The following is a 72,089-nucleotide window of genomic DNA, read 5'->3' on the forward strand; positions in this document are numbered from 1 at the left end:
CGGTACTGCAGTCCTGTGACGCAACAGTATCGCTTCCTTCACGCAGGGTGAAGTTAACCCATGTGTGTATACTTAGTACCGCCATATAGTCCGTCTTACTAGCAGCAGGGTCTTTACCTGCACGGTGAACCTCGGACTGCGAACGCACCTGGTTTCATATCATCTATACTTGGTGCATTCCGCCGGTCCTTAACAGTTTGTTTTTTTTAAATGCCAGACTGAGTGTGTTGTATAAGTTGAGGGCGGGAGGAATGGATGTGAGTGAAGATTTAGTGAAAGTGAAAAAAGAAGTGAATGATATTTTTTGTTAGAAAGAGGGAGGAGTATTGTGTACAGGGCCGAAATAGAGAATTTGGAGAAGAATGAGAAGTATTTGCGTTTCTTCTTTTTTAAAGTTTTTGGGAAGAGACAGACTAAGAGTGTTTTGAATGGGATGGATGAAAATGAAGTGAGTGGTGCGGACTTGTGTGAGGAAGTGGCAAAGTTTTATGATGATTTGTATGCTGTGAAATGGAGGGATAAAGGTTTGGATAAAACACCATGAGAGGATGGTCTACCGGTGGAGTTTTATCGTGTGATGTGGGATGTGATTGGGAAGGATTTTGTGGATGTATGTAAGTATATGTGGGTGAATGCAGAGGTGGCAAATGGTATGCGTGCAGGGGTGGTTGTGTTATTGCCAAAAAAAGGTGATTTGAAAAATCTAAAAAATTGGAGGCCGATCACATTGCTAAATTGTGATTATAAAATTTATGCAAAACTTTTGGCTAACAGGATGCGTGGCGTGGTTGAGAGTGTGGTGGGTGAGGAGCAATGTTGTGCGGTGCCTGGAAGATGAATACATGGAAGTTTGTGTATGTTGAGAGATTGTTTGTGGGACTGCATGAATCGTAAGAAGGGAGTGTATGTGTTGAGTTTGGATTTTGAGAAGGCGTATGATAGATTGGCGCATGGTTTTCTGTTTAGTGTGTTGGTGAAGATGGGTTTTCCTTCTGAGTTTGTAGAGAGAGTGAGAAGTTTGTATAAGAACATTTATAGTTGTGTGTTGTTGAATGGAAATGTGGGTAGGAGAGTAAATGTATTTTCAGGTGTTCGGCAGGGGTGCCCTTTGTCCCCTATCGTATTTATTTGCGGAATTGAGCCTTTGCTATGTCTGTTAAGAAAAGATAAGGTGATTCGGGGTGTGCAAGTACCGGGGGGTGAGGGGAGAGAGTGGAAGATGAGTGGCTATATGGATGATGTGTGTGTGCTGTGTGATTCAGAGTGTTCGGTACGGCGTGTGAAGTTGTTGGTTTCTATTTTTTGTGGAGCATCTGCTTATAAAAAATTGAATTGGGAGAAGAGTGAGTGTAAGAATTTTGGGGGGAGGAGTCTGAGCGATGATGCTGGAGTGAATGTGGTGAGTGGATCGATAAAGATTTTTGGTGTGAAATTTTCAGAGAAATTGGATAGAGAGGAAAGCTGGGTGGATGTGTGAGAGAGAGTGTAGCCTAAGTTAAATTTTTGGAGTTTGAGGGATCTTACGTTTTTTGGTAAAATTTTAGTTATTAAGATTTAAGAGTGTTTTGTTACCTATTTTTTGCATGTTGCGATGGTTTTTCCACCAAGCTACATGTGTATTAGAAGATTAAAGAGGGTTTTGTTTGTCTTTTTTGGGGGTTCATGTATGGAGCGTGCAAGGAGAGAGATTGTTTTGAAGAGTTTGGATAAGGGGGGACTGGGTTTCCCAAATTTGAATGTGTTTTTTGGCGCGAATATTATGGTGTTTGTATTAGGCGCGATTAGGATGGATGGGAAGTATGCATCTATGTGTAGGTTTTTGTTTGGAAATTTCTTGTTTCGTTTGAAATGTTGTGAAAGAGATCTTAGGAATCCAGTGGCTTTTGAGGTTCCTGTGTGGTATGTGTGGGTTTACAAATTTTTAGTCAAGTATGAACTGTGTGATGTTGATGTGAGATTGTAAGAAAAGAAGAAAGTTGTATATAAGATGATTGAGCGTAGAGAGGTGGAATGTGACATTATTGTTGGACGAGCCCACAGGCTGTCCTTGCCAGATCTTAAAATGGTAAGAGGGGATGATGTGCAGAAAGTATGGAAGTAGGTACGTGTGAATGGTATGACAAATAGGCAGAGTGAGATTGTATGGCAGTCATTGCATGGGCTGTTGCCGGTGAGGGAGTTTCTGAAAATTCGGGGTTTAGTGAGGAGTGAGAAGTGTCCGAGGAGTGGATGTGGTGGGAGTGAGAGTGTGTTGCATTTGTTTTGGAATTGTCAGTATGCTAGAAGTGTGATTGCAGGTATGGGGCGTTTGTGTAAGGAGCTGTGTGAGGTGAATCTGTTGTCTTTTGAGCTTTTTATGTTTGGATTGGGTATGTGTGGGGAAAAGGAGAGAGTATTGTGGTTGATGATGGCATGTATAAAAGAGGTATTGTGGGAAGTGATGAATATATATGTGTTTAAATGGAAGGATATTGAGGTTAAAAATTGTATAAAAATTATTTTGGGAAAATTGTATTTTTGCTTTGTGTGTGATCAGAGGAGGAGAGGGGAGGTGGATGCAGAGGAAATTTAGAAGACTAAAAAGGGGAAACATCTTGTTAATGTATCTTGAGGTGTTCTTTTTGGTTGTTAACAATACATTTTGTTGTGTTTTCCAATGATGATGTGAATAGCGGTTACATTGAGTATGTGGCACGCTGTTTTGGGAGTTGAGTTCCGTATAGTTTTGGTTGCCTGACTGTGGAACTTCCCATCTGAGGGAAAAAAAAAAGTAGTGATCTAGCAGTTGCTGCCTTGATCTTGGCCTGAGGTGTCTGGGGTACCTGGCTTGTTGGCCTTGGGGGATCGCTTTCTCTTAGCGTACGGAGCTTCACCCCTTTGCTGCTATCAGCAGGTCGGCTTAGTCCCCGGACAACGAGGGGTGATCACCTACCTGACACTTCGGTGTTGAAGGGTCTTTTTGAGGAGTGGAGACTTTTCGTGAGGAAAATGGCTGCAACTTCACAGGATAGAGGATCGGAGGATGTGCCTGCGTTTGCTAAAGTGCAGAATTCCATTCGGCTGCATGTGCAAGAGAACTTTCGTGTCCAGAAGGATTACCAGTATGTGATGTGTGAGATTCTGCTGGATCTTTTCAAGGTAAAAACAGAAGATGTGTTGGTGATTATGGATTATCCTAAGAGAGGAGTTTATGACATTTTATTTTTGGATAGAGATTTATTTGAAGAATATTTAAGAAGAATGGTTGCAATTCAGGATAAAAGGATGGAGGGAGTGAGGGTCTTACCTCATTTTCCTCCTAAAGAGAAATGGGTAATTATTAAAATGTACTCTCCATTAGTAGAAGAGGAGGATATCATTACCTTTTTGAAGTTTTATTGTATTTCTGTAGTGCCAAAAGGGGAGATTTTCAATGAATTTGGTTTCTGGACTTCTAAGTGGAAGTTTTTGGTTCGTTTTAACGAGGATCATCAGGGAAGACTTGTGCTTCCACCAGCTAGGTTTAAATTGGGTAATGTAAATGGAGACTTTTTTTTCAATGGTATGCCTAAATTTTTTCAAATTTGTGGAAGATATGGTCATGAAAAAGAAGATTGTTTAGGTGGTGTATGTGGTTTTTGTAAAGGAGAAGATCATGAGTCAAAGGATTGTAAAAATCGGTGGAGGTGTAATTTGTGTCAAAATAGTACGCATGTGTTTAAGAATTGCCCAAGTAGGCAGAAAAATCAGAAAAATCAGAAAGAGATGGAAGAAAAAGTGGCTAATGGTTCTAAGGACAAAGAAGTAAAGTGAAGGAAAAGTGTTGGTCGTGGAAAGAAAGGTGAAAGTAAGTAGACAAAAAGTAGAGGAAAAAAAGAAGGAAGAGTCTTGAGTTAAAACAGGAATTTTAGTGGACTGGGGATCAGAGGTAGAAAGTGCAATGGAAGGAGTAAGTCAAATGGAGGAAACTATGGAGGAAGTTAAAAAGCAAGTGGAAAAGGAAAAGCAAGAAGAAATGCCAATAAAGGACAGAAAATATTATCAGCAAATTTTTCACAGGTTGACTATGGAGAAACGTATGCATTTTTTGGTACAAAATGTTAAAAACGAAATACTCAAGGATAGAATTGGTTTTCTTAGGAAATATAGAATACCAGAACATATATGTGAACGTGTGAATAGAGCTTTTGAGTGTGAGGATATTCCTGGGGCTTTGGAATGGCTTGGGGTTCATGCTTACAATAATGGTTTTAGGTATTATACCTGAGTATTATGTTAACCCCTTTCTGCCATCAGACGTACTATTCCGTCCATGTGGGGTGGGCTTTACTTCCCAAGGACGGAATAGTACGTCATAGGCGATCGGCCGCGCTCACAGGGGGAGCGCGGCCGATCGCGGCCGGGTGTCAGCTGCTTATCGCAGCTGACACCCCGCACTATGTGCCAGGAGCGGTCTCGGACCGCCCCCGGCACATTAACCCCCGGCACACCGCGATCAAACATGATCGCGATGTGCCGGCGGTGCAGGGAAGCATCGCGCAGGGAGGGGGCTCCCTGCAGGCTTCCCTGAGACCCCCGCAGCAACGCGATGTGATCGCGTTGCTCCGGGGGTCTCCGTACCTCCCTCCTGCAGCAATTCCCGGATCCAAGATGGCCGCGGATCCGGGTCCTGCAGGGAGGGAGGTTTCTTACCAAGTGCGCTGCAGCGCTGTTTGACAGATCGGTGATCTGTCAGAGTGCTGTGCAAACTGGCAGATCACCGATCTGTATTGTCCCCCCCTGGGACAAAGTAAAAAAGTTAAAAAAAATTTTTACAAGCGTGTAAAAAAAAAAAAAAAAAAAAAATCCTAAATAATGAGAAAAAAAAAAATATTATTCCCATAAATACATTTCTTTATCTAAAAAAAAAAAAAAAAAAACAATAAAAGTACACATATTTAGTATCGCCGCGTCCGCAACAACCCGACCTATAAAACTGGCCCACTAGTTAACCCCTTCAGTAAACACCGTAAGAAAAAAAAAAAGAGGCAAAAAACAACGCTTTATTATCATACCGCCGAACAAAAAGTGGAACAACACGCGATCAAAAAGACAGATATAAATAAACATGGTACCGCTGAAAGCGTCATCTTGTCCCGCAAAAAACGAGCCACAATACAGCAACATAAGCAAAAAAATGAAAAAGTTATAGTCCTCAGAATAAAGCGATGCAAAAATAATTATTTTTTCTATAAAATAGTTTTTATCGTATAAAAGCGCCAAAACATAAAAAAATGATATAAATGAGGTATCGCTGTAATCGTACTGACCCGAAGAATAAAACTGCTTTATCAATTTTACCAAACGCGGAATGGTATAAACGCCTTCCCCAAAAGAAATTCATGAATAGCTGGTTTTTGCTAATTCTGCCTCACAAAAATCGGAATAAAAAGCGATCAAAAAATGTCACGTGCCCGAAAGTGTTACCAATAAAAACGTCAACTCGTCCCGCAAAAAACAAGACTTCACATGACTCTGTGGACTCAAATATGGAAAAATTATAGCTCTCAAAATGTGGTAACGCAAAAAATATTTTTTGCAATAAAAAGCGTCTTTCAGTGAGTGACGGCTGCCAATCATAAAAATCCGCTAAAAAACCCGCTATAAAAGTAAATCAAACACCCCTTCATTACCCCCTTAGTTAGGGAAAAATAAAAAAAATTTAAAAAATGTATTTATTTCCATTTTCCCATTAGGGTTTGGGCTAGGGTTAGGGCTAGGGTTAGGGTTAGGGCTAGGGTTAGGGTTAGGGCTAGGGTTAGGGTTAGGGCTAGGGTTAGGGTTAGGGCTAGGGTTAGGGCTAGGGTTAGGGTTAGGACTAGGGCTAGGGTTAGGGTTAGGGTTATGGTTAGGGCTAGGGTTAGGACTAGGGTTAAGGCTACAGTTAGGGTAAAGGCTACAGTTAGGGTAAAGGCTACAGTTAGGGTTAAGGCTACAGTTAGGGTTAAGGCTACAGTTAGGGTTAAGGCTACAGTTAGGGTTGGGGCTAAAGTTAGGGTTAGGGTTTGGATTACATTTGCGGTTGGGAATAGGGTTGGGATTAGGGTTAGGGGTGTGTCTGGGTTAGAGGTGTGGTTAGGGTTACCGTTGGAATTAGGGTTAGGGGTGTGTTTGGATTAGGGTTTCAGTTATAATTGGGGGGTTTCCACTGTTTAGACACATCAGGGGCTCTCCAAACGCGACATGGCGTCCGATCTCAATTCCAGCTAATTCTGCGTTGAAAAAGTAAAACAGTGCTCCTTCCCTTCCGAGCTCTCCCGTGTGCCCAAACAGGAGTTTACCCCAACATATGGGGTATCAGCGTACTCGGGACAAATTGGACAACAACTTTTGGGGTCCAATTTCTCCTGTTACCCTTGGGAAAATACAAAACTGGGGGCTAAAAAATAAGTTTTGTGGGAAAAAAAAGATTTTTTAATTTTCACGGCTCTGCGTTATAAACTGTAGTGAAACACTTGGGGGCTCAAAGTTCTCACAACACATCTAGATAAGTTTGTGGGGGGGTCTAGTTTCCAATATGGGGTCACTTGTGGGGGGTTTCTACTGTTTAGGTACATTAGGGGCTCTGCAAACGCAATGTGACGCCTGCAGACCATTCCATCTAAGTCTGCATTCCAAGTGGCGCTCCTTCCCTTCCGAGCCCTCCCATGCGCCCAAACGGTGGTTCCCCCCCACATATGGGGCATCAGCGCACTCAGGACAAATTGGACAACAAATTTTGGGGTCCAATTTCTCCTGTTACCCTTGGGAAAATACATAACTGGGGGCTAAAAAATAAGTTTTGTGGGAAAAAAAAGATTTTTTAATTTTCATGGGTCTGCGTTATAAACTGTAGTGAAATACTTGGGGGCTCAAAGTTCTCACAACACATCTAGATAAGTTCCTTGGGGGGTCTAGTTTCCAATATGGGGTCACTTGTGGGGGGTTTCTACTGTTTAGGTACATTAGGGGCTCTGCAAACGCAATGTGACGCCTGCAGACCATTCCATCTAAGTCTGTATTTCAAATGGCGCTCCTTCCCTTCCGAGCCTTCCCATGCGCCCAAACGGTGGTTCCCCCCCACATATGGGGTATCAGCGCACTCAGGACAAATTGCACAACAAATTTTGGGGTCCAATTTCTCCTGTTACCCTCGGGAAAATACAAAACTGGGGGCTAAAAAATAATATTTGTGGGAAAAAAGTTTTGTTTTATTTTTACGGCTCTGCATTATAAACTTCTGTGAAGCTCTTGGTGGGTCAAAGTGCTCACCACACATCTAGATAAGTTCCTTAGGGGGTCTACTTTCCAAAATGGTGTCACTTGTGTGGGGTTTCAATATTTAGGCACATCAGTGGCTCTCCAAACGCAACATGGCGTCTCATCTCAATTCCTGTGAATTTTGCATTGAAAAGTCAAAAGGCGCTCCTTCTCTTCCGAGCTCTCCCATGCGCCCAAACAGTGGTTTACCCCCACATATGGGGTATCAGCGTACTCAGGACAAATTGGACAACAACTTTTTGGTTCCAATTTCTTTTCTTACCTTTGGGAAAATAAAAAATTGGGGGCAAAAAGATCATTTTTTTCACAAAAATTATTTTTTATTTTTACGGCTCTGCATTATAAACTTCTGTGAAGCTCTTGGTGGGTCAAAGTGCTCACCACACATCTAAATAAGTTCCTTAGGGGGTCTACTTTCCAAAATGTTGTCACTTGTGTGGGGTTTCAATATTTAGGCACATCAGTGGCTCTTCAAACGCAACATGGCGTCCCATCTCAATTCCTATCAATTTTGCATTGAAAGGTCAAACGGCGCTCCTTCCCTTCCGAGGTCTCCCATGCGCCCAAACAGTGGTTTACCCCCACATATGGGGTATCAGAGTACTCAGGACAAATTATGCAACAACTTTTTGGTTCCAATTTCTTTTCTTACCATTGGGAAAATAAAAAATTGGGGGCGAAAAGATAATTTTTGTGAAAAAAAAATATTTTTTATTTTTACGGTTCTGCATTATAAACTTCTGTGAAGCACTTGGTGGGTCAAAGTGCTCACCACACCTCTAGATAAGTTCCTTAGGGGGTCTACTTTCCAAAATGGTGTCACTTGTGGGGGGTTTCAATGTTTAGGCACATCAGTGGCTCTCCAAACGCAACATGCCGTCCCATCTCAATTCCAGTCAATTTTGCATTAAAAAGTCAAATAGCGCTCCTTCGCTTCTAAGCTCTGTCATGCGCCCAAATAGTGGTTTACCTCCACTTATGGGGTATCGGCGTACTCAGGACAAATTGTACAACAAGGTTTGGGATTCATTTTCTCCTGTAACTCTTGGCAGAATAAAACAAATTGGAGCTGAAGTAAATTTTTGGTGAAAAAAAGTTAAATGTTAATTTTTATTTAAACATTCCAAAAATTCCTGTGAAACACCTGAAGGGTTAATAAACTTCTTGAATGTGGTTTTCAGAACCTTGAGGGGTGCAGCTTTTAGAATGGTCTCACACTTGGGTATTTACTATCATATAGACCCCTCAAAATGACTTCAAATGAGATGTGGTCCCTAAAATAAAATGGTGTTGTAAAAATGAGAAATTGCTGGTCAACTTTTAACCCTTATAACTCCCTAACAAAAAAAAATTTTGGTTCCAAAATTGTGCTGATGTAAAGTAGACATGTGGGAAATGTTACTTATTAAGTATTTTGTGTGACATATCTCTGTGATTTAATTGCATAAAAATTCAAAGTTGGAAAATTGCGAAATTTTCAAAATTTTCGCCATGCTTCCGTTTTTTTCACAAATAAATGCAGGTAATATCAAAGAAATTTTACCACTATCATGAAGTACAATATGTCACGAGAAAACAATGTCAGAATCACCGGGATCCGTTGAAGCGTTCCAGAGTTATAACCTCATAAAGGGACAGTGGTCAGAATTGTAAAAATTGGCCCGGTCCATAACGTGCAAACCACCCTTGGGGGTAAAGGGGTTAATGTATTTTTGAGGAGTTTTTTTGGTTAATAAAAAAAGTTTTTTTCATGTGTGTTTCCGATGATGATGGGAATAGCTGTTGCACTAAGTGTGTGGACACGCTGTTTGGGAGTTGAGTTCCTTATAGTTTTGGTTACCTGACTGTGGAACTTCCCATCTGAGGGGAAAAAAAAAATCCGTGTTAGGCCTTGGTGTGGTGAAAGTCCTGGTATGCATGGCTCCCCAGTTCCTGTCCTGATATGCATGGCTCCCCAGTCCCTGTCCTGGTATGCATGGTTCCCCAGTTCCTGTCCTGATATGCATGGCTCCCCAGTCCCTGTCCTGGTATGCATGGCTCCCCAGTTCCTGTTCTGATATGCATGGCTTCCGAGTCCCTGTCCTGGTATGCATGGCTCTTCAGTCCCTGTCCTGGTATGCATGGCTTTTCAGTCCCTGTCCTGGAGTGCATGGCTCTCCAGTCACTGTCCTGGTGTGCATGGCTCCCCCATCCCTGTCCTAGTATGCATGGCTCCCCAGTCCCTGTCGTGGTATGCATGGCTCTCCAGTCCTTGTCCTGGTATGCATGGCTTTCCAGTCCCTGTCCTGGTATGCATGGCTTTACAGTCCCTGTCCTGGTGTGAATGGCTCTCCAGTCCCTGTCCTAGTATGCATGGCTCTCCAGTCACTGTCCTGGTGTGCATGGCTCCCCAGTCCCTGTCCTGGTATGCATGGCTCTCCAGTCCCTGTCCTGGTATGCATGGCTTTCCAGTCCCTGTCCTGGTGTGCATGGCTCTCCAGTCACTGTCCTGGTATGCATGGCTCCCCCATCCCTGTTCTTGTATGCATGGCTCCCCCGTCCCTGTCCTGGTATGCATGGCTCCTTATCCCCTTATCCCTATGTATGATTCTTGTTATTAAAAGAAAAAAATCCTATTTACCTGCCTGTGCTCCCTCGGTGGCACTGCATCTTGATCCAGTTTCCATCAGCTCTTCCAGCAGAGCTATCATGTGGCACCGCTCATTAAGGTAATGAATATGCACACCACGCCTATTGGAGTGGAGAGGCGTGCATATTCATTACCTTAACGAGCGGTGCCACGTGACTGCTCGGCTGGAAGAGCTGCAGGCGCCGGCGGCTGGAATGAGATGCAGCACCAGCACCGAGGGCGTGCTAGTAGGTGCGTATGATGTGTGCTGGAAGCCGGAGGCTGGCACTGTGTGCTATTACAGCATGGGCACAGGCTTTAGCCACCACTCCCCCTCCCCCACCGGCTTCCTGGAACCGTGACTTGTGTTTAAGCCGAGGGGATGTTTTCAGCACAAAAAACATGCTGAAAACTCGGCTTATTCACGAGTATATACGGTAATTTAGTTCTATGTTTATTAAGCTAGTTTATAGATGAATGGAAAGTGCCTAATATTTCTAGAAAAGATCCCAAATGTATCACACAGCAAAGCAATGTGAAGAGTTAAGCAGAGGTTTTAGGACAGTAATATTATGTCTGTCCAGTGTTCCCAAACCATAGGTTACTGTGTGCATGTCATGTAACGCTGTGTATGGAGAGGTAATGAGCACACGGCCGACACATTTACTGCTCTCACCTTATAGAGATGACGATCTGTACAAAGGGATTGGACGTCTTACAAGACTTGGTCTGTTTTATAACAATGAATATATTTCTATTGGTGGAATATAAGTACAGTCTGATATACAGAGATAATATACATTTGTGTGCAGATAAGGAGGAACATTAGTGACGGATGTAGCAGAGCAGCGTCATACAGTACAGCAGGTACAGGAAATCTACACATTACATTAGAAGAGCAGTGACACCATAAGCATGTATTACACGTTACACGTATACTACACAGACGGCGATCACTGGAGCACGGATCACACTGGCCATAGAGCAGATGTCACAGGGTCCTCCGTGGATCCTTGTGTAGCGCCGATCACTTGCAGCAGCTGCAGGTGTCACATCCATCGCTGCACTCACAGCCCTGGCTGCACTGACTGCACTCAGCCGGACAGCAGGAGCAGCAGCCTGGGGGGAGAGACTCGTGAGAGGGGGACAGTATACAGATTGGAGATACAACATTTTGATTTCTACTAAGCACATGGCCAAATCTGAGCATTTATGGCAAATCCACAGGATATATAACGTTGCATAGTGAATATAGGAAGCCACGGCTCATGCTAGGTTACCCCTGCACTAATTCCTATGTAGATGCTGGGACCGGGCGAGGCAGGAAAACCTTCTTAGGCCGGAATCACACAAGCGTATTTCACGGTCCATATAAGGACTAAAATGCCCAGCATTGTGGTGGTCTACTGACCCAAACTTAGAGCTTCATTACTGTACAGGCTTGGACTGGCCCACAGGAGAACTGGAGAATCCTCCGTTGGGCCCCTGTGTAGGCGTTAGCCACCATCCTCTTATATGAGCAGCAGTTGGCGCAATATATACAGGAATCACTACATACAGACAGAGGCAGCATCTTATATATGTAACAATCTGCCCAGAGTATTATTATATACATTTGTGGCTGAGGATAAGGTCACATTTCCATGAAGCTGAAATGTGGGGCCCTGGAGTTGGTTACCGGTGGGCCCTTGGCTCCCCAGTCCCACACATGTGTCTATCAGGCTGTAACTTCAGGTCAGCAGATCTGCGGTTAATCTGGTCATTGTGGTCCATACATGTACCATAAAATACACTCGTGTGAACTCGGCCTTAAGTTGACCATGATTGAAAACAATTAGTTATTTGCAATTACCCTTCATCCAATATCCTTCATTTGTGCCAGCATCAAAGCTTGTCAGGGTCCAACTCAGATTTCAGGACCCAACATCTTAGCATGAACTTGAAGCTATTTTTGAAGTATTTTTTTACAGTATTTCATACTTTTTTTTATATAATAATACAATTATTAATAATTAATTATGAAACTATATAAAATACAGTAATAATCCTATTACTAATAATAATACTACTAATTTCTATAGAGTATAATCTACATAAGCAAACAATCCAGTGTGTATAAATCTGCTGTAAATGGTATGTATTTCTACCTATAGCTCTTGTCTACTCACTTTTTTTGCATGTTGGACATTTGCAGTTCTTACATTTGCAGGATTCTCCGCAGGAACAAGAAGCGCCTAAGAGAGAAGCAGGAATTGTGTTATAGAGGAGAATATTAGGTCCATTCAGTCTCCATCATACACCCTGGATTTCTTCCCAATGTCCCCCTCACAGGATACACTATTGGCAGACCCCGGCAGACATGCTTGTACTGCTCTTATACTGCTGTGTACATCAGCCCCAGCTGCACTGTGTGAACACATCCCATCAGGCTCAGGCAGAAGAACCCAAGACTAGAGGGAAATTCTCACATTGTATCATTTGTCTTCAAATCACATTAATGGAAAGATATTTTACTACAATCGACGTCATTTGATGCTTCCAACTTGTTCTGGTTGTAGAAAGAATTCTCATATTGTATTTACTTTGCCCTAAGTGTGTAACAAGTTGTCCATAAAGGCAGTTTTCACATATGGCCGGTGTTGTTTCAGTGTTTCCATCCAACATTTAGTAAAATTCACTTTATGGAGGGAACAGCTAAGAAAATCCCCAATGATGGCACCCACCACTACTACATGTAAGTTACAGGTCCATTATGGTTCCCTTCTTACCTTTGGGGCAGATACAGTTCTGAGGGTCCATGGCGCTGGGGTACAGATGTTCTGTAGGATTGGTGGAGTCTGGAAATGATGCTGAATGATGTGATCAGTTGTTCTCCACCTTATATACAGCAGATCCAGAGCTGAGTGCAAGCCCTGATCATAAACCACCCGCCGACCACGTCACACCCACATGTGTGAGGACACCGGATAAACAAGGACGTGCCGGGTGCAAACCTGCAGTCACCCAGGACAGAGGACAATCTGGCAGAAATGTCTATTGTGAGGGACATTGTTACCAGCAGGAACCTCAATCATTCTATGTAATGATACAAATATAAGGGCTGAACCTATTCAGATTCACCTTCCTTGTTCCTGTTTGTCAGAGAGAGGAGTCCTTCAGATTTAGTGCTGTGTGCAGTGTGACCTCAGCAGGAGAAGTGATCAGTGTGCACTCAGCCTGGACTACATTGTCTACATTCCCCATCACTGCACACAGCCCTCACCTCCAGCAGTGCACTCATCACACCCAGCCGGAGACATCCCTGTATTCAGCCACACTGCACTCATCACACCCAGACATCCCTGTATTCAGCCACACTGCACTCATCACACCCAGACATCCCTGTATTCAGCCGCACTGCACTCATCCTAGGGCTGTGCTCAGTCCTCTGTGCCCCCAATAATGGCTCCGATGGGGGGTTCCATAGTAGAATATGTGAATGTGTCCAGCTACAAAAATAGAGAAAGAAGGTCAGACAGTGTCCAATGTTTATTAAGAAAAAAGGAGCGCACTCAGCTATCTTAGGTTGGTGCTGGCTGTCCTTGCGAAAAACCCAACAACAAGTCCAATATAGAAAAATAAGAGTGCGGCTGATTTTTCTATAGTGTCCAATGTTTAGTTATTGCCTTATTCCAGTCAGAGACTCTTGGATACTCTGTCTTGGATATGTCTGAATACCATTTTTAAATGACAAAAGACTGACTGTCATGGTTCGTTCCTGGGTTCAGTCCTGTCTGCTCTTTTTCTGGGCAGATCATGTCAAAGGTTAACTTTGCTCTGCCTCATTATTATTATTTATTGTTATAGTGCCATTTATTCCATGGCGCTTTACATGTGAGGAAGGGTATACATAATGAAAACAAGTACAATAATCTTGAACAATACAAGTCATAACTGGTACAGGAGGAGAGAGGACCCTGCCCGCGAAGGCTCACAATCTACAAGGGATGGGTGAGGATACAGTAGGTGAGGATAGAGCTGGTCATGCAGCGGTTTGGTCGATCGGTGGTTACTGCAGGTTGTAGGCTTGTCGGAAGAGGTGGGTCTTCAGGTTCTTTTTGAAGGTTTCGATGGTAGGTGAGAGTCTGATGTGTTGTGGTAGAGGGTTTCAGAGTAGGGGTGATACGCGAGAGAAATCTTGTATACGATTGTGGGAAGAGGAGATAAGAGGGGAGTAGAGAAGGGCTCATTCTGGGCTCAGGTTTGCTATTTAGCTCCTATGCATGCTGCTGCTGGTGTCAGCTATAGTTTTGTCTTCGGTGTGTGAACCTCAAGGTACCGTCACACTAAGCGACGCTGCAGCGATACCGACAACGATGTCGATCGCTGCAGCGTCGCTGTTTGGTCGCTGGAGAGCTGTCACACAGACAACTCTCCAGCGACCAACGATCCCGAAGTCCCCGGGTAACCAGGGTAAACATCGGGTTACTAAGTGCAGGGCCGTGCTTAGTAACCCGATGTTTACCCTGGTTACCATTGTAAATGTAAAAAAACAAACACTACATACTTACATTCCCGGTGTCTGGTCATGTCCCTCGCCTTCAGCTTCCCGCACTGACTGAGCGCTGGCCGTAAAGTACAGCGGTGACATCACCGCTGTGCTGTACTTTACGGCCGGCCGGCACTCACAGTCAGTGCGGGAAGCTGACGGCGAGGGACATGACCAGACACCGGGAATGTAAGTATGTAGTGTTTGTTTTTTTACATTTACAACGGTAACCAGGGTAAACATCGGGTTACTAAGTGCAGCCTTGAGCTTAGTAACTCGATGTTTACCCTGGTTACCAGTGAAGACATCGCTGTCAGCGGGAGATCCAGCGACAAAATAAAGTGCTGGACTTTCCCCAGCGACCAACGATCTCCCAGCAGGGGCCTGATCGTTGGTCGCTGTCACACATAACGATTTCGTTAACGATATCGTTGCTATGTCACAAAAAGCAACGATATCGTTAACAATATCGTTATGTGTGACGGTACCTTTACTCTGGTAACTCTTGATTTGTCCTGCTGTGATCCCTGACTTGTCCCGTGTCTGTTTACTCCCTCTGTCTGCTCTTTTCCCATTGTTTCTCTGTTTGTCTGCTTGATTCTCTGGTTCTTGACTTGGCTCGTACTCGGACTCGCTTCTACTTTCTGACTTTGTCTTATCCACTTCTGAGCACTGCTGAACCTCCTGGCTTGTTTTCTGACCACATTTACTGCTTATCCTTTTTTGAGTACTCCTGCCTCTGATTGTATTTTGACTCGTCTTGTCTGACCACTCTCTCGCCACTTGGTGGTGCCTGTGCTGCTGCTCTGTGGTGTTTCTCTGTGTACGCAGTCTCCCATCCCTCTCAAGCTTTCTCTGGTGGAGGTTGCGTTATACTGCACTGCAGCAGCATGACACATTCTAGGAGAAGCCATCTCCATATACAATAAACCAAAAAAGTTGCACTCTGTAGTGCTATAGCATGTCAATATGAAATACAGTATGAATAGCAATACTGCTTCTAAATAATAGGAAAAAAAACTGAGACACTCAGCACATTATTTGGCCAATTCATGCATGACCAGCAACCAATGACAAGGAGGTCCTAGAACTGCTGGAACCTACTAATTCAGGCTTTGAAGAGAGATATTCACATCTTCCCAGAAATTCAAACTTCAGTCTTAGAGAAGTATTAATACTACACACGGAGGGTCCCATCAATCCTGAGACCGCCTTGTCATTGGCTACTGGGCATGCATGAATTGGCCAAATTATGTGCTGAGTGTCTCAGTTTTTTACTAGTATTTAGAAGCAGTATAGCTATTCAATTTCATATATTTCATATTGACATGCTTTAGCACTACAGAGTGCAAGTTTTTTGGTTTATTGAACCCCATTTTTAGGAATTCATACAAAAGCCCCTAACAGTACACACACTTAGAGAGGAATTCCCCTTTATCTGGTGATAAATCATTTATGTGCAATTCTATGACTCATCTGTGCAAGCACATGTCTGCGTGTCCTGAAGATAAATCTGACTCTTCAACAGTCTATGTGCCCAATTCATTAAGGCCGAGTCCACATTAGCGTACTTCCGCATGCATCCTGCGTACCTATCTTTAACATTGGGTACACAGGGACATGTGTTTTATGCTGATGCGTCCACATGCATCGTTTTCTGTTGCATTTTCTAGCGTTCGGCGGGCACATCAAAATGACACACGCGGACGCATCCACATACAACGCATGTCCCTGCGTACCCAATGTTAAAGATAGGTACGCAGGATGCATGCGGAAGTAGGTGGAGCTTAAGGAAAGAAGTCCACAGCACCACTCTGCGGACTCAAGCGCTAATGTGAACTTACGCTAACACTTTATCATATGACAGTCATAATTAATGCTTTGCTTCATATTTTAGGCCATAAGGAGATATATGTTGATTCTTTATTTTAAATTAACAAAATTTGTAGAACATATAATAATCTCTGAATAAAGGTAGAAGTTGGATGTTAATAAGTGATGTGCTTATATTCACAGCTAATTCCTGTAAGTGACTCACAGACATTTCTGTCGTCTCATCCTCCGCCTTATGTGACTTTGCAGGTTTTGCACACAGCTCGTCACTGTTTGGACACTGTCCTTACACACGTGGGTGTGACGTAGTCGGTGGCTGCACTTGGGCAGGGTTTGCACTCATCTCAGTATCTTGTGTATAAAAGGCAGAAAGCGACTGATCACTTCATTCAGCATCGCACCCAATCCTACAGAACATCTGTACCCCAAAGCCATGGACCCTCAGGACTGTAACTGCAGCACAGGTAAGAAGGGGGTCAGAATGGATCTAGAGACGTGACAGGAAAGTACCTGCAGGTGTAGCATGTAGGGGGTCAGATCCATTATGGGGAATGCTGAGACCATACACAGAATATTTTTACTACAGTCAGAATAATTCTAGTGATGTTTGTAGCAAAACACCTAATTATTGTGGTTTAGGCTTCTTTCACACTAGCGTCGGAATCTCCCCGTCGCAATGCGTCGGGAAGAGATTCCGACGCTAGCGTTTAACGCTTTGCACAATGGGTGCAGCGGATGCATTTTTCCGGAGCATCCGCTGCCCCATTGTAAGGTGCGGGGAGCTGGGGGCGGAGTTCCGGCCGCGCATGCGCGGTCCGTCGGGAGAAAAAAACGTTACATGTAGGGTTTTTTTTTCCCGACGGTCCGCCAAAGCACGACGCATCCGTCGCAAGACGGATGCGAAGTGTGCAAATCCGTCGCAAATGCGTCGCCAATAGAAGTCTATGGGGAAAAACGCATCCTGCAAGCACTTTTGCAGGATGCGTTTTTTCTGCAAAACGACGCATTGTGACGGATTTACAAAAAACGCTAGTGTGAAAGTACCCTTATAGACAAATGTTACAGTTATGGAAACAGGAACACATGGGCTACTTGTATCAGAGCAGTCCTAACTAATGTATGCAATCCCTATCTGATGTATTTAAAAACCTGATCATCTGTATATAACTTGTGTGAACAGGGTTCAGAGAGGAAAAATACATGTGTGCATACAGGGTAGAACAAATGTTACAGTGTAGGAATTGTTAATCTAACATTGTATTTTTCTGCCTGTATAATGGCTGTATAATTGTGTGTGTCACCGCTGAGAATAGTGATTATTGTGGCGAGTATCAGAAAGCAATCTATAGAATGTCGTGATCACTGAATGTACGGAACATTCTGCTCTATGACAAATCTCCTGTTTCCTCTTAGGGGCTTCTTGTTCCTGCGGAGAATCCTGCAAATGTAAGAACTGCAAATGTCCAACATGCAAAAAAAGTGAGTAGACAAGAGCTTTCTATAGAGCCTATATGCAATTTCCATCTGGCCATAACACACACTGATGTCCTTAGTTCCTAGAAATTAATTGAACCTGTAAAGAGAATCTTTTATTTTTATAGAAAAATAAAATATTACAGGAAGTCTATCAGGGCAAAATGCACATCGCCGTATAGGACGGCTTAAATAAAGAATAGTCGCACTTTTTTCCCCTAAATCCATTGTGTTGATGTCCAGAAAGGCGACTTTGATGTGTTTTGTAAATTAGATGCTCAATGTACCACGGAATAAGTGACATTAGGAAGGTTCTTCGGACCGCTGAGCAGCGCTAATGGTGCACCGAGCGCACACTATGTATACAACTTCACAGTCGTTTTTTTGGATATAAGCATAACAAATCTGAGTAAGCAAATATAAACGTGAAAATATCCTTAGGGCACGAGCACTAAATGGCAATGTGCATAGTTTAGAATGCAGACTATACATAAAGGTGTTTTCCAGACTGAAGAAACAGTTTTTCCGTCACTTAAAGGAAACCTGTTAGCAGTTTTGGCCAATATAAGATGCGGCCACTGCCTTTCAGGGTTTATCTACAGCATGCTGTATATAAGCCCCTGGTCTGACCTGCAAGATAAGAAAAATAAGTTATATTATACTCACCCGGGGGGCGGTTCTGTGCGGTCCAGTCCAATGGTTGTCGCAGGTCCAAGTCCGGGGCCTCCCATCTTCTTGCGACGCTGCTCTCCTGCTTCTTCATTGCTCCCCAGCACCGGCACTGGCGTACTTTGTCTGCCCTGTTGAGTGCATAGGCGCTGGGCCTCTCTGACTTTTCCCGGCGCCTGTGCACTGCAGTACTTGGCTCTGCACTCAACAGGGCAGATAAGTACGCCTGCGTGAGGAGGAGTGATGCCGTCGAGCGATGAAGCAACAGGAGGGTGGCATCGCAAGAAGATGGAAGGCGCCGGACCTGTGACACCCATTGGACCGGACCGCCCCCCTGGGTGAGTATAATAGAACTTATTTTTCTTCACTTGCTGGTCGGTCCAGGAGCAGATATAAAGCATTGTAGAATGCTGTAGATAAGCCCTGAAAGGTAGTGGACACATCTTATATTAGCCAAAATGGCTGACAGGTTTGCTTTAAGCCCATTAAAGGGGTTGTCCACTACTCGGATAACCCCTTCTCCTTCCTAATGTTTGTTCCCATTAAAATAACAATACTTATACTCACCTCCGGAGCCGGCGTCATTCCAACGGTGTCGGCACTCGTGTTCCCTGGGCTCATGTAAGGTTGTTAAGTCACACTAGTCCTCTGCCCAATCAGTGCTGGCGTCACTGTCCTCGCCATCGGATGTATTAAACATCAACAGGGAGTCGCAGCTGCTCTCTCACTTTCTCTTGATGAACGATTTGTGGGAAGGAAGGGATAGTCACGCTAGCGCTGATAGCGCGCAGGGCCCCGGTGACATAACAATCTCACATGAGCCCAGGGAGTGCGAGTGCCGACACTGCTGGAAGGGCGCCTTCACTGGCGATAAGTATAGGTATCTGTATTTTAATGGGGCCAAACATGTGAGGTTGTCCAAGTAGTGGAAAATAAAAACAAAAGCTCCAACACCATGCTGCATCTTTGGGTTATTAATAATAGGAGATAGATGAAAACTGTGTAGAACATTAAAAGCTGCATACAGATCCCCTGTGAGTCCGTACTATAAGATACTCCACCGGCTGTACGGTGATATTCTCCCATATAAGCTTTGCTAAATTACGGCTTGGGGTGGAGCATGGCATGATTTTTCTTCTGTGGTATTCTGAAGAATGAATGCAAATCCTAGAAAGTTCCACGACTTCCATTTACTTCAGTGAAAACTGATGGCCATGTATATCCATGTCGACATGGAACCTGTCGGTATGTTTTCTACATATGCAATCAGTGCTTTGCTTCCAGAGGCGCTTATACCCCATTAAAAATTGTCTTTTTCGTAGAGATCTCATAGGCCCGTTGTAAGAAATCAAACGTTGAATCTTTATGCAAATCAGCCTGGAAGTGCACTGGGGGCGTAGCAATGTAATTGGACTGCTTGGAACGCCCCCAGTGCACTCCCTACCCGATTGGCATATGACTTTACACTAGATTTCTCATGACTAGAAGATTGGACTTCATTGTTACTGGGGGACAAGCACTATACAGCCATACTAATGCTCCATGTTTAATATCCTGCTGACAGCTTCCTGTAATACTCGAGTTTGGTCAGTGTGCTTACAATGTGACATCTGCCATTATTGTCCCCCTCTCATGAGTCTCTCCCCCCAGGCTGCTGCCCCTGCTGTCCGGCTGAGTGCAGTCAGTGCAGCCAGGGCTGTGAGTGCGGCGATGGATGTGACACCTGCAGCTGCTGCAAGTGATCGGCGCTACACAAGGACCCACCGAGGAGCCTGTGACATCTACTCTATGGCCACTGTGATCCGCGCTCCAGTGATCGCCATCTGTGCAGTATATGTGTAATACCGTGCTCAGGACGGAGCGGCTTTATATTAATATGGAGAACTAGATTTCTTGTAGATGCCATACATATTAATTGATGCCTGATACACTCATTACATGGAATTTTCCACACACATCACATATTATCTATGTATATGCTATTTTATATTCTGCCAATAAAAGTGTATTGTTACCAGAAAATATCTAGTCTTGGAAGATGGATTTAATGATTTTGTATAGACCACCATTTATAACATGTAAAGACAAATAATGTGTCCACCACATGTTCATGAGCTCTCTGTATATTGTCATTTATCTTGTGCTCACAGCTGAGCTGCTGCCATTGTGCACAGAGTGTAAAAGTGCTATATGGAGGCAGCGCGGCAACTTTATAACACTGTGTACAAGGAGCAGTCTATGTTACACATAGCAACCAATCACAGCACAGCTTTCACTGTAAAAGAGCACAATGAGAGATGAAAGTCGCACTTTGATTGGTTGCATTGGGCAGCAGACATTTTTTTATTTTTCACACAGGCTCGTGGCCGTACAGCGGATGTATATCCAATAGTCTGGATACTTCAACACGAGGTTTCTCTCCAATTGCTCAAATAACATGAAACAAAACTGTTCAACACTAAACCTGTCGGCAAAGCTTTCTTTTTTCCACAGAAGATTACGATGTTAGGCTGTGCTGTAAGGCCACGTTCACATGTTGAGTATTTGGTGAGTTCTTTACCTCAGTATTTCTAAGCCAAGACCAGGAGTGGAACAATCAGAAGAAAAGAATAATAGAAACATATGCACCACTTCTGCATTTATCACACACTCCTGGTTTTGGCTTACAAATACTGAGGTAAAATTCTCCCCAAATACTCAACGGGTGCACATGGCCTAAATCTTATCCACTTCATCACACTGCTACACCTTGATTTTTCAATTGTTCTCATTTCTTTTATTCCCCTAAAGTAAAAACAATGTTTAAACAATATGAAAGAAATTAAAACTACTGTCTACAAGTTTAACCCCTTAATGACCGCCAATACGTCTTTTAACTGACCTGAGATATAAGAGAATAGCCTCCCCATACAGAGGACAATCCAGCATCTGTCGGTTGTACACTATAGCTGACAACTTGCTGTATCAGCCACGATCAGTATTTGCACCATCTAAATCTGTTTAACCCCTTAGATGCTGCTGTCAATAGTGACTACATCATTATAAATGGTTAACAGAGTGTGGGGGCTTCTTCTTTGTCACAATTGGTGCCCTCAGATCATGATTTTGTTGTCCTGATATTTGCCATGGCAATTCATGACCAAATAGTGGCCTTAGAGTCTGACGGCTGTAGTAATCTGTTTAGAAGTTAGCAACATTTAGGTGGTAAAAATACACATTTTCATTTCTGTCATACCACTTTGCATTAATTCCTGTAAAGCACCTGAAGGGTTAATAAACTACCTGACAGCAGTTTTCAATATGTTTAGGGGTGCTGTTTTTAAAATGGTATCATGTTTTTGGGTTTCCCAATATATGGGACCTCTAAAGTCACTTCAAACATGGATAAGTCCCTAAAAAAATAAATTTTGTAAATTTCTTTGAAAAAATGAAAAATTGCTGCTACATTTTTAAACCTCCTAAAATGCTAACAAAATAAAATAACATTTTACAAATGGTGCTGATGTAAAGCAGACATGTGGGAAATGTTATTTATTAATGGTTTGCTGTTGTATGACTATCTGGATTAAAGGGATAATCATTCAAATTTAGAAAATTGCTAATTTTTTAACATTTTTCTCAAATTTTTGATATTTTTTATAAATAAACACAAACAATTTTGAACAAAATTTACCATTATCATAAAGTATAATGTGTCACGAAAAAACAATCTCAAAATCACTGGGATTTGTTGAAGCGTTGCAGAGTTATTACCACATAAAGTGACACTAGTCAGATTTCAAAAATTTGGCTCGGTCACTAAGGGGTTAAATCCCCCTAAAAAAACATTTTTTGTCTCGTCTGTAACTGTCTAATCTATTAAAATATGCAATTATTTAATCTGAAAGGGAAAGAAATTAAAATGGCAGAATCTCCATTTCTAGGCTGCAGAACTTCCTAACCAAAAAAAATACAACTAATAGCAATCAAAAGTTTACATATGTATTTCACAACGATATCAAGAAAAACTACAGGTGAGCACAGAAAAACCCTCACACAGGTCCATCAAAGCATATACAAAAATGTACAAAAAAAGGTTGCACGCTATCGTGCCAAAGCATGTCTAATATGGAATACATGAAATATGAAAAGCAAAATGGCTTTTGAACATTAGGAAAATATTTGAGAGACGCTTTGCACAGAATTTGATCAAATAATGTGAGCCCATCTACCATCGTCAAGGTGGTCTCATTAAAACTGATGGGTCCCTGACCTCCCTGCCAAATGTGAACACTTACTGAAGGCCAATGTCTGTATGCCTGGGTGAATGTGGACACCTCTGTCAGCAAGGCCTACATATGGGTTGGCCGGAACCAAGTGTGAATAGATGTAATTGAAAACCACATGGTGATGGGAGGAGTGCGCAGTCAGTAAGCTAACATAGAAATGACAGACAAATGACTGGCACATCCAAACTAGTGTGAATAGGTGCATACCAGGAGCAGCTACCTCCATACACAATATGCAAAAAAGGTTGCACTCTATCGTGCCAAAGCATGTCTAATATGGAATACATGAAATATGAATAGCAAAGTGGCTTTTGAACATTAGGAAAATATTTGAGAGACGCTTTGCACAGAATTTGATCAACTAGTGTGAGCCCATCAACCATCGTCAAGATGGTCTCATTAAAACTGATGGGTCCCGGCTGTGGGGTCTCCTCTATCCGTCTCCATCCTCCGCTTTCCGGTCATGGGGGTCTCCGCCGCCCTCCTGCAGCTGCTCGCACTGTCCGCCGCCTCCCGGGGTCACGAGCTGCTGAATGAGGACGTGAAGCGCAGCGTGGACCTGAGCAGCCACATCGCCAAAGTGACGGCCGAGGTGAAGCTGTCCAACCCGGGGCCGGCCGCCGTGCACTCCTTCATGGTGGCCCTGGAGCTGGAGCTGGCTGAACACCTGGCCTTCCTGGGGGTGAAGACCGAGGATGAAGAGCACGGCTACCTGGAGGTGCGGTAAAGCAAGGTGACGGGGAAGAACGGGAAGCAATTCTCGGTTTAGCTTACAAATCCTCTGTCTCCCGGAGCGAAGGTGAAGGTCTTCATCGAGACAGTGTACACCCACATCCTGCACCCGTTCCCCACCCAGATCACACAGGCCGAGAAGCAGTTTGTAACTTTTGAAGGCAGCCATTACTTCTACTCCCCGTACACCACCGCGTCCCAAACCACATGCATCAAGCTCGCCTCCCGGAATGTGGAGAGCTACACCAAGCTCGGCAACCCATTCCGATCTGATGAACCATCGAGTACGGTCCCTTTCAGGACATCCCTGCGTGGAGCCATGACGTCTTGAAGGTTCACTATGAGAACAATAGCCCCTTCCTCACCATCACCAGCATGACCCGCGTCATCGAGGTCTCCCATTGGGGTAACATCGCCGTAGAGGAGACTGTGGATATAAAGCACACTGGAGCGTATTTAAAGGGACCCTTCTCATGATACGATAACCAGCGGCAGCCGGACAGCGGCATCTCGTCTCTCAAATCCTTTAAGACCATTCTGCCGGGCTGCTGCCCAGGACGTCTATTACAGGGATGAGATCGGGAACATCTCTACCAGCCACCTGATGGTCCTGGACGACCCTGTGGAAATGGAGATCCGACCCAGATTTCCTCTTTTCGGAGGATGGAAGACCCATTACATGATCGGCTACAACCTGCCAAGTTACGAGTACCTGTACAACCTGGGCGACCAGTACGCTCTGAAGATGAGGTTCATTGATCACATGTTTGATGAGCAGATCGTGGACTCGCTGACTGGTAAAATCATTCTCCCTGAAGGAGCAAAAAATATCAATGTAGAAAATCCCTACAACCTGAACCGAGCGGCGGATGAGCTGCACTACACCTACTTGGACACCTTTGGCCGACCCATCATCGTGGCTCACAAGAACAACATGGTAGAGCAGCACATCCAGGACGTCATGGTCCATTACACCTTCAACAAGATCCTGATGCTACAGGAGCCGCTGCTGGTGGTCGGAGCCTTCTACATCCTCTTCTTCACCGTCATCATCTACGTCAGGCTCGATTTCTCCATCACCAAGGACCTTGCGGCTGAAGCCAGGATGAAGATCGCCTGCATCACGGAGCAGATCCTGACACTGGTGAACAAGCGGCTCGGCCTTTTCCGCCACTATGATGAAGCCGTGAACAAATACAAGCAGTCACGGGACATCTCCTCCCTGAAATAAGGCAAGAAAGCCCTGGAGACCGAGCATAAGAACCTGACAAATGAGATTGCGTCTCTGCAGTCCAAGCTGAAGGCCGAAGGGTCCGACCTGTGTGACAAGGTCGCTGAGATCCAGAAGTTGGACAGTCAGGTGAAGGAGATAGTGGTGAAATCCTCGTCCGAAGCTGAACGCCTGGTGGAAAAGGACAGCTACATCGAGAGCGAGAAGCAGCACGCCAAAAGGCGCCAGGAGCTGGTCAACAAAATCGACAACATCCTCGACGCGTTGTAACTCCCATCAGGACCGGACAATCCTCAGGAGCCAGATTGCAACAGTGCCGACCTTATCGGACTGACTCATGCATTATTTGTCCTCGTCATGCCTGTGAGATTAAGGCACAGCTCTGTGCACGTGCCCACCGTGCCAGCACCATGCTCTTATCCCTGAGTACTTGTATAAATGATCTGTACGTCCCCCTGAGAGTCTGATATACTGCCAAACTGCGTCCGAGCCCCCTCCCAGTGTGGGCTATTACCAAACACTTGTGTCAGCTGCTGAATGGCTCAGCCGTCACTGGCCAGTTCTGTAGAAAATGATAACTGAGAACAATCGCTGTAATGCGCTGTTCTCCTGCAGTTTGTGCAGAAGATTCTCCCCGGGGGATTAGAATAAATTTCTTTGGTTGGGAAGTGGAATAAGTGGGATTGTGGTGAAGTTAAAAAGAAAAAAAGTTTTTGGTTTTTTTATCCCCCCCTCTCCTTTAATTTGGATTTTATTATCATTTTCTTTCCCATAATCACCCCCGATCTTCTCCGTGTAGGAAGTAAAGCGTCTGCTCCTCCACGGCTGAATCTTTGTCTTTTTACCAGCAGTGAGTGGCACATTTTCGTACAAAGTCTCTGCCAAGTTTTTACACTTTATTGATTGTCAGGAAATTCCTGTAGATTTGTTTTGTTTTTTTCTCTGCTTGTTTGACCAAAATACGGTAATAAAGAGGGGATTGTGGATACCCGAGCCTCAAAAAAAAAAAAAAAAAACTGATGGGTCCCTGACCTCCCTGTCCAAATGTGAACACTTACTGAAGGCCAATGTCTTTATGCTTGGGTTTTTCTGTCATTTCTATGTTAGCTTACTGACTGCACACTCCTCCCATCACCATGTGGTTTTTAATTACATTTATTCACACTTGGTTCCGGCCAACCCTTATGTAGGCCTTGCTGACAGAGGTGTCCACATTCACCCAGGCATACAGACATTGGCCTTCAGTAAGTGTTCACATTTGGACAGGGAGGTCAGGGATCCATCAATTTTAATGAGACCACCTTGAATATATAGAGATTGAGAGTAGAAATTCTACCATTGCACAATGTGCAAAGTTTTCCAAAATTTTCCCAAATGGTCTGTATCATACACGCTGAAAGAAACCATGATGAGGACTTCGCAATACATTTTGCAGTTATTAGAATAGGTAGAGATAGGGGGTACAAGTTTCACCATTGCTCAATGTGCAAAGTTCTCCAAAATGAGCCAAGGGGTTTTGTATCACACGCTGAAAGAGACCATGATGGGGACCTCACAATACATTTTGCAGTTATTAGAATAGGTAGAGATAGGGAGTACAAGTTTCACCATTGCACAATGTACAAATGTTTCCAAAAATTAAAAAACATTACCCACGTGGGGTATACATATATGACCACTATGTACTTGTTGCAGAAGCAGGAGGAGTAGGACGTGACTTCCTGAACAAAATAGGTTTGGATTGTAAGGCATGGACGTTAAGACAACTTCCAAAAAAACATTTGGGAGCATTTACGTTACGTTGCTGTCATCCGTAAGGCTTACAAAGTCAGAAGAAATCCAGCCCTTGCTCAATTTTAGAAGAGTCAGTCTGTCTGCATTGTCTGTTGAGAGGCGTGTGCACCTATCTGTTATGATTGCAACAGCCAAACTAAATACCCGCTGAGACAACAAATTTGCATCAGGACATGGCAGCACCTCAAAGGCGTACAAGGAGAGGTCAGGCCAAGTGTGCAGCTTGAACAGACAATAGTTAAAGAGCACTGAAGAATAAGGAACGATGCTGGTATAGTCACTTATGTAGTCCTTCACCATCTTCGTCAACTTTTCCCTCCTTGCCATAGTTATACCCACAGATAGCCATTGCTAATGTGACGGTTTAATGAAAATGGACCAGTTGGTGGACATTCCTCTCCCCCTTAGTTGCACCTGGCATGCATGGCCCTCCCCTGTAATTCTTGTGGGTGAAAAGAGCTAGTACTTCTGTAGGATGCTAGCAGGTGCATTCGGTGAAGTGACACTCAGGAGGCAGAGCAAGGGTTAACAGGGATTTTTATGTAACACAACAATAGATCAATCAGGGGGTATTATTATAAAGGTAACAAAAGTTCAACTTATCAGTCTCTGGGCCTTGGTAGGAGGTGGCTGGAAGATCTCTTGGTGGCACCGCAGGCGGCACGAGAAGTCTTCAATTCAGTCCCGCAGAAAGGCAATGCACTGTCTCCTTGCGGTGGTGAATCCTCCTTGTCCTTCAGCACGTGGTCTCCTAGTACAGGCACGAGATTTTGTAGAGGTGTATGTCCATGGCTGAGCGGATGTAGAAAACAGTTCAGCAGACAAGGCGCAGGAATAGTATGCAGTCCATTGGTTACGGCCACAGAAGCAGGCCGGCACTCAGTAGGCACCACAGGGATAGGACTCAGTGGTACCTCTGTGGTGGTGAGCGGAACGATGCTCTGAAGTCTGTACTGGTCATTGTGCGATGCGGGGATCTCTCTGGGCTCTTTGTCGTCAGTCGGGATGGCACTGCTAACTGAGTGGGAAATCATGGATAGCTGGCGTGGGTAAGTCTAGAGGGAGTCAACCGTCTCTGTGCTCTCATGCTGGTTCCCCACCAAAAGCCCCTTCTTCACGCGTACACTGCTATTTAAGTTGTACTTGCCTCCATCAGTCAGGTGTCCTGAACTGCTTCGGTCAGAAACCTCTTCCCCCCGGAATAATGGTGACAGCCCCTACAGTTCCAGCCCAGACACGCTAAAGGGACCGTTAGCCTGGCTCTCCTCCCTAAACTTCTGCCAGCAGTTTTGTCTAAGGCTAATCTTTTCAGAAAGTCTTCCACAACGGCTCTCTGGCATACTTGCACTGAAAATGGCACATCTGCAACTGATATGAGAGAAGTAAATTTCTCCTTGTACCGTGAGTCAAGAAAGGTGCACAGCCACTATTTCATGGTGGACAAAATGTCTTGGGAAAGGCATCTGGACATGAACTGTACCATGTGTGGCAGACTACAAAGAGTCAAACCTTCAGTGTCCCCACCAGGAAGAACACTAACAATCCTTTCCTCTGCAAGATGCATCGACTCCTTCTCCTCTTCATGCCATCCATGCTGGACAGGCATGAAGCTGGGACTGGGAGTCCCTTCTGTAGCACAGACCAAAAACTGTTTTTCTTCCTCCTCCTCCTCCTCCCACTACTTGTTATCATCCAATGTAGCCTGAGAATATTGTGTGAGGCTGGGCAGTTTTGGTATCAGCCACTGTAAAATCTTGCTCCATAACCACCTGGTCAGCATTCAAAGCTTCCTCTTTGAGATTCTGCAGCAAATGTTTCAAAAGACAGAGCAGTGGGATGGATATGCTGATAATAGCGTCATCAGTGCTTGCCATCTTGGTGCAGTACTCAAAGTTTTGAAGAACCCCACATATGTCAGCGATCCACACCCACTCAGCATGTGTGGGGCTAAGTGTTACTCTGATGGGCATTGAGAAGCTGGAATTCAGAGACTGCCCTCTGCTACTAATAGAGATGAGCGAATGTTTCAATGTTGGATTCAGATTACGTTAGCTGAATTTGCAATATTCGCCGATTACTTCGTCGAATATTCGCCGAACATTACCGAACACCATTATAGTCAATGGGAGGCAAAAACAAACGCATGCACAACACCCTAAATGCTGCCAAAACACATCACATGAGGAACAGACACCAGGAAAGTACACCCTGTCAATACACCCACGGTACAAAATGGAGCATGGAACTGCAGCAATCAGCCAGGTATGAGGTATGGGGGTCTGAGAAAGCATTTGCAGCTTTCTAATGAACGTCTTAGTAAGACAAGAAGAAGGATCGGTGTAGGGTCCCTTTGCTGGGAACCCTGATAACACATGCAACACCTCTACCTGCTTTCATGCTGAGCCACACTCAGGTGGCACACATATCTGTTGTCTAGACTACCATTGTCAGAAAAATTTAAGGATAGTAACACAGGTAGTTGAGTGCAAGGAAGTGGAGGCCTGATGGTCTCGGAGGCCTACTGCTACAGGCAGCACGCATGAAGGAGACTTAAACAGGAGTGTTCACATTTCCAAAAATTATTGGTAGACACTACCAAAGTGGTATCAATTTCACAACAGTAGAAATAGTAGAATAGGGACCAACAGGTCTTTCTCTACACCCAATCCAGCAGATGAACACCTTACAAGGTGTGTTCGCTTTTAACCCCTTCCCGACCCATGACGCCACGTAGGCGTCATGAAAGTCGGTGCCATTCCGACCCATGACGCCTATGCGGCGTCATGGAAAGATCGCGTCCCTGCAGATCGGGTGAAAGGGTTAACTCCCATTTCACCCGATCTGCAGGGACAGGGGGAGTGGTAGTTTAGCCCAGGGGGGGTGGCTTCACCCCCTCGTGGCTACGATCGCTCTGATTGGCTGTTGAAAGTGAAACTGCCAATCAGAGCGATTTGTAATATTTCACCCATTATAACGGGTGAAATATTACAATCCAGCCATGGCCGATGCTGAAATATCATCGGCCATGGCTGGAAATACTAGTGTGCCCCCACCCCACCCCTCCGATCGCCCCCCCACCCCCCCGATCTGGCCGGTACACTGCTCCGGCTCCCCTCCGTCCTGTGCTCCGCTCCCCCCCGTGCTCGTGCCCGCTCCCCCCGTGCTCCAATCACCCCCCCGTGCTCCAATCACCCCCCCTGCACTCCGATCCACCCCCCCCCGTGCTCCGTTCCACCCCCCCGTGCTCCATTCCAGCCCCCCCGTGCTCCGTTCCACGCCCCCCGCGCTCCGTTCCACCCCTCCCGCGCTCCGATTCCCCCCCCCGTGCTCCGATCCCCCCCCCCGTGGTCCCCCCCCACCCTATCATACTTACCGATCCAGCCGTGGTCCCGTCCGTCTTCTCCCGGGCGCCGCCATCTTCCAAAATGGCGGGCGCATGCGCAGTGCGCCCGCCGAATCTGCCGGCCGGCAGATTCGTTCCAAAGTGCATTTTGATCACTGAGATATAATCTATCTCAGTGATCAAAATAAAAAAAATAATAAATTACCCCCCCCCCTTTGTCACCCCCATAGGTAGGGACAATAAAAAAATAAAGAATTTTTTTTTTTTCCACTGTTAGAATAGGGTTAGGGGTAGGGGTAGGGTTAGGGTTAGGGGTAGGGTTAGGGTTAGGGGTAGGGTTAGGGTTAGGGGTAGGGTTAGGGGTAGGGTTAGGGGTAGGGCTAGGGGTAGGGTTAGGGGTAGGGTTAGGGTTAGGGTTAGGGTTAGGAATGTGCACACGTATTCTGGTCCTCTGCGGATTTTTCCGCTGCGGATTTGATAAATCCGCAGTGCTAAACCGCTGCGGATTTATGGCGGATTTACCGCGTTTTTTTCTGCGCATTTCACTGCGGTTTTACAATTGCGATTTTCTATTGGAGCAGTTGTAAAACCGCTGCGGAATCCGCACAAAGAAGTGACATGCTGCGGAATGTAAACCGCTGCGTTTCCGTGCAGTTTTTCCGCAGCATGTGTACAACGATTTTTGTTTCCCATAGGTTTACATTGAACTGTACACTCATGGGAAACTGCTGCGGATCCGCAGCGTTTTCCGCAGCGTGTGCACATACCTTTAGAATTAGGCTATGTGCACACGGTGCGGATTTGGCTGCGGATTCGCAGCAGTGTTCCATCAGGTTTACAGTACCATGTAAACATATGAAAAACCAAATCCGCTGTGCCCATGGTGCGGAAAATACCGCGCGGGAACGCTGCGTTGTATTTTCCGCAGCATGTCAATTCTTTGTGCGGATTCCGCAGCGTTTTACACCTGTTCCTCAATAGGAATCCGCAGGTGAAATCCGCACAAAAAACACTGGAAATCCGCGGAAAATCCGCAGGTAAAACACAGTGCCTTTTACCCGCAGATTTTTCAAAAATGGTGCGGAAATATCTCACACGAATCCGCAATGTTGGCACATAGCCTTAGGGTTAGGGTTGGAATTAGGGTTGTGGTTAGGGTTAGGGGTGTGTTGGGGTTAGTGTTGTGGTTAGGGGTGTGTTGGGGTTAGGGTTGTGATTAGGATTATGGCTACAGTTGGGATTAGGGTTAGGGGTGTGTTGGGGTTAGTGTTGGAGGTAGAATTGAGGGGTTACCACTGTTTAGGCACATCAGGGGTCTCCAAACGCAACATGGCGCCACCATTGATTCCAGCCAATCTCGTATTCAAAAAGTCAAATGGTGCTCCCTCACTTCCGAGCCCTGACGTGTGCCCAAACAGTGGTTTACCCCCACATATGGGGTACCAGCATACTCAGGACAAACTGCGCAACAATTACTGGGGTCCAATTTCTCCTGTTACCCTTGTGAATCTAAAAAAATGCTTGCTAAAACATAATTTTTGAGGAAAGAAAAATGATTTTTTATTTTCACGGCTCTGCGTTGTAAACGTCTGTGAAGCACTTGGGGGTTCAAAGTGCTCACCACATATCTAGATAAGTTCCTTGGGGGGTCTAGTTTCTAAAATGGGGTCACTTGTGGGGGGTTTCTACTGTTTAGGCACACCAGGGGCTCTGCAAACGCAACGTGACACCCGCAGACCATTCCATCAAAGTCTGCATTTCAAAAGTCACTACTTCCCTTCTGAGCCCCGACGTGTGCCCAAACAGTGGTTTACCCCCACATATGGGGTATCAGCGTACTCAGGAGAAACTGGACAACAACTTTTGGGGTCCAATTTCTCCTGTAACCCTTGGGAAAATAAAAAATTCTGGGCTAAATAATTATTTTTGAGGAAAGAAAACGTATTTATTATTTTCACGGCTCTGCATTATAAACTTCTATGAAGCACTTGGGGGTTCAAAGTGCTCACCACACATCTAGATAAGTTCCTTTCAGGGTCTAGTTTCCAAAATGGGGTCACTTGTGGGGGGTTTCTACTGTTTAGGCACATCAGGGGCTCTGCAAACGCAACGTGACGCCCGCAGAGCATTCCATCAAAGTCTGCATTTCAAAACGTCACTACTTCAATTCCAAGCCCCGGCATGTGCCCAAACAGTAGTTTACCCCCACATATGGGGTATCACCGTACTCAGGAGAAACTGGACAACAAATATTGGGGTCAAATTTCTCCTGTTACCCTTGGGAAAATTAAAAAATTCTGGGCTAAATAATTATTTTTGAGGAAAGAAAACGTATTTATCATTTTCACGGCTCTGCATTATAAACTTCTATGAAGCACTTGGGGGTTCAAAGTGCTCACCACACATCTAGATAAGTTCCTTTGGGGGTCTAGTTTCCAAAATGGGGTCACTTGTGGGGGGTTTCTACTGTTAAGCCACATCAGGGGCTCTGCAAACGCAACGTGACGCCCACAGAGCATTCCATCAAAGTCTGCATTTCAAAACGTCACTACTTCACTTCCGAGCCCCGGCATGTGCCCAAACAGTGATTTACCCCCACATATGGGGTATCAGCGTACTCAGGAGAAACTGGACAACAACTTTTGGGGTCAATTTCTCCTGTTACCCTTGGGAAAATAAAAAATTGCAGGCTAAAAGATCATTTTTGAGAAAATAATTTTTTTTTTTATTTTCATGGCTCTGCGTTATAAACTTCTGTGAAGCACTTGGGGGTTCAAAGTCCTCACCACACATCTAGATTAGTTCCTTTGGGGGTCTAGTTTCTAAAATGGTGTCATTTCTGGGGGATCTCCAATGTTTAGGCACACAGGGGCTCTCCAAACGTGACATGGTGTCCGCTAATGATTGGAGCTAATTTTCCATTTAAAAAGCCAAATGGCGTGCCATCCCTTCCGAGCCCTGCCGTGCGCCCAAACAGTGGTTTACCCCCACATATGGGGTATCAGCGTACTCAGGACAAACTGGACAACAATATTTGGGGTCCAATTTCTCCTATTATCCTTGGCAAAATAGGAAATTCCAGGCTAAAAAATCATTTTTGAGGAAAGAAAAATTATTTTTTATTTTCATGGCTCTGCGTTATAAACTTCTGTGAAGCACCTGGGGGTTTAAAGTGCTCAATATGCATCTAGATAAGTTCCTTGGGGGGTCTAGTTTCCAAAATGGGGTCACTTGTGGGGGAGCTCCAATGTTTAGGCACACAGGGGCTCTCCAAACGCGACATGGTGTCCGCTAACAATTGGAGCTAATTTTCCATTCAAAAAGTCAAATGGCACGCCTTCTCTTCCGAGCCCTGCCGAGTGCCCAAACAGTGGTTTACCCCCACATATGAGGTATCGGCGTACTCGGGAGAAATTGCCCAACAAATTTTATGATCCATTTTATCCTACTGCCCATGTGAAAATGAGAAAATTGAGGCGAACATAATTTTTTTGTGAAAAAAAATTACTTTTTCATTTTTACAGATCAATTTGTGAAGCACCTGAGGGTTTAAAGTGCTCACTAGGCATCTAAATTAGTTCCTTGGGGGGTCTAGTTTCCAAAATGGGGTCACTTGTGGGGGAGCGCCAATGTTTAGGCACACAGGAGCTATCCAAACGCGACATGGTGTCCGCTAACGATGGAAATAATTTTTCATTCAAAAAGTCAAATGGCGCTCCTTCCCTTCCGAGCCTTACCATGTGCCCAAACAGTGGTTTACCTCCACATGTGAGGTATTGGTGTACTCAGGAGAAATTGCCCAACACATTTTAGGATCCATTTTATCCTGTTGCCCATGTGAAAATGAAAAAATTGAGGCTAAAAGAATTTTTTTGTGAAAAAAAAGTACTTTTTCATTTTTACGGATCAATTTGTGAAGCACCTGGGGGTTCAAAGTGCTCACTATGCATCTAGATAAGTTCCTTGGGGCGTCTAGTTTCCAAAATGGGGTCACTTGTGGGGGAGCTCCAATTTTTAGGCACACGGGGGCTCTCCAAACGTGACATGGTGTCCGCTAAAGAGTGGAGCCAATTTTTGATTCAAAAAGTCAAATGGCGCTCCTTCCCTTCCAAGCCCTGCCGTGCGCCAAAACAGTGGTTTACCCCCACATATGAGGTATCAGCGTACTCAGGACAAATTGGACAACAACGTTCGTGGTTCAGTTTCTCCTTTTACCATTGGGAAAATAAAAAAATTGTTGCTAAAAGATAATTTTTGTGACTAAAAAGTTAAATGTTCATTTTTTCCTTCCATGTTGCTTCTGCTGCTGTGAAGCACCTGAAGGGTTAATAAACTTCTTGAATGTGGTTTTGAGTACCTTGAGGGGTGCAGTTTTTAGAATGGTGTCACTTTTGGGTATTTTCAGCCATATAGACCCCTCAAACTGACTTCAAATGTGAGGTGGTCCCTAAAAAAAATGGTTTTGTAAATTTCGTTGTAAAAATGACAAATCGCTGGTCGAATTTTAACCCTTATAACTTCCTAACAAAAAAAAATTTTGTTTCCAAAATTGTGCTGATGTAAAGTAAACATGTGGGAAATGTTATTTATTAACTATTTTGTGTCACATATCTCTCTGGTTTAACAGAATAAAAATTCAAAATGTGAAAATTGCGAAATTTTCAAAATTTTCGCCAAATTTCCGTGTTTATCACAAATAAATGCAGAATTTATTGACCTAAATTTACCACTAACATGAAGCCCAATATGTCACGAAAAAACAATCTCAGAACCGCTAGGATCCGTTGAAGCGTTCCTGAGTTATTACCTCATAAAGGGACACTGGTCAGAATTGCAAAAAACGGCAAGGTCTTTAAGGTCAAAATAGGCTGGGTCTTGAAGGGGTTAAAGAAATGATGGCATTACACCTCAGAAGTGGCATCCATTTCACCACAGTAGAAATAGTGTAATAGGGACCGACAGGTCTTTCACTACATCCAACCCAGCAGATGGACACCCGACTTGGAGTGTTCACATTCTAAAAAATGAGGGCCTGACAACACCGAAGTGGAATAACTTTCATGAGAATAGAAATAGTATAACTGAGACTGACACGTCTTCCACTACAGCTAATTCAGCAGATGTAGACCAACCATGACTGTTCAGATTTCCAGGAGAACTTTTTGTGGCCTATGTGTCAGGCCTCTATAACAAACTAGATGCTACAAACTATAATACAGTCAGGTACCTTACTGTGTGACATTAATAGCACAAGACTTTTTTGTGGCCTATGGATCAGGCCTCTATAACACACTATCAAATAAATAAGGCAGCACACTGTAGCGCTAAAACATGCAAACATGAAACATGAAAGTTGAACTGCATTATTGCACTAGAAATATGAAAAAATGAGAGCGTTTAGCGCATAAATTTTGAAATTTTGAAATTTCTATAACACACTAGACACTACATGCTGCAAACTATTTTACAGTCAGGTCTCTTACTCTATGACGCTAATAACAGAATAATGTTTTGTGACCTATGGATCAGGCCTCTATAACACACTAGATGCTACAAACTATTTTGAAAAAAAAAAAATAATATATATATATATATCTAATATATAATTGCCTAGAATACTACTTCCTGCAATTTGTGCCAACTTCCGTGGCTTTGTCCGGAGCTAATGTCCGGAGCTAATGTCCGGAGCTAATGTCCGGAGCTAATGTCCGGAGATTAATTGCCTAGAATACTACTTCCTGCAATTTGTGCCAACTTCCATGGCTTTGTCCGGAGCTAATGTCCGGAGCTAATGTCCGGAGCTAATGTGCGGAGATAATGTCCGGAGCTAATGTCCGGAGCTAATGTCCGGAGCTAATGTCCGGAGATAAGTGACGTCAACAGTGTCCAGTGTCTGATTGGTTGCCGCCTGCTGCGAGCGACCAATCAGAAACGTGCCGTACTGTGACACACTCCGCCCGCCATTTTGGTGTGATTTTTGAATTTTTACCTCACAGCAAGTTTCTACTGCGTGGAGGCGGGCCCAGTGACGTTGCTCTTCAAGCTCCTGCCGAATTTCGTCAAAAAAATGATAATACCATTTACCAAAACTATATATATTTAGTTGTGAAGTGGTTCAGTGACATTTTCACACCAATTTTGAACTTTTGTTTGGTGTTTTCTCCATATACTGCCTATTATTTTTGTTCTTTCTTACTATTATTTATTAATTGTATTATTCTTACATTTGAATAAATAAAGTATATATGGATTCTAGACTCCCGATTCTTTAGAATCGGGCTGCCATCTAGTATATATATATATATATGTATATATATATATCAGGGGAAGATACTATTAGAGCATTACCTTAGGGTACCTCACTGTCCTGTAAAGGCACACACACCCGACGTGCGTTTCGGAAATCACTTCCTTCGTCCTTTTTTTTTTTCCTGAGTCACTTTTTCAGCACATTGCACTTTGTGATTCTGCAGCTTTGCACAGCTCTCAGGGATTTCCCTATACACATGGGAGGATTCCTCCCTGAATCTATTTCCACACTTAAGCACTTTATATTACTTGCTGCAATTTTGCACGGCTTTTTTGTGTGACATCCACCCATTGTTATTTACATTGTTTATATATTGTTTTTGTATATTTTTTATTTTTTATATTTGTTATATATATTTTTTTAAACTTTTTCCGGCACAATGACACAAGAATTTCAGGGAATTTTCATTGCCTTGCACATGCCCATTGGTGGCATTTATATGAATTGTGTTTATGGGTTTACTTTTATTATACATACTGTCCTGATTCGCACAACAGTCTGTTTTATTTTAAAAAATTATTTTTTTCTGTATTGCTACTATTAGTTAATAAAGATATTATTTTATAATCCAGTTTGGTCTCCCTGGTGCATTCATAATACTGGTGTTTGGGTTTGTTTCTGGTCATGAGTGGTTTCCACTTTTCTTTCTAGTTTTAACACCTAAGGCAATCACTACTATTAATATATATTAATTTTATTGTTTTAAAAAAAATCTTTTATAGTTTTATATTGTTCCTAGGTGATTCAACTTTATCTAAACTATTTTACAGTCAGGTACCTTACTGTATGATGTTAATAGCACAAGATGTTTTTTGTGGCCTACGGATGAGGCCTCTATAACACACTACAAAGTAGTGTGCTACAAAGTATTTTAAAGTCATATCCCCTAGTGTATAACACTAGGAACTTTTTGCAGTTGAAAATTTATAATATTTTTTTAATGTGCCTTAGGTCTGCAGACAGGTTCATATCACGGCCACAAAATGACAACGTGGGATACAGCAGGCTATTTCACATTTAGGCTATGTGCACACGTTGTGGATTGGGGTGCAGAATTTTCTGCACAAAATCCGCATCTCCTGGCAGAAAACGTAGGTGCGGATTTTTATAATGGAAGGGTTCAGAAACGATACAGTTCCGCACAAAAGAAGTGACATGCTACTTCTTTTGATCCGCAGCGGTTTTCATGCGGATTTTTCCACACCATTATCACAGGATTTTTTTTTTCTATTGATTTACATTGTACTGTAAATCACTTTGGGGAACTGCTGCGTTTCTGCGCGAAAAAACGCTGCAGATCCGCACTAAATCCACATCGTGTGCACACAGCCTTAGCAACAGAAAAAATTATAACCTTTTTTAATGTCCCTTAGGGCTGCAGACAGTTTTATATCCCCAGCACTAAATGACAATATAGGATACAGCAGGCTGTTTAATATTTTTTCACTAGCTACATGTGAATTAAAATGCTATACTCGTGCATGGATCACAATAGAAGCAGTGCACAACACGTGCCCTGATGGATTTGTCTGTGGACCACAGTATGGCCAAAAAAGAAAAACAAATGCTGGAAGGTAAATTTAACATCCATACTGGACAGTAGCTCGCTACACTATCTGGCTAGCTAAAATGTGGGATAGAGCAGGCTTTTTCACATTTAGCTAGTGAAAAAATATCATTTAGAATGCTATACTTGTGCGTGGGGCACTATAGAAGTAGTGCACAACACACTTGTAGGACATGTGCCCTGCTGGCTTTGTCTGTGAACCTCAGTAATGGGCCAAAAAAAAAAAAAAATTACGGAATGTAAATTTTACAGCTACACTGGACTCTATCTAGATTCACTATCTGACTGATATACAGCCACCTAATTAACTTGCTAAAATCTTGCTGTTAACAGTGGCAGCGTCAGAAGTAGCCTCTCTGTGCCTTTACAGTGTCAAAATGGCGCTAAAACAAGATGTCTACTATTTATATGGAGAACGACATGTGATTTCAGCAGCTAATTACACTAGCCATAGTGTTAGGTGTCAAGTTCCCGCCTTTGCACAGGGGGAATCTCGAACCATCTCTGCTGTGGTCTCCCATTCTTCTCCAGCCGCAGTGGAGTCTGCTCATCGGAGATGTTGGTCCCAGCGTCTTGCTCAGTCTCACTCTGTGCATAGGGTTACTGCTGCTTTTCCAGCTTCTGCCATTGAAGCCAGTGCTGGGCAGCGGCGAGCAGACGCTTCTAGGACTAAGTCCTACTTTGCAAACACTGAGCATGCCCGGGGCAAGATCTCTCAGTGGAGATCTAGGGTCACATGCTCAGGTACTGCAGCGACTTCCATTGGTCCTTCTCACGGAAGGTCCTGTAGGTACTAGGACTAAGTTCTGCTTTGCACACTGAGCATGCCCAGGGCAAGATCTCTCAGTGGAGATCTAGGGTCACATGCTCAGGTACTGCAGCAATTCCATTGGTCCTTCTTTGAAAGGTCCTATACATGCTGCAGCTATTTAAGGCTCGCATGGCCGCATGGCCATGCGCTAGTGTACATTTGTAAATGTGTGTGTGCTGTGAGTGAAAGTCGTTCCTTAAAAAACCCTCCCTATTGGATGACTGTTCGCGGAAGGTGTATGATTGCTGTCTAGCGCCCGACTTACCCAACAGCACGTTACACACCAGTACAGCGTCTGGTTGCTGTGTCCGCCAGTGCGGCGCCGTGTGCTTTCACAGCGCTTTCCTGACCCAAGCCTGGGTGGTTAGTGGTGTCCGCCAGTGCGGCACCGAACGCACTCTCGCCCATTCTTTAGTTATTATTTTGGTTATGCTGACACCCCAGTTACGGTGTCTACCGCAAGTAGTCTACACAGTCTCAGATCCCAAGTCTTAGGACTGAGCTTGGAGACTCCTTGCTTCTGCTCTTGTGTGCGGTACCGCGGCCCTGTGACTTAACAGGGTTCGCTTCCTTCACACAGGGTGAAGTTAACCCGTGTGTAGTCACATTGTACCGCCATATAGTCCATCATTACTTGGCAGCAGGTTCCATCTCTGCACGGTGGACCCCGGGCTGCGAACGCACCTTATTCTACCTATCTTATTATTTGGTGCATTCCGCGAGCCCTAACTTTACACTAACGCCATGGTCTGGCTAGTAATGACGGACATACAGCAATCCTTGCGGTATATCCAGCAGCTGGAGGGTAGGTTGGCAGCTCTCGAGAGCTCAACCTCAGCTGTGGAAGTTACCGCAGTTGCTGTACAGGCTGCTAGCATGGCTGCAGCAACCTTGTCCACTGCCACCCCTGTTCCGACATTATCTCGCCTCCCACTGCCAGAAAAATTTTCTGGAGATAGCAAATCTTGCAGGGGATTCGTGAGTCAGTGCTCTATTCACCTCAAGCTCCTGGCTGCACGTTTTCCCACAGAGCAGGCCCAGGTGGGATTTATTGTGTCTCTCTTGTCGGACACGGCATTGGAATGGGCTACGCCGCTGTGGAAGCGTAGCGATCATGTGGTGCAGAGTGCTCCGCTGTTCCTGAGCACTCTGAAACAGGTCTTTTTAGGACCTCAAGTCACCCATGATACTGTGCTCCAACTGTTGGCATTAACTCAGGGTGAGTCCTTGGTCAGCCATTTTGCCGTCCACTTCCGCACTTTAGCTTCTGAGCTGGAGTGGTCGGATAAAGCCCTTATCCCCATATTTTGGAAGGGGCTGGCTGATCATGTGAAGGACGCTCTGGCCACTAGGGAGATTCCTGCCACACTGGAGGAGTTAATAACTGTCTCTACTCGTATTGACCTCCGTTTTAACAAGCGGAGGTTAGAACAAGCCCAGTGTAGGCAGAGGTTTCAGCTGGCTCCTACTTTCGCCAAACCTCTGAAATCTCCGGTCCTGGTTCCTGAGTCACATGAGGCCATGGAAGTGTCACGAGCGGGATCTAAGTCCCAGACCGCTTGTGCACTCAAGGTCTGTCATGTTTGCCAGCAGTCAGGACATCTTGCCACCAGATGTCCCCAGCGGTCGAGGAAACGTCAGCGTCCAGTGGTAGTGGGTGGAGGTACACTAGACACGGCGATGTTTGCCTCCAAATTGTCCTTTAAGGGGACAATTATTATAGGCTCATCCTCCCACTCGGTAGAGCTCTGCGTGGATTCTGGGGCGGAGGGCAATTTTATGTCTTCTGCCTTTGCCCAACGTCACGCAATACCCCTGGTTATGCTAGCTCAACCAGTAATGGTACGAGTGGTGAATGGGTCGACACTGCCCTCACAGATAACACACCAGACCATCCCTTTTACTCTGTCCATGTCGCCATCCCATCAGGAGATTATATCTCTGCTCGTCATTCCTGAGGGAATTGATGAGGTCCTGTTGGGAATACCTTGGCTACGGTACCACTCTCCTCATATCGAGTGGACCTCAAGCAGAATTCTGGGATGGGGTGAATCTTGTGGGGGTAGGTGTCAAAGGGAGTGCGTTCATGTTGCTACTACAGAGGTACCCGCAGATCTATCCTCTCTCCCCAAGCAATATTGGTCTTATGCAGACGTGTTCTCCAAAAAGGCGGCGGAGACCATTCCGCCCCATCGCCCCTATGACTGTCCTATTGATCTCTTGCCTGGTGCTGAGCCTCCCCAGGGTTGAGTCTATCCGTTAGAGAGACGGAGGCAATGTCACAGTACATCCAGGAAAATCTGGCAAGAGGATTCATTAGGAAGTCAGTGTCACCTGCTGGGGCAGGGTTCTTCTTCGTACAGAAGAAGAATGGGGAGTTGCGTCCATGCATAGACTACAGGGGTCTTAACGCCATCACCGTTAAGAATAAGTATCCTTTGCCCCTGATATCTGAGCTCTACGATAGGCTTCAGGGAGCAAGGGTGTTTGCAGCACCCCAGAGACCTGGTCGTTGCAGTATGACACTCTGCCACTAAGGGGAGTGATGGTATGTCTGATGGCACTAAAGGAGTTCTCCTGACCAGGTATCACCAGAGCACATTACACTTCACACTCCGGCCACTAGGGAGAGAAAAAGGCTTTATTTATTGGGCCACTCCTCACACTGGTAAAACTAGGGGTTGGGGAGGAAGTTAGTCAGAAGGTGACTGGATTGGATTCAGGCAACATCCCGTGGCAGGGGGTGTTGCAGGGAGAAGACACAGGGGGGTCCCTGTCAGGTGTGGGAACCTGGCAGGTGCCTAGCGAACAGAGCAGAACGTAACGGAACCGCGCCTGCACACCCCGCGGCGGTATCCAAGAGAGAGACACGAAGGGAAGGATATTGTGGAACAGTGTAAATGAGATCAAGCACAAAGGAGAGCCAGTAGGAGTCGTGCCGTGAGACCGAGGCAACATCCTACTGAGGCGCGTAGCCGGTGGCCGGAACACCGTGGGAGTAACTGACTCTAGGCCTTACTTCGAACTCCGCAGGACAGTTAATCATAGGTTGGCTGTCTACCTTACTTCATCTACGAAGACATAGGGGGCAACGCGTGGAGAGGGGCGTCTCTAGGGTCCCGGAAGAGCTCCGAGCTTTCCCATCATACGGGTGCGTCCTCGCCATAACATACCTGGGGGACGAGAAACTAGTAACATCTGGAACCAAAGAACGAGAGAGCTGTAGAGAATGAACAAACGAGAACAGCAGTTGTGAGGACTATTCCGAATGCTCAGCAGGGTAGGACTACAACACACAGGCGCTAGTGGTAGGCAACGATTTCCATCTGCGAAGGAAACTCTGGATGTGCCCGTCGGACCGGCCGGTCTCAGATAGCCCTGTTGAACGTGCTCTGGATTGAGGATCCTGAAGTCTTCAGTAAAGAGGTAAAGAGACTGCAACCTTGTGTCCTCGTTATTGACTGCACCTTACACCATCACCATCTACCTTACTGGGAAGCACTGGGGACATACTTCACCTGTGGGAAGGTATACCATCCAGCTGCTATTCCGTCACCCCAGCGGACCCCACAGCAGCGTCGGTCACCCTGACCGAACACCACAGGTGGCGTCACGAACCCTTGACAGACTGCACCACCTTTATTGGACGCCCCTTAGCAGGGTCGCGGACCGGGTCTAGCCACCGTGACATCCTCAGAACCGAACCAGAGAGGCCCAGGACCGAGAACTCGTGGCCCTTTGTCTGGGGGTGCTCCATATTTACTAAATTAGATCTGCGGGGTGCTTACAACCTGATTCGCATCCGTGAGGGGGACGAATGGAAGACGGCTTTTAACACCAGGGATGGGCACTATGAATATCTGGTGATGCCCTTCGGGCTCTGTAATGCCCCAGCCATTTTTCAAGACTTTGTGAACGACATCTTCCGGGATATGCTTTCCACCTCGGTCGTAGTTTATCTGGATGATATTCTCATCTATTCTCCAGATATAGACTCCCACCGGAGAGATGTTTGCAAGGTCTTCGACCTTCTACGGGCTAACTCCCTCTATGCCAAGTTGGAGAAGTGTGTGTTTCAGCAGGAGTCCTTGCCTTTCCTTGGCTATATCATCTCTGCCCGGGGATTGGCTATTGATCCTGCCAAACTACAGGTGGTGATGGACTGGCAGGAACCCCATTCACTCAAAGTGGTGCAGCGCTTTATGGGGTTCATCAATTACTATCGCCAGTTCATTCCCCACTTCTCAACTTTGGTAGCTCCCTTGGTTGCCCTCACCAAGAAGGGGGCAAATCCCAAGTTGTGGTCGGAGGAGGTCTCCAAGGCCTTTCTCTTGATTAAGTCTCACTTTGCTAGCGCTCCCATCCTACATCGCCCCGATGTAGATAGGCCATTTATTATGGATGTGGATGCCTCTTCCGCTGGTGCTGGAGCAGTCCTCTTCCAAAAGGATGCTCAAGGTTGGAAGCATCCTTGCTTCTTCTTCTCTAAGACCTTTTCACCAGCGGAAAGGAATTATTCCATCGGGGACAGGGAGTTGCTAGCTACGAAGTTGGCTTTCTCAGAGTGGAGACATCTTCTGGAGGGAGCTCGCTTTCCCTTCCAGGTATTCACGGACCACAAGAACTTGGTGTATTTACAGACAGCCCAGCGGCTAAATTCTCGTCAGGCTAGATGGTCCCTGTTCTTCTCCCGGTTCCATTTCACCCTCCATGTTCGTGCCGACGCTCTTTCTCACTCAGTAGTATCATCATCATCAGAGGAGGAGGAGCCTCGGCTTATTGTCCCTTAAGAGAGCCTGAGAACGGTGGCTCCAGTTTCGCTAGAGTCTGTGTTAGGGGTCGAGTTCCCGCTTCTGCACAGGGGGAATCTCGAGCCACTTCCGCTGCGGTCTCCCATTCTTGTCCAGCCACAGTGGAGCCTGCTCAGCAAGGACGTCGGTCCCAGCGTCTTGCTCATTCTCACTCTGTTCTGAGAGTTAGTGCTGCTTCTCCAGTCTCTGCCTTTAAAGTCAGTGCTGGTCAGCAGCGAGCGGACTTCTCTGGGACTAAGTCCTTGTCTGCATGTACTGAGCATGCCCAGCGTAAGGTCTCCCGTTGGAGATCGAGGGTCATGTGCTCAGGCTCTGCAGCACATTCCATTGGTCCTCTTGGCAGGTCCTAGAAGGGCAAAAGTGCTGTGGCCACTTCCTGTGCTGCTGCTATATAAACTGCGCATGACCGCACGGCCATGCGCTAGTATTGTTTTACAATTGCTTATGTGTGTATGTTGTGAGTGCAAGTCGTCCTTGGAAACCCCTTCCCTATTGAATGTCTGTTCGCGGAAGGTGTATGGCTGCTACCTAGCGCCCGACTTAGCCTACAGCACTAACACACATCACAGCGTCCTGTAGCTGTGCCTGCCAGTACGGCGCCGTGCGCCTGCCTTGCGCTTTCCATACCCGAGTCTGGGTGGTTAGTGGCGTCCGTTAGTGCGGCATCGCTCGCACTCTTGTGCACATAGATTCTCTACACACCCAGTTGCGGTGTTACGCCAGCAAGGGTCTAATCGGGCTCCAATCCCTTCTGGGGTTAAGTCCGCTGACCACTTGCTCGCGCACTAGTGCGGTACTGCGGTCCTGTGAATTAACAGGATCGCTTTCTTCACGCTGGGTGAGGTTTAACCCACGCGTGTATACTTTAGTGTACCGCCATATTGTCTGCTAATTGCTAGCAGCAGGTTCTCACCTGCACGGTGGACCCCGGACTGCGAACGCACCTTTATCATCTGTCTTGGTGCGTTCCGCCAGTCCTAACAGTCTGTGCCCCCAGGCAAGACCTTCGTTCCATCTAATTTGCGACTGGAGGTTCTCTCTTGGGCTCACTCGTCCATGGTGGGTGGACACTTTGGGACCAAGAGGACATCTGAGCTCTTGGCGAGGACGTACTGGTGGCCGCATGTGGCTCGTGACGTCGCAGACTATGTTCGGGCATGTGTCTCCTGTGCCAAGAACAAGTCTCCTCGGCAACGGCCAGCTGGGTTCCTTTACCCCATGCCGGTGGCGGACAGGCCCTGGGAGATGGTAAGAATGGATTTTGTGGTGGGCTTACCCAAGTCTCGTAACTGCACCATTATTTGAGTGATCACCGACCATTTTTCCAAAATGGTGCACTTGGTGCCTCTTCCACGGCTACCTTCTGCACGGGCTCTGGCTGTGTTGTTCATTAAGCATATCTTTCGCCTACAAGGTATGTCAGACAAAATTGTTAGTGACCGGGGTCCCCAGTTTGCATCTCGATTCTGGAGAGAGCTTTGTAGTCTACTCAGTATTGAGTTGAATCTCTCTTCGGCATATCATCCCGAGACGAAAGGGTTGGTAGAGAGGGCCAACCAGACCCTGGTCACATATTTACGACATTTTGTTTCTACCAGGCAGGATGACTGGGCATCCTTGCTACCGTGGGCAGAGTTTGCGCTTAACAATGCCGTAGCCGACTCCACCGGTCAGACTCCATTCCTTCTGAATTACGGCCAGCATCCGCGTGTCCCTGTGCCCATGCCTGTGTCTTCCGCTGATTCCAGGGTGGCAGACTGGGCTGTGGAGGCACGGGACATTTGGGACCGCACTCAGGATGTCATTCGGGCCTCCAAGGAGAGAATGAGGTCCTTTGCCGATGCTCATCGGCGCCCCGCTCTGACCTTTGCTCCTGGCGACTTAGTGTGGCTCTCCGCCCGTAACATCAGGCTGCGTGTTGAGTCCACTAAGTTTGCACCTCGCTACTTGGGTCCCTTGAAGGTCCTCGAACAGGTTAACCCTGTGGTCTACCGTCTGGCCCTTCCTCCACGCCTGGGTATCACCGACACGTTTCATGTGTCCCTCTTGAAACCCATATACATGTCCCGGTTTTCCGAGTCATCTGCCGGGACATCGGGTTCATCTACGGACGATTACGAGGTGAACGCTATTTTGGGGTGCAAGGTGGTACGTGGCAAAAAATTCTATTTGGTGGATTGGAAGGGTTATGGCCCAGAGGACAGGTCCTGGGAGCCTGCTGAACACATTCGAGCTCCACAGCTCATTGCGGCCTTTGAGCGTAGCGAGGTCCAAGGAGGGGGGGTAATGTTAGGTGTCAAGTTCCCGCCTCTGCACAGGGTGAATCTCAAACTATCTCTGCTGTGGTCTCCCATTCTTCTCCAGCTGCAGTGGAGTCTGCTCAGCGGAGACGTTGGTCCCAGCGTCTTGCTCAGTCTCACTCTGTGCATAGGGTTACTTCTGCTTTTCCAGCTTCTGCCATTGAAGCCAGTGCTGGGCAGTGGCGAGCAGACGCTTCTGGGACTAAGTCCTACTTTGCACACACTGAGCATGCCCGGGGCAAGATCTCTCAGTGGAGATCTAGGGTCACATGCTCAGGTACCACAGCGACTTCCATTGGTCCTTCTCACGGAAGGTCCTGTAGGTACTAGGACTAAGTTCTGCTTTGCACACTGAGCATGCCCAGGGCAAGATCTCTCAGTGGAGATCTAGGGTCACATGCTCAGGTACTGCAGCAATTCCATTGGTCCTTCTTTGAAAGGTCCTATACGTGCTTTTTAAAGCTATTTAAGGCTCGCATGGCCGCACGGCCAAGCGCTAGTGTACATTTGTAAACGTGTGTGTGTTATGAGTGAAAGTTGTTCCTTACAAAACCCTTCCTATTGGATGACTGTTTGCGGAAGGTGTATGATTGCTGTCTAGCGCCCGACTTACCCAACAGCACGTTACACACCAATACAGCGTCTAGTTGCTGTGTCCGCCAGTGCGGCGCCGTGCGCTTTCACAGCGCTTTCCTGACCTAAGCCTGGGTGGTTAGTAGCATCCGCCAGTGCGGCACCGCATGCACTCTCGTGCATTCTTTAGTTATTATTTTGGTTACGCTGACACCCCAGTTACGGTGTCGACCGCAAGTAGTCTACACAGTCTCAGATCCCAAGTCTTAGGACTGAGCTTGGAGACTCCTTGCTTGTGCTCTTGTGTGCGGTACCGCGGCCCTGTGACTTAACAGGGTTCGCTTCCTTCACACAGGGTGAAGTTAACCCGTGTGTAATCACATTGTACCGCCATATAGTCCGTCATTACTTGGCAGCAGGTTCCATCTCTGCACGGTGGACCCCGGGCTGCGAACACACCTTATTCTACCTATCTTATTATTTGGTGCGTTCCGCGAGCCCTAACACATAGTGTCAGGACATTGTGGGTGTTTCCTGTGCCCTGATTGGGTAGCCGCAATGTGCACACATAATGTTAGGGGGAAAAAATGACTGCTGTGCTTCCAAGAACGCCGTGCCTCTGAGCTCTGCAGACCCCCTCCCCTCATTAAACCCGTGCCAAACGCTCATGATGCACCACCATTATTATTGCTAAAGTGCTGAAAATATTTTTGTGGCAATGCAAATATTTTCCCACACTTTTACAGAATTTTAACGATTTTATAAAATTTTGCTCAGTTTTCTGATCACGAATCTGAATGCGCTAAATTCATGCTGAATTTATGCTTGGCGATTGTTTTCCGAACAAATTCACTCATGACTAATGCCAATATGGCACCGACATATGCTAGTTTAACTATGATGGCTATGGAGAAGGACCTTATCTATGTATCTCACCACCAAAATATTTGCGTTGCCAACTTGCCACTAAAGTATTTGGAGCACTTTGGCTATGATAATGGTGGTGTAGGATGAGTGTAGGGCATGTGTTTGATGAGGGTAGGGGGTTGTCAGATCTCAAAGGACCGGTGTGCTTGTAAACTTTTTTTGTTTTTCTTCTCTTTATGTGCGCACATTACAATTAGCCAATCATATCACAGGAAACAGCCACAATGTCCCAATATTGTTATGTGATTTGAGCTATTGCTTAGAAAAAAATATTTTTTTTGGCAGTTGCTACTGTGATTCAGCATGCCATATCTCACCTGGTGGCGGTGAAATTTAACTGTAAATGCAGATTTTAAAAAAAAAAATTCTGTTGCTAAATGTGATACAGCCCGCCGTATCCCTCGTTGTAATTTTTTTGGTGGTAAAATTGTTCTGTTAGTAGAGCTGTTGTACAGTGATAACTTTTTTTTGGCAGTTGCTAACGTGATTCCTCACCCCATATATCATCTGTTAGGTGTCAAGTTCCTGCCTCTGCACAGGGGGAATCTCAAACCATCTCTGCTGCGGTCTCCCATTCTCCTCTAGCCGCAGTGGAGCCTGCTCAGCAGAGACGTCGATCCCAGCGTCTGGCTCAAGCTGATACTGTGCAACTGGTTATTTCTGCTTTTCCAGGCTCTGCCTTTGTAGCCAGCGCTGATCAGCAGTCTTTCTGGGACTAAGTCCTGCTTTTCCCATACTGAGCATTCCTGTGGGACGACCTCTCATTGGAGGTCGGGGGTCACATGCTCCGGTCCTGTTGTGGCTCCTATTGGACCATCTGGAAGGTCCTGTAGCACTGCTGCTATAAAAGGTTCACCTGGCCACTCGGCCATGCGCTAGTGTATACTTGAAAATGTGTGTGCGTAGATGTGTGACTGTCGCTCTTTAATCATCCCCCTTCCTAGTGTTGTTGACTGCTTGCGAATGGTGGATGCTTGCTATCTAGTGCCTGACAGTGCTACCTGCACACCTAACACACAAAACAGTGTCTGATTGCAGTGACTGCCAGTGCGGCGCCGTGCGCTAATAGAGCGCTTTCCTGACCCAAGTCTGGGTGGCTAGTGACGTTCGCCAGAGCAGCACTGCATACACTCTTGTGCATTTAATTATTATTTCTGTTTAACTCTGACTCCCCAGTAGCGGTGTCGAGCGCAAGATGTCTAGAGGAACTCTTTCCCTGAGTCTTGAGATAGAGTTCTGTGACTCCTTGCTTGCGCTCTTTGTGCTGTACCCCGGCCCTACGACGCAACAGGGTTCGCTTCCTTCATACCTGGTAAAGCTAATCCGTGTGTATATCCACATTATACCACCATATAGTCCGTCATTACTCAGCAGCAGGTTCCATCTCTGCATGGTGGACCCCGGGCTGCGAACGCACCTTATAGCATCTTTCTAATTATTTGGTGCGTTCCGCTAGCCCTATCATCATCTTGTCATTTAGTGGCGGTGAATACAACTCTATGCATAGCTCATACAGATTAAAAAACACTTTTTTTCTGGTGTTAAACTGATACAGCCTGCAATATTCCACATTGTAATTTTGTGGTGGTGAAACTAACCACCTCTTCCGACAAGCCTACAACCTGCAGTAACCACCGATCGACCAAACCGCTGCATGACCAGCTCTATCCTCACCTACTGTATTCTCACCCATCCCTTGTAGATTGTGAGCCTTCGCGGGCAGGGTCCTCACTCCTCCTGTACCAGTTATGACTTGTATTGTTTAAGATTATTGTACTTGTTTTTATTATGTATACCCCTCCTTACATGTAAAGCGCCATGGAATAAATGGCGCTATAACAATAAATAATAATAATAATAATAACTAAGCTGTCTGCATAGCTCATGCACATTAAAAAAATGTTTTCTGTTGCTAAATGTGATACAGCCTGCCATATCCCACATTGTAATTTTGTGGCGGTAAAATTAAGCTGTATGCTGACCTCACACACAATTAAAAAAATAAATGTTTCTGTTGCTAAACATGATATAGTTCGCCATATCCCATGTAGCAATATTGTGGCGGTGAAATTAAGCTGTCTGCAGACCTCACGCACATTAAAATATGTTTGTTTTTATTTAATTTACCCATTAATGTATGCAGACCTTCAATTATTCCATCCCACACAATCTTCCATCCCACTCAAACAAAACATGTAATTGGTTATACCCATATACCTCCCCTCATCCTCCCCCACACCCCTTTCCAACCTCCTCCCACCCAATTTTTTTATTCCCATATTTATTTATGGTTTTATCCCCAATTTTATTTCATTCTTATTTGTTTATCTCTAGTATTCACTTTACATTGTTACTTTATCTATTTTCACATTTTTTTCTCACTTGTCACCTTCATAGTTGATCAAGTTTGGATTTCCATCATTCATGATTTTAAGATTTAAGGATTTATTACCATTCATTGATGCATTCCTCTTTTATCTCTCACATCCCCCGTTTCCCCTCATCCATCACATTCATTACCTTTAATCTCTAATTCCTGTGTAATATCAATACGTTATCATTTTTTTCCTGAACCCTGGTTATTATATGTCCTGATTTGATATGTCCAAGTAGCAGGTCAATGAATAGTAGTTTTTTTAGTGACATGCTCCCTTATTTGCATCCATCACTAACACATCCTCTTTCGGTCTTTTCCCCTGCAGACAGCAGTCACTTACGAGATATGGCACCTCTGCCTCCTCCTGGGCATCTACTCACCCATCCTGGCAGACTCAGTTCACTGTAACGCATCAGCTCTTGTTCTGAGTCTCAGCCTCCTCTGACTTCCGGAAGTGCTCCCTAACGTGGCCACAGTGTGTTCCACTGCATCATAACGGAGCATGATTCAGAAAGCAAATAGCAAGCAACTAAATAAAAAAATGTGTACTGATCTCCTATTGCTCCAGTTACAACAAAGTCTGGGTCCCCATCCAGTTTGTGTACTTCTTGCTAATTAATGTGACTCCTGCATCCAATCACCAGGCCGATATATCGCTGATGTGGCCAGTGATTGGCTTAGGCCTTTTTCACACTTCCTTCTTTTAGCTCCCATCACAATCCGTCGATTTTTGAGAATGCAGGACCCTGCAAAAAAATTTGCAGGATCCTGCATTTTCCCATGGACTTGTATTAGCGACGGATGGCAGTCCGTTTCATCCGTCGTGCACTGGATCCTGTGTTAAAAAAAATGGTCCTTCAGGCAGGTGAAACGTTCAGAGGAAAGTTGGAAAATCGGTCAGCGACGCATCCTGCGCTGCCCGTCACTGGCTACAATGGAAGCTTATGGGCGCAGGATGCGTCGCTGACTGTGAAAAGCAGGAATCCAGCGACAGGTCCTGCCTTTTCAAACTGAGCATGCGCGGAAGAATTTCCAGTCAGGGAAATTCTTTCTTGCTTGCTCTCTTTCTCTTTTTACTATTGATGCTGCTTGTGCAGCATCAATAGTAACAAGATATAATGTTAAAAATAACAAAAAAAAATTGCAATACTCTCACCTACAGGCATCCCACGCAGCGATGCGCCCAGCAGCTAGCGTTCCTAGTAATACATTGCGAAATCCCGTGAGAAGTCACGGTCTCGTGAGACCGCAACTTCTCACTAGATTTCGAAATGTGTTACTAGGAACGCTAGCTGCTGGGCGCATCGCTGCGTGGGATGCCTGTAGGTGAGAATACTGCGATTTTTTATTTTTTTTAACCTGGTTTGTGTTGTGTATACATTTTCGCAGCGGAAAACCACTGCGAAGACGCATACACAACAGGTGCACATAGCCTCGACGGGTTCGTCAGAAAGACCGGCCCAGTGCACACGTTTTCCACAATCTGCACAGGATCCGTCTTTTCAGCGTCTTGACGGATCCTGTGCAGATTTGGAAGACGGAAGTGTGAAAGAAGCCTTAAGTGGACGCGTGTCTGAGTGGACCAAGTTGAAGTTACATAAAGGGTCTCAGAAATTCCTGCTCCTTCCAGTGGCATCATTGCTGAGGTCAGTGATTGGATGTCGTGGTCACATGTCCATCCAACAGAACAGGAAGCAAATAGACTGGTGAAAAAAAAAGGCAACATTTTGGTGGCATTGACAGGGGTTTTTGTAAGGTGACTACTACTACTTTTATTACTTTACAGCCTTTTTTTTTTCATTTCAGGACTGGATAGCTTGTATGTTTCCAATAGGAAATTGGACAGTAGTGGTCAACCACTTCAAGCCACTTATATATAAGTCTGTATGTCCCAGCTGGTCACATGGACTTGGATAGCTGCATAACTGCTTAGACTACAACAAAGTGAATCTTCACTTTATGGATTTTCCTTCAGATAGCTAATGTGATCCCAGGATTTTACGGCTTTACTTTGTTTTCTAATTAATGACCATGATAATTTGAAGAAAAGTGAAATAATGCAATAAATAATATTAATATTTTCATATTTTGGATTATTTACTTTGTACATTGCATGACCGATTGCTTTTTCCATACATTCTGGCATTGTTAAAGTTAAACACCTTATTAAATCCACATAATGTATTTTCTTCTTTGGCTCATTAAGGAGCTAATTTACAGTTTTTTTTTAATGATGTAATGATGTTATGTTGTTTGCCAGAGCTGAATGGTCCATTGAGAAATGTATTGCCGCTCTGTATCCCATAAGGTTAATTTATTCCACAGAGAAAGATCTATTCTGAGCAGATACATTGGATGTTCAAAAGAAACAAATAATCTAATTAATATAACAGGCAAAACAGAATGATGTAAACTTTCTGTGAGATGATGATGGATAGTTTTAAGAGAACTTGAATATGTTCTAACAAGTCAGATGCCAATTTAAGCTGGACTGCAAAGTTTGAGAAGCAAAGTTATTTTTTGTCTAGTAACATCTAACTTGTTACACTGCAATGTGATTGGCTAATGTAGCATGCTTGACCATGGAACATAAAAAGCAGTGGACTAGTACAGATACAAAAAGAGAAAATCAAGAGAAAAGATGTTGGAACAATGCAGTCCACAAAAGCATAAGGGCCAAAAATGTAGAAAGCAATATGGTTTAGTAATATACAACCTACTTAAAACACAACCAAGTTAAAGGGATGCTCCAGTAATTTATTAACCATCCCATTCCAGTGTATATAAAAATAATAATATAGATCTATATCTACATTGTAGGGGTTCACTCTCTCTGGTAACCATTTGGAACACGAAGACACTGGGTTTTTCTACCAAACATGGGATAGTGTTTATTTCCACTGGTTGCACAGTACCAAAAACAATACCATAAACACAAAATCCCTAGCCTTGTCCAGGCTTGTTTGGTAGAGCGGTTCACTCAGCTGGACACAGAGTTTTAACCGGAACACTGTCTCTTTAAGAAAATGCTTGGTTTATTGCAGACAGCATAAACCAAGCTTGGGAAAATAAACATGGCCCTCTGGGCAAAACACTAAAAAACAAAAAAAAACAAAATGAAGCAGACTAGCAGCTATGTTCACTTTTGGTCTCATCACTCCAAATTACCTTGTTCCAGAAGTTTTGAGGCTTGTCTCTGTGCTGTTTTGCGTATTGTAGGTGAGATACTTTGTGGCATTACCACAATAATAGCTTTCTTCTGGCGACTCGACCATGCAGCCCATTCCTCTTCAAGTGCCTCCTTATTGTGCATCATCAACAGCTACACCGCTAGTTTTCAGAGGGTCCAATATTTCAGCTGATGTTATTTGTGGGTTTTTCTTTGCATAACGAACAATTTTCCTGGCAGTTGTGGACAAAATTTTTGTTGGTCTACCTAACCATGGTTTTGTTTTTACAGAGCCCCTGATTTTCCATTTGTTAATCACAGTTTGAAACACTGCTGACTGGCATTATCAATTACTTGAATATCTTTTTGCATCCTTTTTCTGTTTAATACAGTTCAACTACCTTTTCCTGTAGATCAGTTGACAATTCTTTTGATTTTCCCATGGCTCACAATCCAGAAACGTCAGTGGCTGGATGAAAGATGCAAGAGTCTGTCTGGATCCCAGAAACTTACTCAGCTTTCATGCACACATACACATTACAAACAAACAGGTCACAGGTGAGGTTGTTATCTTTAGTAGCCATTCAAACCCATTTGTGTCAACCTCTGTGCTTGTTATCAGGTCAAAATCACCAGGGTATGTAAACTTTTGATCAGATTCTTTTGGATGTTTTGGGTTGTAGAAGACACAGTAGTTTGACAATAATTGGCTTCAACCAACCACTATCCATGAGTGGTTTTGGTGTTATCATTCATATTCTCTGAAAAAAGGCCAAGAAAGCAAAAATTCTGCGGGGGTATGTAAACTTTTGAGCAGAACTGTATATCTACCGCTGCATTCAGTACCTGTTGTATACTGACACCCTCATGTGCAGTGACACGTATCTCCCCTCCATCACTTCACCAGTGACATATCCCCCCTGCCTAAAGCTGGGGGTTTTGGCACCTTCACTGGTTAAGCATGGGACTCTGGAAAGGGCATCTATGTTTTCTTGAAACCTCCTTGGCCTGTGATCCACATGGAAAGTGAAGTCTTGGAGTGCCAGAAACCACTTAGTTACCCAGGCATTCTTTTCTCTCATTCATCTCAGGGGTGCATGATCTGATATTAGCCTGAATCTTCTGCCTAACCATTAATATCTCATGGTGTCGACTGCCCACTTGATGGACAAGCACTCTTTCTCCACGATTACATAGTTCTTCTCACAGGAGGAGCGCTTCCTACTCAGATATAGGGCTGGGTGTTTTTCTCCATCAATTTCCTGTTACAGTACAGCTCCTAAACCAACTTTCGAGGCATCCGTCTGAAGCACAAACTTCTTAGTGAAGTCTGGTGCGACCGAGACTGGCTGTCTACACAAGACGAGCTTCAACTCCTGGAATGCCATCTCTGCTTCAGAGGACCATTTGACCATCATCGACTTTTTGCCTTTGAAAAGATCAGTCAGGGGGGTCGGTTAGCATGGTGAAGTTTGAGATAAATCTCCGATAATAGCCCACAATTCCCAGAAATGCCGTGACTGGCTTTTTGGAGATCGGCTGCCGCCACTTCTGGATTGCCTCCACTTTGTCTACTTGCAGTTTTATCTTGCCCCTTCCAACGGTATAGCCCAAGTAATTCATCTCCTCTTTCCCAAGGGTGCACTTCTTAGGCATCTGGGTACATTGAAAGCACTGTGTGGAGAAGGCCGTCTTTTCCTCAGTAATTGGAGACAGGAGAATTTGCCAGTACCCCTTTGTTAGATCCAGGGTGGTGATTTACCTGGCTGACCCTATTCTCTCAATAAGCTCATCAACTTGGGGCATCAGATACGCATCAAACTTGGACACCTCATTGAGCTTTTTGTAAATGTTACACTTCCTTTACCACTCTCCATCTGCCTTCGGCCCCAGGACAATAGGGCTGGACCAGCAGCTCTTTGACTCCTCAATGACACCCAGGTTCAACATTCTCTTCACCTCCTGGGAGATCACTTCGTGGTGGGCTTCAGGAATCCAAAACATCCTGTGGTTCACCTTCACATGTGGTTCAGTCAGGATTTCATACACCACCACCTGTGCACATCCTAGTAACTCTGAAAATAGGTCTCGGTTCCGCTGAAGCAGCTCATGGCACAGTTGTTTTTGGGCCAGCGACAGTGTCTCTGCCACTGTGACATCCTCGACCTTAGCTTCAGGATGGGTTGCGACTTGCTAGGCAAGTTGTTTCTTCTGGATCCCTGTCTCACCACGGTTTCAGCAGATTGATGTGATACACTTGGCATGGCTTCCTTCTCCCTGGTTGGTGGACCTTATAGTTGACATCACTCAACTTCTTGACCACCTTATATGTCCCTGGCCACTTGGCCAGGAACTTGCTTTCCATGGTGGGGATCAATATGCGCACCGAGGTCAGAGGGGTAAACTGTCTCAACTTTGCGGCTCGATTGTAGACCCTTGCCTGGGCTTCTTGTGCTTGAAGTAGGTTCTCCTTCACAAATGGCATAACCCTTGCAATTCAGTCATGCATTTGGGCCACATGCTCGATGACACTCTGGTGAGGTGTAACTTCTGTTTCCCAAGTCTCTTTTGCAACATCTAGAAGTCCCCGGGGGTGCCGTCTGTATAACAGCTTGAACAGTGAGAACCCCGTAGGGGCCTGTTGGACTTCCCTGATTGAGAACAGCAGGTGTGGCAGGAGGCAATCCCAATCTCAGCAATCCTTATCCATGACCTTCTTCAGCATGGACTTCAAGGTCTTGTTGAACCTCTCCACCAGGTCATCTGTCTGCAGATGGAACCCCGACATCCTAAGTTGAGTAATCTGGAGGGCCTTGCACAACTCCCTCTTTACCTTGGACATAAATGGTGTCTCTTGGTCTTTCAGGATCTCCTTTGGCAGTTTCTAAGTAGTACCGCTTCCGGGTAGCCCGTGTAGCATAGTCCATTACCACAAGGATGTATTGATGACCCTTGGTGGACTTAACTAAAGGCCCTACCAGATCCATGGCAATCCAGTCAAATGGGACCTCAATTTTGGGCAACAGAATTAGGGGACTGCGGTAGTGACATATGGGGAAGTTTGCTGACAGGTAGGGCAGGATCGGCAGAAATTAACAATGTCCTTGACACCCAGGCCATTAAAACCTCTGAAGGACTCATTCTTGGGTTTTATATACACCTCGGCTTCCCCCCAAGACATGAACATGGGCCAGATCTAGTACCCAACGTCTATAAGGTCCCGGGACTAAAAGCTACTCTAAATCTATCCCTTTCTGTTTAGTGACCTGATATAGCAACTCCCCATTGACTGCAAAGTATGGGAACCTAGTGTCGGCCCCAGGCTCTTGGGCAACCTCATTTATCAGTCATATTTTCCAGTACATTTTTCACGATCAAGATCTGTATTTGGGCAGTCCCATAATTCCCCCCAGAAACCACTAGTTCAGGAATTTTAGTCTCACTAGTCACCATCTTGTCCTAGTCACCAGCCAGCCAACAATAAAGAAAATAAGGTATATACAGTGAAACAGTATTAATATTTGCACTCCTCCGGGTAAGTTCCATGCCACAGCATGGATTACTCTCCATATAATGTATACAACTGTTTTAGGATTACGATATCAAGAAAAAATGGAGTACTAAGTCCACAATTAATTAAAAGAGTATAGCTTTAATAGGATACATAGTCTGTTCAAAAACATCAAAAATGATAATAGTAATGTACACAAATAAATAAGAGAGACCAAAAAAACAGCAAGGGATCAGGTATGTGGTGGTATATGTGTCCCAGCTGAAGCGGAACAGGGGTATTGTATAAAGTGCTAGTGCTTATGAAGTTCAAAATATAGGAGTATAGGGGTTTAAACATGAATATATCCGGAACCAAGTATACTTACCCATACTGCCACTCAGACCGGAACACACACCACTCCGCCACCAACGCGCGTTTCACGTGAGCTTTGCAAGGTGCGGTAGTGTATGAGTGTCAGGCTGGACTATTTATGTAACATACCTCCAAGTACCTATCGTATGCTCGCATGTATCCGGTGATATGCGCCGGAAGTTGCATCACTCACGGCAAGGCAGAGCGACGCTGCGGATCACAGTGACTATGGTGATGATGTCACTGGACCATCATCACCATATAGTCGTATTGAGGAGTGTCCTATTTTGTGTGCTGTTTAACCAATCCACGGGATGATCAGGTTATTTGGTACTGATTACAAATGGTTCTATTGATGGTCTATATGTATCTAACTGTTTTAGGTTTGCATAAAATACCGGTCACACTGGTCGGGACCCCATTCCTGAGCCCAGATAGTGCTTGTAGGCTTCTACTACTATTTTAACACCATCACATTTACTATATCCCCATAAGGTTTTTTACATAAAGCTCTCTATATCATCTCATTCAGATACGTGTTTAACCTACTCACCAACGTTCACTACAAACCTATTCCCTTCTCTTCAGCTTGGTAGGTTGTTTTGTTTATAACCCCTCTAAATTAAGGTTCACTAGAAAATACCAATATGTCAAAATGACCGACACTTATGTGGTCAGTTATTATAATCAGTTATTTGTTATGAGCAATGTGTACAATCTCTCCAGCATATTCATGGAACTATTTATCCATTGACCAAATATTAATACTGTTTCACTGTATATACCTTATTTTCTTTATTGTTGTTTTCTTTTTAATGGTCCATGTAAATCAATTTATGGATCCCCATTTTTACTTATGTTTGTTTATGTTATTTTCTTTTATGTAGTAACTTAGGAAGGCCGCCTAAGGACAAAACGTTTTATTTTTTGGGTGCATTAACAAAAAAGCAAAAAAAAATTCATCATAAGTTGAGTACCTAGTCTATTATATTCTCTAATAGATGAAAGTATGGCATTAATATTACAATTGGTGCTCTATGTATATTTATTTTGAAGGTTCTTTGAACATTTTTATTTTTCATTTTATGTAATTTTTAACATTGTGTGCAGACGTGTCTTTAAGCCACCACATACCCACTTATATATTTACTAAAAAGATTTTTGATATTTTCACCATATTCTGATCTATTGACCCTTGTTTTCGGAGTCTCTCGTTGTTTTTTGTGAATTAGTCGTTGCAGCTTCCAAACAGCCTAAAGACTGTTATCAAGATGTTCTTCATCTGTTCCTTTTTGCAACAAATATGAGGTTTGGTCTAATTCATATCAGGTGGATGACATAGTTAATGCCACAGTTGACCCTACTCACAAAACTAATGGCCTCCTCATAGGGCCTGAGTGGGTGATACAAATTCTTGATGATCTCCCAATGCTTAATTTCAAAACACATCATTCTAGTGGTCTGTTGAAAGACGTAATCATTGACCACTTAACAGTGCTTGTACTGTTGTCCAACATATGCAAGCTGCAATTCCAGTGAGTTGAAACAATACATCTCAGGCTTTGCATATTCTGAAGGGCGTTTTTAGCCACATAAGGGCTTAGCTATGCAGAAACTCTTCTGGCCAAGGGGGTCTTCTTCAAGCTGCTGCATCCAAAAGAGTTGCGCTATCAAATTTAGTATGTGCACCAGGTAATGAAAATGTGTTAGATTTCTTATCTATAGGGCAGCTGCAAAGCTCTTGTCATTGTTGACTGATTACTTTGCCCAGTTGCAGCTGATGAGGAGACATCAAGCAGGAAATTTTCTGCTCAATTCAGAGGAGCAACTCATGTGTTGTGTGTTTTCTCTTGACAAGACACCTCATCTGTAAAACAGTATGGCAGCACTTCAGCTTACCCACATGAAAGGATCAAAGAGGAATGTCCTGCACTGTTGCTGTTTGGTATGAGAATGTGAGCAAGTTGCGGGATGCAGTGAAGGACAGGAGACAGAGCAAGGGTTAACAAATTTTACTTTAACAAGTGGATACTCCATGCAGGGAGATAAAGAGTTAAACAAGGATGATGCAGTTAATAGGTAATAGGGGTATGTGGTATGGGGAAAATACAGGGGACAGCAATGGTACAGATCTAAGGGTGTGACTTATCTAATCCGACGACTTCCAGACTGCAGAGTCCACGAAACAGACGTTGGTGCTAACAACGTTCAGCAAAGGGTAAATCCGGTGTAGTCCTGAAGACAACAACGAGCTGAGACCTCCCCGCAGTGATGAGTCTCTGATGCCTTCTGCGGAACCCGGAGTCCAGTGGGTGCTGTGGAGGGTAAGGCACAAGCCACAGCAATGTCGGAGCCCAACGTGGTCCGACAAATAAGCACTGGGGGGTCAGAGTTCAGTTCATGGTCCCACACCTGCTCTTTCTTAGGTGGCATGCACACGGTACTCACGAGCCCTGAGTGTTTGGCAGCTTGCTTAGCGGAGGCCAGCATGCGCATGGTATGTCTCTGTTCACAGTCTCTATGGGTGGTAGAGAGGATGCTGGAGCATGGGCCTGTGCTGCTATGGTGCTCGAGGGACGGAGCACTCACGTCCCCGTGCTGCGCGGTCAGCTGCTGCCAAGTCTAAGTGTTTCTGCACAGTTTTGCTTTTTAGCCTGAGACATGCCCCTTGCTCCTGAGTGCAAAGGTTGGTATGGTTCAATAAGCTTTCCCCTGGACAACAGGGGAGACAGCCCTGACAGTTCTGGACCTGGCACATGAATGGTACCCCCAGCCCGGTCCTTCTGCTTACACTCTCCCTCTCCTTTTGCTCGCCATTCCACAGGCGAGATTGTATCTGTTGGGGGTATTCCAGCTGTTGATCATTCAGTGCGGCATAAGTCAGATTGAGTAGCAGATTTGGGCTGGGTAGTGGAGTTGGGTTGAGTGGGTGAGGATGGGATGCGCCTAAGTCCAGTGGAGCAGCCATCTCATGAGCCAGGTCTTCTTCTGGGTCTACTGATGGTGAGTCAAGAAAATCTTCCTCATCATAATAAACTGCTGCCGGAGAAAATGTTTCAGGTAGACTGTGTGCCTCTTCCATTTGGTCAGGATCCCTTGACAGGCAAAGACATAGCATATTCTGATGAACGACTCGAGTGGGAGTGTCTTCTCCCTTCAGCTGGACTTTGTAGACGGGACCTTCAGAGCTGATTTTTCATTTTGCTTGATACGGGGTCTTCTCCCACGGGTACTCCAACTTGCATCGGGGATGTTTGTCTCGGACTAGCACTCGGTCTCTGACCTTAAGAGCTGTCCCCTGCAGGGGAGTCACTTCAGGATGTTCCAGTTCCTCAAACTTCATCTGCACGAGACAATGTAGTGTCTGCAAGCAATGACGATGTTCTCGAACCCAGGTGGACACCCCCATCCGCAGGTAGTCCTCCTCTGGATCCAACTCCAGCTCAGTGATCTCTCGCCCCAGTCGGCCAAACAGCAGTGTGTATGGTGTGTATCCAGTGGTGCGATGTACTCAGTTATTGTACACACAGACAAGTCCAGCCACAAACTCAGGCCAGCGGACTTTTCTGTCATCCCCCAACGTTATCAGCATCTGTATCAAGGTTCGATTGAAACATTCACAGGTCCCATTTCCCTGGGGATGATAAGGCATCGTTCGTGATCTCTGAATCTGATACATGCGGTACAGTTCCTCCATCACTTATCCCTAGAAACAGGCGCCCTGATCAGAGTGAATTCTCTTCGGACAGCTGTACACATTGAAGTCTCTGCAAATGGTCTGAGCCACTGACTTAGCAGTCTCATCTCGGGTGGGAGTCACAACGGTGAAATTGAAGTGGTCATTCATCACTAAACAGTGTTCGTACCCCAGGTGGACTGGGCCTATAGTCAGGTAGTCTCTCATCAACACCTCTTGGGGAGCCAAAGTCATGATGATTTGTGTGGGAGCTCTCTGTTCCGGAGGTTTAGCTAACTTGCAGCATCAGACAGGGCATCTCTCTCCCTTTGTTTGGGAAGTTGTTTAAGAGCCACCCACTGCCTCATCTGAGCGAGCTCTCTATCCTCCTGTTGGAGTCGTACCCACTCGTTACAGGATCGCCTTAGGTTGTGTTCTTTGGGTGCTGCTTGGACTTGTTCTAGCATGGCCGCCGCCATCCTGGTTACGGAATTCAGGAATCTCTTCAGCCACCAACTCTTCATCCCGGTTAGGCCCAGGTTGCTCATATGTCAGTTGGGATAGGGCACCGGCGTGTGTGTTCTCAGCTCCCCTCCTATAAGTGAACTTATATGGTACTTAGCCATCCGGACCACCCACCGCTGCTGCAGGGCTCCTAGTTTCGCATTTTCCAGGTTGACTAAAGGATTATTGTCAGTGCACACCAAGACCTCGGATTCAGTCAAATACTCAGCAAACTTATCAGTCATGGCCCACACCAACACCAACAGCTCCTGCTTGAAAGAACTATAATTGTCTGGATTTCGCTCAGAGTCATGGAGAGACCGACTTGCATAAGCGATCACTTGCTCTTTTCTGCCTTGTATTACAGCTCCTAGTCCATGTAGACTCCTGTTGGTGTGAAACCTGAATGTTTGGGAGAAGTCCGCTTAAGCCAGTATGGGAGCCTCAGTTAGAGCCATTTTCAAGGTGCGGAATGCATCTTCCTGGCTGTCCCCCCACTGGATAGTCCGATTCTTTGACGGTACTGCTTTCAGTAGTTCTAGCAACGGGTTGATAATGAGGGTAAAGTTCTTTTCAAACCATCGGTAGTACCCAGTGAGTCCCAGGAAGGCCCGATCATGTTTCACAGTCTTCGGGGTGGGCCAGTCTTGCACCGCTGCTACTTTCTCATCTGACGGTCTCACTCCTTCAGCTAAAAAATCAAGCTCTTCCCATGGTAAAAAATCCAAAAATTAATCAAGACAAGGATATCATCATATAAAATATAGTTTTATTAGATTCCACACATAAAATTACAAGAGAAAATAAATAATAATTAAATACCAATATATATGTAACCAAATTGCTACTACGTGCCCCAATTCCAACTGGCTGTTATAGTCTTAGATCAACATAAGGTCACTACTCAGTCCTACCACCTATTGCAAATATCAAAAAAATACATTTATAAAAAATCCTCAATTGAATAAAAAGTGAAAAAAAGTGCAATGTGCCTACAGTGCCATAATGTACATATAATGTAATGGGTATAATTGCAATAATTTGCAAGGAAAACTAAAGTGCTGTTATAAAAGGTGCAAACACAGAACGGGTAGGTAGAAGTAGAAAGACACTTACTCTGATTAATTTGTATATATTCCACCGTGGGTAGCCAGGACAATCAGGGGCACCCATGGTGGAATATATACAAATTAATCAGAGTAAGTGTCTTTCTACTTCTACCTACCCGTTCTGTGTTTGCACCTTTTATAACAGCACTTTAGTTTTCCTTGCAAATTATTGCAATTATACCCATTACATTATATGTACATTATGGCACTGTAGGCACATTGCAGTTTTTTTCACTTTTTATTCAATTGAGGATTTTTTATAAATGTATTTTTTTGATATTTGCAATAGGTGGTAGGACTGAGTAGTGACCTTATGTTGATCTAAGACTATAACAGCCAGTTGGAATTGGGGCACGTAGTAGCAATTTGGTTACATATATATTGGTATTTAATTATTATTTATTTTCTCTTGTAATTTTATGTGTGGAATCTAATAAAACTATATTTTATATGATGATATCCTTGTCTTGATTAATTTTTGGATTTTTTACCATGGGAAGAGCTTGATTTTTTAACTGTTGGTAGTGGTTCACTACATCACTAATACACTGGGTGTTTTCAGGGTTCTTTTTATAAAAAATAGTTTTTATGAATTATTTTAATATATTATATATGATATATACATGTATTTTTACCTGAACAACATTTGTGTATTTTTATTATCACTCCTTCAGCGGTGACGACATGTCCCAGGTACTCAATCTGTGTATGATAAAGGTGACACTTTTGTGGCTTTACCTTCAGACCATGCCTCTGAAAGCAGCTCAACAATCATTCCAGCCTTTGCAAATGTTCCTTAAAACTGGCTTTGTAGACGATGATATCGTCCAAGTTGATGAGGGTGGCTTCAAAGTTTAGGTCTCCCAAACACCTCTCCATTAGCTGTTGAAAGGTCCCGGGAGCCTTAGCAAGGCCAAAGGGCATCCGGTTGAATTCGAGCAGCCCCATAGGCAGTATGAAGGCTGTCTTCGCCTGGTCATGTTCGGACATGGGCATTTGCCAATACCCACCAGCCAAATCCCATGACGAGAAGTATTTTGCATTTCCCAGAGCAGACAATGATTCTTCAATCCTTGGCAATGGATATGTGTTTCACACGGTGCAGAGGTTCAGGTTCTGATAATCTACACAGACACGTAGAGTCCTGTCCATCTTTTGTATAAGTACAATTGGGGCAGCCTATGGGCTCTGACTCTCCCGGATAACTCCATTCTGCAGCATATGTGTCAGCATTCCCTTCACCTCCTGGTATAGTTGTGGTATCTGTTGATATCATTCTCTAATGGGTGCGGCATACCCTGTCAGAATCTCGTGGGTGATTGCTGTGGTACAAAGAAATCTTGGTACCACCCGAGCAGGGCTTCCACCTGTTGTAACTGCCGCGGTGAGAGCACTGTTAGTTCAGCCCACATTTGTTCCAGAATTCGGTGTCCCTCCTGCAGGTGATGGAGCTCCGGTTCAGAGGACACATTTATGGTCACTGTCCAAGGATCTCCCTGTTTCACTGTCAGCTGGACAGCCTTAGGTGATATCAGCTCTAAGGCATACCCAGGATTTGCGCTACTTCACTCTTGGGCGGTAGCGTGGGATTGCCCTCCCCAAGCTTGACACATTTAACTGGCACATTACCGTCATGAACAGTAGCTTAACCCCTTCCCGATCTTTGACGCATACGCTGCGTCATGAAAGTCGGTGCCATTCCGACCCATGACGCAGCATATGCGTCATGGAAAGATCGCGTCCCTGCAGATCGGGTGAAAGGGTTAACTCCCATTTCACCCGATCTGCAGGGACAGGGGGAGTGGTAGTTTAGCCCAGGGGGGGGTGGCTTCACCCCCTCATGGCTACGATCGCTCTGATTGGCTGTTGAAAGTGAAACTGCCAATCAGAGCGATTTGTAATATTTCACCTAAAAAAATGGTGAAATATTACAATCCAGCCATGGCCGATGCTGCAATATCATCGGCCATGGCTGGACACACTAATGTGCACCCACCCCACCCCTCCGATCGCCCCCCCAGCCCCCCGATCTGTGGTCCGCTCCCCTCGGTCCTATGCTCCGCTCCCCCGTCCTCCTGCCCGCTCCCCCCGTGCTCCAATCACACCCCCCGTGCTCCAATCAAACCCCCCCGCACTCCGATCCCCACCCCCGCACAGCGATCCCCCCCCGCACAGCGATTCCCCCCTGCACAGCGATTCCCCCCCCCATGCTCCGATCCACCCGCCCGCACAGCGATCCCCCACTCCGTGCTCCAATCCACCCCCCCGTGTTCCGATCCACCCCCCCCGTGCTCCAACGCCCCCCCCCCCGTGCCCTGATCAACCCCCCCCTTATACTTACCTGGCCTCCCAGGGACCGTCCGTCTTCTTTCCTGGGCGCCACCATCTTCCAAAATGGCGGGCGCATGTGCAGTGCGCCCGCCAAATCTGCCGGCCGGCAGATTCGTTCCAGAGTGAATTTTGATCACTGAGATAGGTTATATCTCAGTGATCAAAATAAAAAAAAAAGTAAATGACCCCCCCCCCTTTGTCACCCCCATAGGTAGGGACAATAAAAAAAATAAATTTTTTTTTTCCACTAAGGTTGGGGTAAGAACTAGGGTTAGGGTTAGGGGTAGGGTTAGGGTTAGGGTTAGGGGTAGGGTTAGGGTTAGGGGTAGGGTTAGGGTTAGGGGTAGGGTTAGGGGTAGGGTTAGGGTTAGGGGTAGGGTTAGGGTTAGGGGTAGGGTTAGGGTTAGGGTTAGGGTTTCGGTATGTGCACACGTATTCTGGTCCTCTGCAGATTTTTCCGCTGCGGATTTGATAAATCCGCAGTGCTAAACCGCTGCGGATTTATGGCGGATTTACCATGTTTTTTCTGCACATTTCAATGCGGTTTTACAACAGCGATTTTCTATTTGAGCAGTTGTAAAACCGCTGCGGAATCCGCAGAAAGAAGTGACATGCTGCGGAATGTAAACCGCTGCGTTTCCGTGCAGTTTTTCTGCAGCATGTGTACAGCGATTTTTGTTTTCCATTGGTTTGCATTGAACTGTAAACTCATGGGAAACTGCTGCGGATCCGCAGCGTTTTCCGCAGCGTGTGCACATACCTTTAGAATTAGGCTATGTGCACACGGTGCGGATTGGCCGCTGCGGATTCACAGCAGAGTTCCATCAGGTTTACAGTACCATGTAAACATATGGAAAGCCAAATCCGCTGTGCCCATGGTGCGGAAAATACCGCACGGAAACGCTGCGTTGTATTTTCCGCAGCATGTCAATTCTTTGTGCGGATTCCGCAGCGTTTTACACCTGTTCCTCAATAGGAATCCGCAGGTGAAATCCGGACAAAAAACACTGGAAATCCGCGGTAAATCCGCAGGTAAAACGCAGTGCCTTTTACCCGCGGATTTTTCAAAAATGGTGCTGAAAAATCTCATACGAATCCGCAACGTTGGCACATAGCCTTAGGGCTAGGGTTGGGTTGGAATTAGGGTTGTGGTTAGGGTTAGGGGTGTGTTGGGGTTACGGGTGTGTTGGGGTTAGGGTTGTGATTAGGGTTACGGCTACAGTTGGGATAAGGGTTAGGGGTGTGTTGGAGTTAGAATTGAGGGGTTTCCACTGTTTAGGCACATCAGGGGGTCTCCAAACGCAACATGGCGCCACCATTGATTCCAGCCAATCTTGTATTCAAAAAGTCAAATGGCGCTCCCTCACTTCCGAGCCCCGGCGTGCACCCAAACAGTGGTTTATCCCCACATATTGGGTACCAGCATACTCAGAACAAACTGCTCAACAATTACTGGGGTCCAATTTCTCCTGTTACCCTTGTGAAAATAAAGAAATGCTTGCTAAAACATCATTTTTGAGGAAAGAAAAATGATTTTTTATTTTCACGGCTCTGCGTTGTAAATGTCTGTGAAGCACTTGGGGGTTCAAAGTGCTCACCACATATCTAGATAAGTTCCTTGGGGGGTCTAGTTTCTAAAATGGGGTCACTTGTGGGGGGTTTCTACTGTTTAGGCACACCAGGGGCTCTGCAAACGCAATGTGACGCACGCAGACCATTCCATCAAAGTCTGCATTTCAAAAGTCACTACTTCCCTTCTGAGCCCCGACGTGTGCCCAAACAGTGGTTTACCCCCACACATGGGGTATCAGCGTACTCAGGAGAAACTGGACAACAACTTTTGGGGTCCAATTTCTCCTGTAACCCTTGGGAAAATAAAAAATTCTGGGCTAAATAATTATTTTTGAGGAAAGAAAACGTATTTATTATTTTCACGGCTCTGCATTATAAACTTCTATGAAGCACTTGGGGGTTCAAAGTGCTCACCACACATCTAGATAAGTTCCTTTCGGGGTCTAGTTTCCAAAATGGGGTCACTTGTGGGGGGTTTCTACTGTTAAGCCACATCAGGGGCTCTGCAAACGCAACGTGACGCCCACAGAGCATTCCATCAAAGTCTGCATTTCAAAACGTCACTACTTCACTTCCGAGCCTCGGCATGTGCCCAAACAGTGGTTTACCCCCACATATGGGGTATCAGCGTACTCAGGAGAAACTGGACAACAACTTTTGGGATCCAATTTCTCCTGTTACCCTTGGGAAAATAAAAAATTCTGGGCTAAATAATTATTTTTGAGGAAAGAAAACGTATTTATTATTTTCACGGCTCTGCATTATAAACTTCTATGAAGCACTTGGGGGTTCAAAGTGCTCACCACACATCTAGATAAGTTCCTTTCGGGGTCTAGTTTCCAAAATGGGGTCACTTGTGGGGGGTTTCTACTGTTAAGCCACATCAGGGGCTCTGCAAACGCAACGTGACGCCCACAGAGCATTCCATCAAAGTCTGCATTTCAAAATGTCACTACTTCACTTCCGAGCCCCGGCATGTGCCCAAACAGTGGTTTACCCCCACATATGGGGTATCAGCGTACTCAGGAGAAACTGGACAACAACTTTTGGGGTCAAATTTCTCCTGTTACCCTTTGTAAAATAAAAAATTGCAGGCTAAAAGATCATTTTTGAGAAAATAATTTTTTTTTTTATTTTCATGGCTCTGCGTTATAAACTTCTGTGAAGCACTTGGGGGTTCAAAGTCCTCACCACACATCTAGATTAGTTCCTTTGGGGGTCTAGTTTCCAAAATGGGGTCATTTCTGGGGGATCTCCAATGTTTAGGCACACAGGGGCTCTCCAAACGTGACATGGTGTCCGCTAATGATTGGAGCTAATTTTCCATTTAAAAAGCCAAATGGCGTGCCATCCCTTCCGAGCCCTGCCGTGCGCCCAGACAGTGGTTTACCCCCAAATATGGGGTATCAGCGTACTCAGGACAAACTGGACAACAATATTTGGGGTCCAATTTGTCCTATTATCCTTGGAAAAATAGGAAATTCCAGGCTAAAAATCATTTTTGAGGAAAGAAAAATTATTTTTTATTTTCATGGCTCTGCGTTATAAACTTCTGTGAAGCACCTGGGGGTTTAAAGTGCTCAATATGCATCTAGATAAGTTCCTTGGGGGGTCTAGTTTCCAAAATGGGGTCACTTGTGGGGGAGCTCCAATGCATAGGCACACAGGGGCTCTCCAAACGTGACATGGTGTCCGCTAACAATTGGAGCTAATTTTCCATTCAAAAAGTCAAATGGCGCGCCTTCCCTTCCGAGCCCTGCCGTGTGCCCAAACAGTGGTTTACCCCCACATATGAGGTATTGGCGTACTCGGGAGAAATTGCCCAACAAATTTTATGATCCATTTTATCCTACTGCCCATGTGAAAATGAAAAAATTGAGGCGAAAAGAATTTTTTTGTGAAAAAAAAGTACTTTTTCATTTTTACAGATCAATTTGTGAAGCACCTGAGGGTTTAAAGTGCTCACTAGGCATCTAAATAAGTTCCTTGGGGGGTCTAGTTTCCAAAATGGGGTCACTTGTGGGGGAGCGCCAATGTTTAGGCACACAGGAGCTCTCCAAACGCGACATGGTGTCCGCTAACAATTGGAGCTAATTTTCCATTCAAAAAGTCAAATGGCGCGCCTTCCCTTCCGAGCCCTGCCGTGTGCCCAAACAGTGGTTTACCTCCACATATGAGGTATCAGCGTACTCAGGAGAAATTGCCCAACACATTTTAGGATCCATTTTATCCTGTTGCCCATGTGAAAATGAAAAAATTGAGGCTAAAAGAATTTTTTTGTGAAAAAAAAGTACTTTTTCATTTTTACGGATCAATTTGTGAAGCACCTGGGGGTTCAAAGTGCTCACTATGCATCTAGATAAGTTCCTTGGGGTGTCTAGTTTCCAAAATGGGGTCACTTGTGGGGGAGCTCCAATTTTTAGGCACACGGGGGCTCTCCAAACGTGACATGGTGTCTGCTAAAGAGTGGAGCCAATTTTTTATTCAAAAAGTCAAATGGCGCTCCTTCCCTTCCAAGCCCTGCCGTGCGCCCAAACAGTAGTTTACCCCCACATATGAGGTATCAGCGTACTCAGGACAAATTGTACAACAACGTTCGTGGTTCAGTTTCTCCTTTTACCATTGGGAAAATAAAAAAATTGTTGCTAAAGATAATTTTTGTGACTAAAAAGTTAAATGTTCCTTTTTTTCCTTCCATGTTGCTTCTGCTGCTGTGAAGCACCTGAAGGGTTAATAAACTTCTTGAATGTGGTTTTGAGTACCTTGAGGGGTGCAGTTTTTAGAATGGTGTCACTTTTGGGTATTTTCAGCCATATAGACCCCTCAAACTGACTTCAAATGTGAGGTGGTCCCTAAAAAAAATGGTTTTGTAAATTTCGTTGTAAAAATGACAAATCGCTGGTCAAATTTTAACCCTTATAACTTCCTAACAAAAAAAAATTTTGTTTCCAAAATTGTGCTGATGTAAAGTAAACATGTGGGAAATGTTATTTATTAACTATTTTGTGTCACATAACTCTCTGGTTTAACAGAATAAAAATTCAAAATGTGAAAATTGCGAAATTTTCAAAATTTTCGCCAATTTTCCGTTTTTATCACAAATAACCGCAGAATTTATTGACCTAAATTTACCACTAACATGAAGCCCAATATGTCACGAAAAAACAATCTCAGAACCGCTAGGATCCGTTGAAGCGTTCCTGAGTTATTACCTCATAAAGGTACACTGGTCAGAATTGCAAAAAACGGCAAGGTCTTTAAGGTCAAAATAGGCTGGGTCATGAAGGGGTTAAGTCCATGCATCGAGGAGCCCTGGAGGAAGCTGTTCCCTAATGGCCGGTTATATCTGAACTTTAACTCATTCCAGCGGGGTACAGGTTCGGATAGGCAGAACAAGCACGGTTTGTCCTGATGGTAAAAGAAGTTTGACTGTAGCTGGGACTATCACTTTTCCCAATGTTTTCCCTTCACCTGAGGTCTCTTAGGCCTGAGCCATCCAGATCAGCTGTTGGAACACTTTCCTTTGATGGGTACGAGGGCTTCACTGGTTCAGAAACACATCTGTCGACTCATTAATCAGGAACCTTCTGAGTTCCTTTAATATGTTCATCCCCAGAGTCACAGCAGGGCCTTTGCCAGGGGCTCCAGTGGTCAGCACTAGTGATGAGCAAGCACTAAAATGCACTAAATGCTTGGGTGCTCGTTGCTCGGGATGAGTAAATTGGAATACTCGGTTACTCGACCCAAGCAATGAGCCCAATGTAAGTCTATGGGAGACCAGAGAATTTTTACCACGATCCCCCCCGGGGGTCCTTTTAAGGTCTAAAAACATCTGAAAATGCTGAAAACACTGCTCAACACAGGAACATCATGGGGAAGCATTCCTGTCTCCTAGTTCACAGCTTTAAACAATTTCTTCCGAGATTCATGCCATTTATCCCGGTGCCACAAAAAACACACTAAAACTAAACCAAAATGGATTTTGCTGGGAAATATGTTAAGGCACATCCTTTGCAGGTTAATGACTTACCTGTAAGGCCAAATATTTAACGCCAGACCGAAAATCTCCTCCCCCACTTAGACTTAGTTCAGACGCAGCATTTTTGAAGCGTTTTTCAACTTTAACATTGCTTTCAACCACTATAAATGCATTCACTGGGAAATATCATTATACGACGAAAACAGCAATATATAATAGTTTAAATGTATCACATGATCCTACCAAAATCTTGAGAACATAGCATAAGCAGGAATTAAAACATAACTTTTAATGTATAACCAAATAAAGGAATATATGAAATAAACTGTCACCCAAAAAAAGTGTATCGATAAAAAAGTACTACTGGGTATACCCTGTCAGGGGACGTGCCATACAAAATTTAGTACTTATTCAAGATTTTTGTGCAGACGCTGACAGTGGTCCAGTGTCCTATCACTCAACCCAAGGTACCTGATTAAATGGAGATAATGCCTATAGAGGAAGCATTTATCAAATGCCAATACAGATAAACAGATAACCTTGGTTGCATTAGTATTAGCAGTTATCACAAAATAAAGGGAGGGGTAAGATCAATTGGAAAAGGTATGTACACAAATGTAATATTGGAACAATCTCACCAATTGCTGAGGATAGGTACGTTCCCTGACAGGGTATACCCAGTAGTACTTTTTTATCGATACACTTTTTGGGGGTGACAGTTTATTTAATATATTCCTTTATTTGGTTATACATTAAAAGTTATGTTTTAATTCCTGCTTATGAAATGCCATTTTAACATTTAACAACCCTAGCTGGCCTTGTGGTGTGTGACACATAAGCAGACCCATCTTGTTTCATTTATGAAGGAGGGACTCTTAAAGTCATAGAGCCTATTTTTACTGGTGCATCAGGCGGCATTAATCTTCTTAAAGGGCCATTATTAAACAGTGGGTCTCCAAAACTGTTGTAGCCTACGCTGTGAGTGGATGGGCTGCCAAGAATTACGACGCACCACTATACCCCTTCCATAAGATTTCCAGGACGGCCTCCTGAAAAAATGTTGCATTGAATGCAAGGCCTGCACTGCTACCGATTCCTATGGACCCCAATAAGCCTTTGAAACCACATACTGGATGGGCCCATGCAAATTCACTTCACAATATTAATTTTGTACTCCTTTGTTTTACACATTGACAGGAAGGCCAGCCCTGCTGCATAGTCATATGCACCCCATTACGCCTTGGAACCCATATACTGGATGGGCCCATGAAAATCCACTTCACAATATTAATTTTGTGCTCCCACACTCCTTTTTTTTTTTTACACAGTGACAGCAATGTCTGCCCTGCTGCTTAGTCATATGCACCCCATTACACCTTGAAACCCACATACTGGATGGGCCCATAAAAATCCACTTCACAATATGCATTTTTTACTCCCATACTCTTTTGTTTTACATAGTGACAGCAATGTCTGCCCTGCTGCTTAGCCATATGCACCCCATTACGCCTTTGAACCTACTTACTGGATGGGACCGGCATCAGCGGCTTATCTACAGTATTCTGTAATGCTGTAGATAAGCCCCCGATGTTACCTGAAAGAGGAGAAAAAGACGGACCAGCAGCGGGACCGTCCCTGGGTGAGTATAATCTAATGTCTTTTTCTCCTCTTTCAGGTAACATCGGGGGCTTATCTACAGCATTACAGAATACTGTAGATAAGCCCCGGTGGGCTTACCTCACCCGCGATTTTCGGGGTGACAGGTTCCCTTTAAGGAGACTGCAAGGTAAAAAAAGGAAATATTTTTTTCTCTTCCACCAAAACTTGCTAACACTTCAGAGTCGTGGCTGATAAAAATATCAACAATCAGTCCAAAAGTGAGTTAAACAGATTACTTTAAATCCTTGCAAAACTATAAAGTTTATTAATGTGACACAAAATGATGTCTGTTTTCAGTTAAGCTTTTGAGAGTACCCAACAATGCAGTCTGACTGACGTGATTGGAGACAGAAGACTGTTACTTTGAAAAAAAAATTGTTTACTATGAAACGTAAAGCTGTCAAACCCTTTCTTGGTTTTTAAATGGTAATGAAATCCCGACAATATGTTGAGAGCAGGATGCACTACATTGAAGGACGAGCAACTTTTTGTCTTTTTTAATGGTATGATGGTTCCCTCTTTGCAGAATGATTTACAGGAGAATTTGGCAATTTCATTTGCAAAGTTTTTAACAATAAATTTCAGATACAGCTGTAAAGAAGGCTAATACTTGCAATATAGCGCAATTTTATTTCAAAGTACAAAATTCAAGGAATAGTATGATTAAATAGTATGAGTGCGTACACTTTTGTATATGTTAACATACAAAGGTTAAGTACATATTTGGATTAAATACATATAATGATTAAGTATATATAAAGATTAACTACATACAGTATACTTACATCATCA

General features: G+C 44.8%; 1 pseudogene; it reads left to right on the forward strand.

The window, feature by feature from the left end:
* Positions 1–23,076: 23,076 nt before the first annotated feature.
* Positions 23,077–25,290, forward strand: LOC138638865 (dolichyl-diphosphooligosaccharide--protein glycosyltransferase subunit 1 pseudogene; annotated as a pseudogene).
* Positions 25,291–72,089: the final 46,799 nt, after the last annotated feature.

This window comes from Ranitomeya imitator, chromosome 1 (genome assembly GCF_032444005.1).
Source record: "Ranitomeya imitator isolate aRanImi1 chromosome 1, aRanImi1.pri, whole genome shotgun sequence".
Taxonomy (NCBI): domain Eukaryota; kingdom Metazoa; phylum Chordata; class Amphibia; order Anura; family Dendrobatidae; genus Ranitomeya; species Ranitomeya imitator.